The 60,948-nt window shown below is 37.5% G+C and overlaps 5 protein-coding genes across 6 annotated transcripts; 3 read left to right on the top strand and 2 right to left on the bottom strand.

Annotated features, from left to right (window-relative positions):
- The first annotated feature begins 2,414 nt into the window (after nt 1–2,414).
- On the top strand, nt 2,415–4,872 carry LOC135773387 (mRNA decay activator protein ZFP36L1). The gene is made up of 2 exons (XM_065282936.2): nt 2,415–2,537; nt 2,736–4,872. Exons 1-2 carry the CDS (start codon nt 2,484–2,486, stop codon nt 3,777–3,779), a joined length of 1,098 nt encoding a protein of 365 aa, XP_065139008.1. The 5' UTR covers nt 2,415–2,483; the 3' UTR covers nt 3,780–4,872.
- Nucleotides 4,873–10,557: 5,685 nt separating this feature from the next.
- LOC135773386 (uncharacterized) lies at nt 10,558–15,651 on the top strand. The gene is made up of 2 exons (XM_065282935.2): nt 10,558–10,919; nt 13,834–15,651. Exons 1-2 carry the CDS (start codon nt 10,907–10,909, stop codon nt 15,252–15,254), a joined length of 1,434 nt encoding a protein of 477 aa, XP_065139007.1. The 5' UTR covers nt 10,558–10,906; the 3' UTR covers nt 15,255–15,651.
- Nucleotides 15,652–17,034: 1,383 nt separating this feature from the next.
- On the bottom strand, nt 17,035–21,677 carry yif1b (Yip1 interacting factor homolog B (S. cerevisiae)). 2 transcript variants are annotated; one of them, XM_065279305.2, is made up of 8 exons: nt 21,481–21,677; nt 20,465–20,676; nt 20,096–20,200; nt 19,899–19,977; nt 19,715–19,772; nt 18,334–18,489; nt 18,042–18,135; nt 17,035–17,815 (listed from the first exon to the last, which is right to left on the bottom strand). In XM_065279305.2, the coding sequence occupies exons 1-8, from the start codon at nt 21,521–21,523 to the stop codon at nt 17,660–17,662; spliced, it is 903 nt and encodes a 300-aa protein (XP_065135377.1). In that variant the 5' UTR covers nt 21,524–21,677; the 3' UTR covers nt 17,035–17,659. The 2 variants fall into 2 exon arrangements, with proteins under 2 accessions (XP_065135377.1, XP_065135378.1); XM_065279306.2 differs by having other exon boundaries at nt 21,490–21,675.
- A 2,469-nt stretch (nt 21,678–24,146) lies between these two features.
- Nucleotides 24,147–34,203, top strand: LOC135773125 (uncharacterized). Its single transcript, XM_065282622.1, has 6 exons — nt 24,147–24,215; nt 24,671–24,789; nt 27,106–27,318; nt 27,410–28,465; nt 30,362–30,530; nt 33,167–34,203. The coding sequence occupies exons 3-6, from the start codon at nt 27,108–27,110 to the stop codon at nt 33,297–33,299; spliced, it is 1,569 nt and encodes a 522-aa protein (XP_065138694.1). The 5' UTR covers nt 24,147–24,215; nt 24,671–24,789; nt 27,106–27,107; the 3' UTR covers nt 33,300–34,203.
- Nucleotides 34,204–35,348: 1,145 nt separating this feature from the next.
- Nucleotides 35,349–56,854, bottom strand: LOC135769790 (HHIP-like protein 1). The gene is made up of 9 exons (XM_065279308.2): nt 56,199–56,854; nt 49,940–50,586; nt 49,517–49,660; nt 46,699–47,027; nt 46,451–46,577; nt 46,169–46,314; nt 45,938–46,019; nt 36,783–36,865; nt 35,349–36,704 (listed from the first exon to the last, which is right to left on the bottom strand). The coding sequence occupies exons 1-9, from the start codon at nt 56,484–56,486 to the stop codon at nt 36,040–36,042; spliced, it is 2,511 nt and encodes an 836-aa protein (XP_065135380.2). The 5' UTR covers nt 56,487–56,854; the 3' UTR covers nt 35,349–36,039.
- Between the last annotated feature and the right edge of the window lie 4,094 nt (nt 56,855–60,948).

Below are 60,948 nucleotides of genomic sequence, written 5' to 3'. Positions count from 1 at the left end.
AAGTCCTGAAGCATTCAGATGGGCGTTAATCTTGCTTACTTGCACAAATAAACCCACGGTTTCAGTTGTGCATCTCCCTGCCCAAATTTAACTTCCCTAGGCTTTATCAGCCACAAAGACCGAGTGCTTTCAGGGATAGCGCTTTGTTTACGCAGCCCTATCATAGCAGAATTGTATGAGGTGTTGACGCTTCAGTCTGTGATAAGACTTCATTGTGTGTTAAAGGGACAGTAGTGTCTTTTCACCATAGCTAATATTTAAAGTGTCTCTTTCACAGTGGCTGATGTGGTGAAAACTGGTCGTGCTTGTTTCTAATCCAGTAAACAAAGCAAAGAGGAAGAAATTACTTTCAGTGACTCTTAAGGCAGAAGTATAATCCATTTTTGATGTTTACGCGAATGTCCGCATACAGTGCTTGTGAAGCCAGTTTCGTTATCAGATGAGCACGATTTTTGATATCCGCGTACATTTTATGTGTATGGTCGCGCATGCGTCAACAGAAGAATGTAGTATGAAGCTAAGGAGATGCATTGCATTTTGTCCGAATAAGAATGCGTTGGACGTCTTTGTACACGAGTCAAATAAGCTTTGCAAAACTTTGAGGTTTAGAAATTAAGAATAACAGACATGTAGAAAGTAGTATTTAAAATCAAACAACATATTGTTTTGTTTAATTGTTTTAGCAGCTCTTGAATCGTGGTTTTGATGCATCTTGGTGGCCTACATTAATTAAGATCTTCTGACGCCAAGGTAAAAATGATTTTACAGTCAAACAGCCCACACAAGGTAAACAAGACAATCTTACATGTGCAATACAGCTATCATCTAACTATTCTGTAATACTAATAATAAACCTTCCCACCGGAAAATCATTGACTCAGAATAGATGATAATAGACTATTATGTACAGACGATCAATCGGTTTAATGCAGCCAAACAGCCTTGAATCCCTTTAATGAATTATGACACTGCTTCATTTTTATTATTCTAACCTTGTCTGGGAATTCCCATCTATTGAGAGTAATATAAGGACAAAATTGTCCACCTGATTTACTGCACGTATGATGGTTGTTTCAAAATGCCATGCAATGATTAAACAGGAAATACAACCAATGAGTCATTCACTCTCTAACTTGGTTTTGCAAGTCATTTCAATCTACTATTTTAAGTTTTGACTTGTGATAAGTTGAAATTGTTTAACTTCATTTGTTAATGTTAAGTAACACAAAAATATATGTTGATTTGACAAAAATGATGCATACTTTTACAGTGCACAGATGAAATACGCAGATTTTAATACAAATTAATTTAGGTGTACCACACAGTAAGATTCATATTTTTATGTGTTTGAAAATTAAAGCCTAAGATGATACAAAATTATATCATGCATATTGGTCAGGTCCCTGTGAGATTTACACTTCAAGCGGTAAACATTGTTGCTTACTATTTTAATTTTAATTTGGGCTTTGCTTGCCATTGTAACATCTGAGACTAATAACTTTAACACCAACTTTTTACCTTGCTCAGACATTTAGTCATATTGTGTTTGTGGCCGATATATTTTGCAGATGCAAAACGAGCAAGCCAGTTGACACCTTTTGAGTAATTAACTTACACCCCATCTAAGATGACAGTTTTAGAGTTTATGGTACTTTCTTTTATGGTACTTTCTTTTCTGTATATGTCTTTTATTTCTGTTAAACACAAAAGAAGATATTTTTTTATAAAAAATGGACACAGTAGACTGTAGCCATTGACTTCTATAGTGTTGTTATTCCTACTATGAAAGTCAATGGGTACAGTCTACTTTGTGCTTACCATTATTTGTCAAAATATCTTCTTTTGTGTTTAACAAAATAAACAAACTCATACAGATTTAGAACAACATGAGGCTGAGTAAATAATAAGAGAATTTCATTTTTGGGTAAACTATTCCTTTACGTACATTTTTCAAGTGTACTATCAATGTTTTACTTTGGACAAGAAAACTTCACTACATTCCAAAGCATGATGTAATCCTTTAACTCCACTATTACATAGTTTACTCAAGAACATTAAAAGTTTAGTACTTTCTTACTTTTACTTAGCCCTAAATAAAACTTCTATTTATGTTTACTTCAGTAAAAGTAAAAAGGACTGGATTTTTAATGTAATTAGGTATTAAATAAAATTGAATTAAATGTAGTGGAATAAAAAAAGTATGATACTATGCTTAAGAATGTAGTGAAGTAAACATTTCTTAAAGAAACTTGTTCAAAAATGTAGATACTTCCATTTCACTTGTTGATATGTAGCCTATATATTGAATCTGCATGAGGCGAGCAAACTAAAACACGCCTCTTGAAGCAGTGGGCGTGGTTATAAGTTCAGGGTATAAATGAGAATCCAACAGCTCGGTTGTATTAGCAGTAAAATCAACACTTGCGAGCAGTTCAACACATTTCTTAACTGCACATAGAAAATCACAACAAGGCATCGTGACAATGCCATCAAATTTTCTCACGCCCTTCCTTGAGTTGGACGACGAGTTTTGCAAGGTAAGTCAAAAACTTTTAAATTGCAGTTAACTTTTAAAAGTAAACTTTTCAATTTTATTTTGCTAATGCGTTTTCACAAAGTATGTTAGGGGTGGTCTTCTTAACTTTAAGTGGTCTGTGCAACAGCATTACCCCTGTAAAAACTGGATAAAACACTACAAAGTTTACTAAGATTTCCCTCTCTCTCCCTCTTCCCAGAGTTTTCGCAGTATTGATCTGACAGATGGCGCACAGCAGCAGCGCACGGTGGGATTCCAGCGCAGACATTCCTTATGTCCGGTCACTCTTCCCAACTCCAAATTCAACGACAACAGCCCGTGGCCTCTCCAGGGCATCAACTGGAACCTCGAGCAGAAACAACAGCTGCCCCGTTCCTCCCTCAATCACATCCCGTTCAGAGTCGACAGGTCTGTTAGTATGATCGAAGGACACGTGAGCGGTCTGGGGGCATGCGAGCCCACCGCGCCCCTAGCTCCACCGCCCGGCCTCAGCATCAGCAACAGTTCCCTGTCCTCTCCAAAGGGTCTCAGCGCCACCACGACGCCAATGTCCACTCGCTACAAGACGGAGCTGTGCCGCACTTATGAGGAGAGCGGCACGTGCAAATACGGTGCCAAGTGTCAGTTTGCGCACGGGATGGAGGAGTTGCGAGGCCTCAACAGGCACCCGAAGTACAAGACCGAGCCCTGTCGCACTTTTCACACCATTGGCTTTTGCCCTTACGGCGCACGGTGTCATTTCATACACAACGCGGACGAGATGCAAGGAAACGCGCACGGACAGAAGAGCGCCAGGGAGCGACCTCAGTTGCTTCGGCAGAGCGTCAGTTTCAGCGGCTTCTCATCGCAAGCCCTGACCGGTTTCCATGCCGTGCCGGACGCGCTGGCCTTTTCCAGGTCATCTTCTGTGTCTCCTCCACCATCCACAGGTAGTCCCGACCTGCTCTCCCCTCTCTTTCCCGAGCCCGGTTCTTTGAAGCATAGCTACCCCTTCGCGGATGTGGGCAGCAATGACGCTCCGCGTTTCTGCGCCATCACTGACTCCAAGTTTACCAGCAGCTGTGCGCAAAACCTGGCGTACGCGCTGAAGGGCCTGACGGCTCTCCAGCGCAGCTCATCCGCGGACTCTCTCTCAGACCAGGAGGGCTACAGCAGCTCCAGCAGCCTCAGTGGATGCGACTCCCCAGACATTGAGGGCAGGCGTTTGCCCATCTTCAGCCGCCTGTCTGTCTCAGACGATTAGTCTAACATTAACTGTGCATATTGCATTCTTACTAAAGCAGTTTATCTGCTTTGATTTTGTAAAGTTTTAGACCTATTCTTTTTTTATATGAATTTGTTGTCAATGTATACTGTTGTATACTGGTTCCATGCTGCAGTGGGTACTTCACCTTAGATTTATTACATGTTTGGGACAGTTCTCAAAAGTTCACCTTGTTTTCTGCCCATTCTACTTAAGGTGACAGGGCTGTAAGAAGAAGCGCAGATGTTCTGGGCAATTCCCAATGCACCCACATTATATAGTCTAACCAAAGCTGAGCAACTTAGAGTATATACATATAGTGTAAAGTCTAACCCGCTCTCTGAACATACTGTAAGCAAAATGTAGCCTTTAGTTAAGGCATTTTTTTAATCGACAGTATTATCAAGTAGTTTAACCTAGTTTAAAACCTATTTATTGCTTTTTTATAATATGCAGTGATTGCCTTCTTTGTTTGGGTTTATATGCATTTTGAAGAAGAAACAATGTAGATAAAGCTTTTTTGTCTGAGCCCGTTCGTCTGCTTTGCACGAGCTAACCCCTAGCTTTAATTCAGACCAGATGCACAGAGTCTAAAAGTTGGAGTCTCAGGAGGTATTGATACACTCCACTATTCTGTATCGGCCTGACAGTCTTTATCAGTAATAATATTCAGAGATATCCACATGACATTTTTATGCAAACAAATGTGAATAGTGACAATGTACCAGAAAAGAGTGAAGTTATAATAGCATGGTCTTCGTCTCGTGCACTCTTAGTTTTTATTTAAGAGGCGAAACAGGATATTTTCAATGTGTACATTTCTGCATTTGTGTACAACCGAGAACTTAAACATAGTTCATCACTTGGAAAAATTGAACTGGGTGTTCTTATGTTTGTATTATTTCTCTGCCTGTTTTGCCTTGTGACATAAGACACTCTTTTGTTAACTTAAAACTTATTTATTTTGTTTTTTCAAAGTGGGAAAACAGTATATTGTGTTGTGCTTTCGTTTCATGTTTGTTTATATATAATTTAAATGAACTGTTTACATTCCTTGGTATGGCAATGCCCATTTTCATTATAATATATTGTTTTAAAATAAACTTTTGAAGATGATACAATGAATTGTTTGCTTCCTTTCATGTAAAGTTTTCTGAACTTCATTGCAAAGTGTTGTGTTTGTAGTCAACAGTCGGATGTGAGGCCCTCATATAATTTTAAACACACAAACACGGTTGAATGCCTCTCCTTCCATCTGCCTATTAGAAAGAAAGAAGAATGCATACTTGACAGCTATTTTAATTATTCAAGCTGAAAACGCACACACACAAAAGACAAGTGAACAGATGAAGGCCTTTGTGTGCTACTTTGCTCATTGTTCAAGCATTTGTGCATGGAAGACCAAGAAACATCCCACTGTCCCATACGGTCATGGACAATAGCCAAAGGTCTCGATGCCTTTTATTGAGACAGGCCCGGGCAGTAAATGAAATGCGGGGGCATTTCTCACATCAGGGCTCCTTTGTAAGGCCACTCTCCTTTTCTTAACAACATCTGTATGCTAATAGAACGGCAGAAGGGAGGAGTAATTTGCAAATGTATTGCAGAGCAGTAGGTCTTTGGAGCAACTTAACCAGACACTGCTGGGTACACACTTGTGGACGGGAAAGCGGGGGATTTTCTGAATAGCCCAATCACTTAGATTGGAGCTGGTGAGATGCTGTGTTTCTATACAAGAGGCAGGGATGCAACCGTGAACTTATAAAGGATTTATGATTTAAATAAATAAAAGTTACATTTCCTGGAAATTTCGTTTATTCTTGTGAGGTTTTTGGATATTTTCTTGAATTCAGTGATAGTCAAGAAGTGCTAAGATGCTGATAATAGCAATTTAGTTATTCAACACAATTCACAGAGTTAGTTTGTAGCTACTTAAAACTTGTGGCCATTACACAATTATCCACACAGGATCTGTGACATACTGGGAAATTATATTTATGTTAACGTTAATACTGTAAATTAGTCATACAAATATGAACAATGGGATAAAGAATAATGATGTAGCGATTAACAGAAAAATATGTTTTACATATTTATTAAAAAGGGATTTCTCAGTACTCGTATCCAGTCAAAAAAATCATGCAGTTCACCTTTTCAACCACACGATGTCGGTAGAAGTTTGAAATAGAGCCAAAATATTTCTCCATGGCAGCAAAAGTTTGTGGCTTGTAATTCTTTCCTACAGTACAAATGTTGCTTTCATTCAGACAGCCAAGTATCCCATTCTCAGTGCTTTTTATGTCTGATTGGAGACATATGTACCTTAAATGTTGATTTAAATGTATTATGTTAATACTTGTATGTGACATTCAAACCTGCTATGGCAATCTTGTTATATTTATGTCAGGGTCAATTAACTATTTGTATTTACACATTTATAGACACTTCATTTACAGCAACTTTAAATGAGAAAAATACAATAGCAGGTAATCCAAGCGAGTGCTTTCATAAACATGCTGTATATAAGGCAAACTTATTCTGTTATATATAAATAAATATATTCACTATTCAGTGGTGTTATGTTTTTATTTATGCTAATTTGTTTGTCATATAAAGACCAAAGGTCAAGTTAGCCATGTCGTCACCCCTAAACTAATTGCCTAAGTCATTTTTTCAGGTTTCTCAGAAAACACAAATAAATGGAACTAACTTTAGAGGTTGAGTAGATTTGTGTTCTTCTTGATGCAGCTGCCATTTAGAAAAGCTTGTAAAATTGCCTAAGTCTCAATGTTTTTTGACAAAACAAAACAGCCACATTTTTGGCAATTAGTTTAGGAAGGTGACGATGTGTTCCTTAAAGGTGTCTATTTTCAGTGAAGACTGCAAGAAATGTGTCCTGTCTTTGAAAACAACCACATCTGTATCCTTACATACAAAGGCCTTATTTTTGCTTAAAAGTATGTCTTAAATCCGAAATGATAGGCTTCCAAAGCACAAGGTAAGTGATCTTGAACTGGGCCGTAACCACAAAAGACATTTAGGGGGACTTGACATTGCAAGTGGCAATTTAAACATTATGATTTTAATGTTTGCATGCAATAACGCGTGCAGCAGCAGCCTATCACATCATGTGTTTTGTTGGCATAATAAAATAAGATGCATTATTTATGTGTAGGTGTGACAGAGTTAGAGTGCCAAAAAAGTGAGATTTAACCAGACAAATGTTTAGTGACTGTAATGCGTAAGACCGACCATTTAAGTGAACGGGAAAACAAATAGAAATTAACAGTAGGGGGGTAGTGATCCAGATGACTTTTCTAATTGGCCAGGCATGATGACATTACTTTCCTGACTTCAACAGTCACATGCCAGTAAAACATAGTTACATAGCAGAATACCAAGCTACACCCAAGACTTTAATGAGGCAAACGCATAAGCTATTTTTTAAAGCACAATAGCGCCCCCTCGAGGAACACGTCTTTGTTTTCGTTATGACCCAGCAGAATGTTTGTGTTTTTTTTTCCATCTGTGCATATGTCTAGTTTCAAAAAGGGGAAATGTCGACTTATCACAGGTCTATTGAACATTCAAATGACCAATACAAAGTTATACAAATGTGGAAATCATTCAGTGAAACTAAAAATATTAAAATTTGGAACTTCAATAGACACACAGTCATGCTGTTAAAATGTAACATCAACGACTAAAAGTGTGTTAATGATTAAAATGGAGCTGGACGTTAATGCATTCATATAAAGTTAATAAATCACCCACTACTATTGGCCTATATAACAGAAACATAATACATTTATAAATCAGGTCCAAATATATGGTATGGTACTGATTAATCGTTGGCCCATCTAACCCATTTCATTCCCGCTGGTTGTTTTCTTTCCATTGTGCATCATTTTAAAATTGAAAACATACCAATAAACACACTGACTGAAAGCTCTGTTTTTCACACATACAACCAACTGCAGAAAAATATATGAGATAAAACAGACTGTGGGTTAAAAACACAGATAATGTGTGACAAGATATTTCTGTAGTACCCAACAATGCAAGAACAATTTAATGTAAAATGGGAAGGAAGTGCTAATGTTAATAATACTAACAACAAGTCTGTGAGAAAGTACATCTGGTGACTGCCTAGAGTAGACGGTGGGAAAGTATTAGATCGATATATCTTCACATGTGCTGTAGAAAAATAATGCATGGGTTACAACGACCAAAGCATTTGTCAGATTGTGATTGTACTCATTTTAGATCAGTGGTGTCTTTAAAGAGGAAGGGGTTTGTAGATGTGAGTCTAATGAGGTTAGATACCCACAAGGATTAGGTTTAAATGATTTCTGCGCAACACAAAATAAAAATATTAAAACTGTAGCTGTATGTATAAGGTTTCAAATAATAAACCCGATTTTATCATACCAAACATATGCAAACAAAGGCAAAAATTCAGTTTGTAACAGGAAAACATAACCCCTCCCCTCTGTTACACTCATCAAAGTGAACAAAGAGAAGGAAGGAAGGGTGTGTTTTTGTATAAAATTTTCTTTTTTGGCGCATGCGTTTGTGTGCAGTCTAGATAACCAAAGGGTGTAACTGCGAATTGCAAAATAATTCTCCCTGAACACTTTTTGGTTGACGTTTCTTGAGAGCGACCGTAGTGTAACAGCGCACTTAATATTTTGGATTCACTTATATAAAATAAATGATTGGTATGAGAGCTTTTCCATTATGTCACAGCATGACATTAAATGATGGCAAACTGTAACATGTGAAAGGGCTTTTAAGTCTAAAGACCTTGATAGCCATCCCATACAGGAAGTGAAATAACATCTCTGAGCAAAACAGCGATTACTGACTCTAAAATTAAACTGACAGATACCAGTTTTGTGTGGTGGATCGCTGAAACGAAGAAGCAAAGTCCTCCCACTGGTTTTGTTGTTTTTTTAGGACCATGTTCAAGGTCAAATAGATGTTTACATAGTTTCTGGGTTACAGGCAAATGGGACGGTATTTACTTTACAACAGGAAACCAAAATTATAACATTTTTTAATGTTTATATCATGGTAATCTTTTAAAGTAACTTTGCAGACTTTGTATTTCTAACTGTTTGTATGTTTCTTAAAAGGGACATATCATGAAAATCTAACTTTTTCCATGTTTAAGTGCTATAATTGGGTCCCAGTGCTAGAAAATGTGAAAAAGATCAACCCAGTAACTTAGTTTTGGTAAACCATTCTCTGCAATCATGTGAAAAATAGGTCATTGAAATATGGCTCCCCTTGTGATGTCAGATGGGGATAATACCGCCCCCTAATCCGCACCATCCAACCACAGCACTGCCATTTAGTGCAGAGATCAGCTCATATGCATTTTTAAAAAGGACACTTAAAAACACACCCACGTTTTTGCTCACAACTACAAAGTGGCAATTTTGACGTGCAATAATAAATTATCTATATGATATCTATATGTATTCTGGGGACACCCATGATTCTTAAAAAGTATTGTGAAATGTATATGAAAGCGGCACCCTTTAATGTTTAGGTGTCGCTTTCACTGTCCTGTCAGATAACTTATGTACATTTATATTTTTGGCAAAATTAAAAATGAGATTCTTGCATACTGTACATACTTTTTATAACACATGGAATCAAGTAAGTATTTTCTATCCAAATTATTGTATGTTAATTTAATTTGGGCTATAAGTAGCCTATGCCTTCAGAAAGGTCACAGGTTCACAGTTGTACAGTTTTTAAATGACATTTCAAGACTTGCTCTACATAACGAAACTTCAGTCTCACAAGACCCTTAAAACAGGAAACACCTGAACTTGCCTCTCCTCTACAAGCACTCAACCATAACCATAAAAGCACTTTATTGACTTATGGAGAAAGAAAACAAATAAATTAATGATCTTACTACTGTACTACTAGCTTCCACACTTCTTGAACCTTGTTTGTGTGATATTGCAAACATACCAAGACAAATTGCGAATTATGTGGCCAAAATATTTCCTTATCTGCAAGTCGCATACATGGGTAAAAGCATCTGCAAAAAGATGTGTGAAAGCAAACCACAAGCTGCTTTTTAGAAAAATAAATAATTTAATATGTTAAAGTTTCAATGTTTGCACGATACAGTACAAAATAATGGTATGGATTTTATATTACAAGACAAGGGAAGACTATTATTAGATTAACAGATGTAACAGAGCTTAACTGGGTGGGTGGAAGGGAGGGAGAGAGAGAGAGAGAGAGAGAGAGAGAGAGAGCATTTAACCCAAGATGGTATCTTCATATAGCACCTGTGACATTGTGCAAGCATAGCTGTGCATTACTGTACATTATAGTCAAATGCTCCAACTTTAAACTTTGTACCCCTATTATGGATTTGTATCGCATGCTACCCAGCTTAGCATTTTGATTTTTATTTATCCTCTTATTTTGCAAATAAATGTTTTTGTTTGGGTCAAATTAGAACAAACAACCTCAGATAATTCACTTTTGGATGTGTTAATGCATTTACATGGGTTATTGATTTATTATAGGCCTACATGCCTAAGGATTTAACAATTTGTCAAGGTAAAAACTAAATGTTCATATATTATTATACACATAATGATACTAGCATTAGTATGTTCTATACAAATGATTAATAAATGAAGAATGGACAGATATTCTATAAAGTTGTTTTTGTCAAACGTCCAAAATTCCAAGTCCCGTATGTGCTTTAAGATTCCCCTTTTGCACTGAAGTTAACGCTTGATAAAGTTTTGGAGGGTTGAGTAACCCCGAGTTACTCAACAGCATCACACATCTGAAACATTACTGTATCATTTCTCTATTTCGACAAGACAGTTTTGAAGGAGTGTCAGCTAAAGTCCACGCGCAGTATCCGCACGTCCACCTGCGTGACCATAGGAAAATACAAAAAAGGCTGTCATCAAAAAAGAAGAAGAAAGTGGAAACTTAAGATGGCAGTGCAGAAACACTTTGCAAACTCGAGTCGGATTTGTGGACAATGTATTTCAGCAAGTCATTATAACTCTACATGAAACGCCTCACGGGATATGAGCTGACAGTGTTTTTCATGTACGCACATCACTTTGATCGGGATGTTTTCAAAAGGTAAACGCTTCACAATGTCATTATTATCTCTCATGTTTTATGCATTTTAACAGTACCGCTATATCCCAGAATTAGCCACTTTCGCTTTCGTTTGATGTGGTCGATTGCTTTAAAAACACGCGTAGGAATAAAATACCAATGTTAATCGCTTGTGGCGTTTAAAAACACGTTATGCTGACAGTAAAGGTCTCAAATAACCTAATAATCGATTAAACGTTTCGTATTAAAACTGCGCTGCTTTACAGGAAGTGATGGGACCGTTACAAAGGCGCGTGTGCGCGTAAAATCCCTAGGAAAATTAAACTCAACTAGAAGTAAAACCGTAAAAAACGTGGTTACCAGTGGAAAACCATGCATTTGGTACAGTAACCATAGTTTTAGCATGGTTGAGAAGCGTTTATTCATTTTGTTTGCTAACATTATTGCGGGTGTTTTGCCATATAAACCTTCTTTAGGTTTTTTTTTTGGCTGATTTAAGATGGACTGGGTGAATTAGGTGTCTCTGGATATTAAAATGACTTTTTAAAATGCAAAATTATTGGATAGTAAAACAGGTATGCAGAATCTTTGGTAGCCTGTGTAATTTGTCATGTTAAAAGGGAATAACTTTATATAATAACTGGAATTAAATATGGCAATGATAGTAATAAAATACACATATGGCAAAGTATGCAATAAACCTAAATTCATATTTTAAACAGGATAAATGCTTAAAAGCTATTAGAAACTGAGCAGCCTTTCATTTCAAGCCTATTCCAGCAGTCAAAGACTACTGTCAATGTTTAGTTACAGCGTGTTACGGCTTGATACGGCCTAACAATGGAGACTGAGATAAAGACACACAGCCCAACACAGTATTACAACTTAAACGCTTTACCACCACAACTAGAATCTAAAAACGGTTAAATGTCCTTGATGTGTCTTTGTACAGTTTGGTGCACTTTATTTCTCTACACAGTGTTGATATGGCAGCAAGTTAATTAATGGAGTTTCGACATGCGGTATCTGTAACTTATTAAACAATGTGCATTATACCTCTACATTAGTTAATGGGCAGTTTAAAAAAAGAAATAGCTGCTGAACCTGTGCTGGACTGGATAAGTTTATCTTATAGCATTATTTCTAATAGCACGATTAAAAATAGTGTACAGTTGAAGTGGTACTTTAACCCTGTTTTAAACAAACCTTAAGATAATGCAAAAATTCATGTAAGCATTACACTGTAAAAACAATTCTGTAGAAATTACAGTATTACTGGGTATTACTGGCAACTAGCTGCCAGTAACTTACTGTAGATTTTACATTTATGTTATCTACTGGCAACAGTTTGTTCAAAGTTAAATGAACATGAAACATTTTCAGTCTTTATCTTCTACAGTAATTTTTTACAGTGTACACTTTCATGCCATGAATGTCTAGATAAGTGACACAGCGGTTTTATCGGCAGTTTCGACCGAAATGCTTTATTACACCATAAAGACAAGCTCTGCCACTTTATCAAAATAAACCCAAAAACATTCAATGTGTGATGTGTCAGCAGATTATATTTATCTTCCCGTTTTTTTTTCCATTAGAAACTATCAGCATACTATCAGCTATAGCATGAAAAGCTTGGTATATATAGATTACTATTTAACTTTGTGAAAGCCATTGATCTATATTAATGACTGGATTGCGCATAGACAGTTAACATAATAGTGGGAGGTGATGCCACCAGCAGCCATATTGGTATTTCAACCTACAGAAGGCGTTACTGGAAAAGCTACGTCCCAATTCGCCTATTTATACTAGTATATACTTATGTCCTAATAGTTTGTAATGTTTTTTTTAGGGGGAAAGTAGATGAGCGCAAAGGCGAAAGTACCTTTTTTTTTCCAGAAAAAAATAATTTAAAAAGATAATGTTTTACACAGAGTGGTCAATAACTCACAAGTGTGGTCTATCAATAGGTGTAATTTTAAACAAATGTAAAACGACTTCAGTATAAATTAACTTTGAACTTAAGTAGCCCATGTGTTACTTTTGACCCTGTTAGCTGGGATGAAAGTAACACACAGGTGGGTCAAAAGTAACACAACAGAAAAAGACAGATTTTTGTGTAACACTTGTTTTTATTAAATATACATGACTATGACCTTGTTTATATGTAATTTCAAACATAATTTGTAGTTTATCTTTGCATACAATAATGAAATTCCATTTTTATTTTAAATTTCAATTTCATCAAATGTTTCAAAAGCAACCTGACAGTATAAACTTGAATTGTTGAGAATTACACAGTTTGAACACTATGAAAATAAATCAAATTAGCATAATATAAATTCTGAACATAATGCAGCAGTGTTAGCAGTGGGACAAACATAACAAGCTTAATTTTCGTCCTGACGGGAACTTCTGACATTTAAACCTGATTTACTTTTATTATGAAAAAGAAGGCAAACTTTAAGGATGTGTCAGAGCACTAAATAACCTGTAGATTGGTCAGTACTGTAACACATGAAACAAGAATCACAACTTGTTTTTATTAGAAAAAAAATACAGCTTTAGGCATTTACTTACGATGGTCGAAAACAGCTTTCCGGACCTATACGCGGGAAACGATGACGATTAAACACGATATTTGTCAGCTGCGTGCCAAAGATGCTGTCTTGGTTTGGAATGCAAATGCAGTCAGGGCTCTGAGAAAATCACTTTTTTACTTTCATCCCACGTTTCGTCTCATGTAATGTTTACTCTTTAATTTTATTAAGTGCACACTGCCTATTTAAAACATGATCAAAACAGTGATTAATTTGTATGCCAAAAAAAAAACTTTTGGTGCATTACTATATTTAAACATGCAATGTTTTGGTACAAATGCCCATAATTCTATTGCATTATCATTCTAATTCTTTATTTATCTTGGTTGCTGTAGGAAAATGTGAGGTGAAATATGAATTATTGGACAATGCATCAGAATCAAATCCTTCTTCTATCAAGAGGAGTTGTTTACCCAAGATCTGTACTATCATTTTGGTTTTGGTTTTTATTTTGATGTATATCTTAGTTATTCTTCCCAAAATACGAGAAGAAATCTCTAAACAGTACAGATATCCCAAACCAGTTGGACCAAAGCCAAAGAATCATGAAGCAGCTACAAAAAGTCCTCTCCCCTCCAAAGTGTGCAATGCCGAAGTTAAAAATGGTCCATTGATCAAAGTCGGCAGTTTTAGAACATATGTGATCGGCTCTTACATGGATCATCGTTACGAACCAAGGCAAATAACGTCTGTTGCCATCGCCTATCGTTTTGAGGATGTGCCTTACCATTGTATGATGTGTTGTGACGGGGGGAACATTTCTTCAACCAGGGCCATGCATTCAATTCATAGCGACCACTATAACTTCGACTACGGCACTGCTGATATCACATGCGAATTCAGTCCTGACTGTTATTCACCGACACACGTGGCAATCACATCCAGTGACCAAGCTGGGAGTATAACGTCCTTCCAACCAATCGGAAATCTAGTCATTCCAAAATCTTTCCCTTTCACCTTTACAGTCTGCATCTCTGTTATGTACAACTACAGCAAAGTGTTGAATTTAATCCAGGCTATGGAGATGTTCAAACTGCTTGGAGTCCAAAGGGTGGCGATTTACAAATCCAGCTGCGATTCAGACACGCAGAAGGTTCTCGACTACTACGTGAAAATGGGTTTTGTTGAGCTCATCCCATGGACCGTTGAAGATTACATCAAAGTGTCTATGGGATGGCAGAAAGATAAATCTCCAGGGGAATTGCATTACCACGGACAAGTGCCTGCACTCAATGACTGTGTCCATCGATATATGTATCAAAGCCACTATGTGGCCTTACAGGACCTAGATGAACTCATTTTGCCTTTGAATGTAAGAACTTGGACTGAACTGTTGCTAGAGCTGGAGAAGATGCACGGCACAGAGGTGGGCTTTGAGTTCGAGAACAATGTGTTTCCGTTCACGGCTAAAGCTCAAATGAACTATGAGCAAAAAAGCTGGAATAGCATAGAGGGAACAAATGTTTTAAAATATGTTGACAGAATACCCGTTAACCCATATGTGTTTAACAATATCAAAGTTATAGTGAATCCTCGCCTGGTGCTCGAGGCTACTGTACATGGCCTGCTAAAGACTGTAAACGGACACTCTACAGTCAGAGTAAACCATGACATTGCACGCTTGTACCACTCGAAAGACATTGAATACCCATCAGACACACATCTTATAAGAGATGAACGTCTCTGGGAATACGCAGAAGATCTAATACCAGCTGTTTCTAAAGTTTTACAGGACTGTGGATTCATTAAAACTTAGATGCCAAAATATTGCCTTTTAATTTTAATGCTCAATGAGCATTACTTTTGTCAAGTAAATTAAAAAATGATAAGTAATGTAATATTAAGCGACACTGCACTATAATAACTGCTAAACGTTAAACAGCTCTTGTGCTTGTGCTGTAGCAAAAAAATAGTACAGATCAGTAATGTGGCCATTAAGTAAATTACAATATAATGAAAGTATAAAGAAGCACTTAGTTTGTATGATTGATCTTCACAGGTTAATTCTTTAACATGTACTGCCATACCTTCAAGCCCTATTTGAATATGCTGCAAATCTTCAACCAGTTGTGACTTATGCAAAGTTGTGATTGTTTATTTGGGATCAAGGACATATATTAAAATGAGATTTTATTTAAAGATAACACGACGTTTTGAGATGATACTTATTTTTACAACTATTGCTTATGAAAAAAAAAATGTAGGCCCTGTTTCACAGACAATGCTTAGATTAAGACAGGATTAGGACTTAGTTAAATTAGGATTTATAAGTAGGTTTAAAGGAAAACACCACAGTTTTCAATATGACGAGAAGTTGTGGTTTAAAAGTGTATATTTGTTATTTTTTTATCGTATTGCTAGATAAGACCCTTATGCCTCGTTTGGGATTGTTTATAGTCCGTTGAAACTCCGTTGAAAAAAAAACGTTAAGTGTTGAGTTAAGTATTAAATGTTGGGCTCTATTAAATTCCATTAAAATGAGAAAAATCCTGCAATGTTTTCCTCAAAAAACATAATTTCTTCTCGACTGAACAAAGAAAGACATCAACATTTTGGATGACATGGCGGTGAGTAAATTATCTGGATTGTTCTTTTAAGAAAATTGAATATTCCTTTAAGCCTTGTCTGTGAAACCTGGCCTTTATGTTTGCAATGTTTAGTGAGCCGAACACATAAAGGGGAAGTTTACCGGACATGTTTTAGATTAATCAAGCCTTAGTTAAAATAGGGCATTTAAGTACTTTTTACATTAGTGGTGTGCATCTTGAGACAAAACAGTGGCACTTTATATATTATAAGATCAGTGCTAGATGTTCTATAAATTTTGTTACAAAATCCTGTCATTTACTCACTCTCATGTTGTTAGAAACCTGTACACATTTATTTGTTCTGATGAACACAAAGGAAGATATTTTGAGAAATGTTTGTAACCAAAACGATCAGAAGCCTCGTTGACTTTCATTGTAGGATAAAGAATACCAAGTCAATGGGGCGTCTGATCAGTTTGGATGCAAACATTTCTCGAAATATCTTCCTTTGTGTTTATCCGAACAAATAAATGTATACAGGTTTCTAACAACGTGAGAGTTAGTAAATGATGAAATAATTTTTATTTTTAGGTGAACTATCCCTTTAAGGCAGCTCAAACATGCAGTTTAGTGTGGGACTACGATAAGCCCTGTCCAGGAAACCGCCCCAACGTTTAATATCACCGTCTACTGTTTTACTGTGCATGCAAACAACAAACTGAAGGCACGTTTAAAGTTATGCGAGCATTCATAACCCACAGTCATTTCCAAATTAAGAAATATTAGACCATGAACCTTTATATTGGCAGATTTTGCCATAAGCCAAATAAAGCAGGTTCAATATGTTACCTCAAAAACATAGATAAATATGATCAGAACCATCCTGAAAGTCTAAATTCCTGGTTTCCAACAGTTGCTTCCTAACTACAACAAAATGAAAACCAGGGAAATCTTTGTGCATCCATAATAGGGTCTACATAATACCAATATAAAATAATACAAACCAGCTTTCCATTCAAAACATCTTTTATTTCCAAATTCTGGAAACGACTGAATTGCAACAGAACATTAAAAAAGTATGATAATTTATTCAAGACATATTTCAAGGGAGGTAAATCCCACTTGTGCAGTATGTTCCTATAAAATCTGAGTTAGGCATGTATTTGTCCAACCTTAACCATCCACTGCTGTGGCATTCAGAACAGAGTACTTTACTACCTTAAAATAATCACTACATGTAGTACACAAAGCACATCACACAGAGCGAGTTTCATTTGGTTAACATTACCAAACAGTCACATGTGTGGCAGATAATCTGCCAGCGTGTCAAATCTAACAGTGGCAGCCTGGCAAAGTCATATAACAGAGCATATGGACAACATCCCTTGTTTGCAAACACATAAAAAAATACAACCATACAATACATCATTCAAACATAAAGCAATAAATCCTAGAAAGGTACATAATGAAAACATACAAAAGACAGCTGAGCGATTAATATTGTGTTGTGAGGCTCCACAAAGAGTGTCCAATTTTTTTTTAATTAAATGTGTGCAAATAGGTTCGTCTCCACAGAAGAGGATCTTTTTCTTTGTGTCTGCTATGGTAGAAACATTGGTTGTTCCTCCAGTTACTATCTGACTAGGTGAAAGGTAAGCCAGTACATGAACACAGGTTGTGCAGCAGCAATAGACATTGTTAGATACATTCGCAGCTGATTTTTTGCACCTCGCACTATCCGCCCCTCTGCAGCTGCCTCAGACAGGATCTTCAACCGCAATGTGCGAATCTGTCACATAAACACAACTATGTGGTTATGTCAAATTCTACAATTGACCTTTTTCTAAAGCTTTATTCCCATAAATTGAGATTTTAAATATATTGGATAAGAAATGTAACAAATGAAATCTAATTCTAGGGAATAAAGTGAGAGTCAAGATCCAAAGACAGTTCAAACTTACATAAAATGCTGATTAAATATATATTGAAAGTTAAGAAAATTTCTTAGTACGCACCATAAAGACAGAAATAGAGATACAGCACCAGAGCAACGTGAGGTAATAGCTTGTCCGCCCAAACAGAAGCCCTGAAACCACACCCACTATCATCCTGAGGAAACAAAGAGTGCATTGGATTTACAGCTTTACCATTTCCCATTAACACGATATGCAACTCAGATTTCCATGCATTGTTTGCTAGCTTTATTATCAGGAACAGCTAGATGGGTCTGGCTACGTGTGATAAGTCAGTCACAAACAAAGGTCGCAAAATGACTTCATGTACGCAGAGAGCGGCCAGTGACCTTACCCAACGTATTTGTATCCAGAAAAGGCCACCAGATCAATAGTGGTGAGGTCGGTGTTTACTGCCACTAGATAAAGACTGAGAAGCACAGCCAGCACCTCAATAATAAGCCACACCAGAGCTGAGCTCGCTTGCATGCCCAAAATCTCTGGAGAAAACCTGGACAGAGAGGAAGAGAAAATCGTGAAGACGCTGAAGAGGAAGGACGAGGCCAAGACAATTGTAGGAAATTCCTTTTCGTTTTTTTCTCACTTCCCATTCCTTCTGAAACCAATGCATCATCAAAACCGTTTATAAGGCATTTTTTAGATAAACAGAAAAACTCTGAGATCACAATAGGAGCAATTCACAGAAATGCAAAGGTTATTTAAAAGCTAAACATAACATCAGTGTTGTTGAAAATCTTCTTAAAGGGATAGTTCGGCCAAAAATGATATTAAACCCATGATTTACTCACCCCCAAGCTGTCCGAGTTGCATATGTCCATCGTTTTTCAGACAAACACATTTTCTGATATTTTAGAAAATGTTTTAGATCTTTCAGTTGATTAAATGTAATGTTACGGTGTCCACGACCTTCAAGTCCAAAAAAAGTGCGTCCATCCTTCACAAATGAAATCTAAACGGCTCCAGGATGATAAACAAAGGTCTTCTGAGGGTAATCCGTGCGGTGTTGTTGTAGAAATATCCATATTTAAAACTTTATTAACGAAAATAAATACCTTCCGGTAGCGCTGCCATCTTAGACTCCTCTGTATTCAGGAGAGAGTATTAGCATAGTGTACGCACTTTTCTTAGTGACGTATGACAAATTCGGAGGGCGGGGGCACAGAGCAGCAGCAGAGTAGCCTCCGTAGGCTGCGTAAGCTCTCGTCCTAAATGCGGACGCGACTAAGATGGCGGCGCTACCGGAAGGTATTTATTTACGTTAATAAAGTTTTAAATGTAGATATTTCTACAACAACACAGCGCGGATTACCCTCAGAAGACCTTTGTTTATCATCCTGGAGCCGTTTGGATTTATTTTGTGAAGGATGGACGCACTTTTTTTGGACTTGAAGGTCGTGGACCCCGTAACGTTACATTTAATCAACTGAAAGATCTAAAACATTTTCTAAAATATCCGAAAATGTGTTTGTCTGAAAAACGATGGACATATGCAACTCGGACAAGTTGGGGGTGGGTAAATCATAGGTTTAATATCATTTTTGGCTGAACTATCCCTTTAACAGCTTCATGGTAGATCTTATAATATTATTGATCTCAGTATGTGAACCAATGCACTACAGCTGAGTAATAGCAGTGAAATCCTTGTCCATAGTCATTCATTGACAAACTCTCACAATGTTAAAGGCTAACTCTATCTGGTGCAGATAAACTCTTACCGGTTTTGCGTGCCCAGGGCCAGCCCTGCAACCAGGATATATGTAATGAAAGCCATTACTGTGGAGTGGAAAAAAACACATATTTGATGTCCACAAATGAAAGGTAATGTGCTTAGTTAGTAATTAATGTACCATAATCCAGAATGAACTAAACCACTCATTATTAGAATTGTCTGTGACATACCAGGAATGTAGAGATCAGGGGCATTGATATCAAACCGTGGGGCAACTGGTGTGTCCTGTTGATAGCTCACCTCCCAGTTCTATAAAAAATAGAAAATTTAAACCTGCTGTTTTTCCTTTTTAAACAATCATGTCATTTTTCAGGAATGCAATGGCTTATGTATTTAAATAAGAAAACTTATTATGATAAAGTCTTACTTCATGCATGTAGGGAAATACGAGCAATCCAAGCTTCTTTCCGACATATACTGTGTCTACTGCAAAATAGTACTTTAGCTTTGAGATAGGGATGAATCGATCCAGCTATGGAAAACGAGAAATACAGCACTTAAGACTTCCAAAACAAAAACATCCCATACACGGACAACTCAAAAGCAGCAATAAAACATAAAAGCAAAAACAAATTGCATTACGAATCATCCTATCAGTCCTAATTCCATTTGCACAATAATAAAACAAAACAGACATTGTTTCAGTACAATGTCACATGTTTAACAAACACACAGATGTCTATTCATTAATCCCTTAATTATCTCAGCTCAGACTGCTGTAAATATCTTCACATACGTTCTTATCCATCATCTCTTTGCCATGGGAGGCGAGGCTGGTGCCGTAAGCCATAGCCAGGTTAGACATGGGGTCTGAGAGGAAGGCCTGTCCAGTATAAGCATCCTGGCCCTTTCCCATGTGTTCATGCTTGTGTACCCCAGCGCTAGTGTCATCAAATAATGGACTGGGACCACTGGGGTCCATAGGAGAGCCTCGCATCCTGACATTTGCTTTAAGAATAAACAGAATGACATATAAGTCAGGTATCATTAAAATCTAACAAGAACAATATAGTATACTTTTATGTAGTATATTTTAGTATTTACTACAGCAAAAAGTAAAGGAGTAAAATTTAAAAACACTATGATGTTCTTAAAGTTTAAAGTATACCACATTATTTACTTCAGTTTATTGATTCACTGTGGTTAATACTAATATTGATTCACTGTGGTTAATACACTGGCAAAGAGTCCTGATATATATACTGCAGTGCAGTTTACTATAGTAAACACTCATGATGGATTACTTGTATAAACAGCTGTAAATAAGCTGTTTAGTAAGAGTCAATAGCAATGCTTACATCAGCTGACTCCAAAGTTGCTTCAGCATTATTTTTACTTAGTTATTAGCAGCATTGTATACAATAACGACACTCAACAAGATGCTCGTGATAACATTTATTTTATATACAATAACGTTTTACTGTGATCTATTTCAAACCGACATCTAGTGTATCTAATAATAACTTTAAAAAGGCGGAAATTAAACAAGAAACAGATCAAGAAAAGCGATCATACAAAAATGCTGAATTTAATTCAATTTCAAACAGAATAGTGGGTATAAAATACTATCATACAGTAATATAGAAATCAAACGTAAGACCTACACGTCTGCCTATAAACTCTACACTTTACAATGAAATATGTATTTAAGCGAATAAATAACATGTAAGAAAAACGATTCGAGCACATAAACCGGATAATTAGGACGTTAATAAAGTATAACTCAAATCACGAATCCCACTAATCACGTACGTAACTTACGCTGTCTGAACGCACTCTGGTTTGGATAATCCATCTCTCCAAAATATGTGTCTTCTGTAAATAATGATATTACGGAAATATATAAATATTTATTAATACATTTTAGACTTCTAACGGAGAAGCTACCGGTAACGAAACTAAAATTAGCACACAGGAGGAAAGGATAGCATGTAACATAAACCACTTCCGGGTTATTTAAAGGGACCGCAACATTTTTTACATATTAAAAGCTTTGTGAACAAATCGCAAAGGCAAGGCAGAATTAAAATGAGTAAAATGCAAATATTACATAACATTACCACAGAAATAACAAATAAAAGATTATTAATACAGCGTATTATTATTTTATTTTTATAAAAAATGCTGCATTCAGTTTCAGGCTTTTGTATTTTTAGACATAGTACAACACATTATGTAGAGTTTGTCTGCCTGACAGTTTTGTTTTATTTTATTTATTGATTGATTGCTATGTTTAAGTCATTCCCACTCCCACAGAGGTATAAGGTGTTAACAATTTCAAGAATTTATTGCACTGCATTCACACCGAGGGGCAACCTTCCGATCTTCAATTCGAAAGTAACTTAAACTGGCTCCAGCTTACAGCAAATAATAATGTTTACAGTTTTTTATCTATATAGCTAATTTTGCCCTTCATGACAAATGTTAGGGGGTTGTTTTTTGTAACTCATCCGTTTAAATTATATTAAGCCTTGAAGTTCTGCATAATTAAGGGCGTGGCCACTTGAGTGACAGGTGAACTGCCACTGCTGTCACTAGAGTTGAGCTAGGCGGGCTTGGTTCTGCAACCAGGTACCTCAGCTTCACCCACATCCCCCAAACAAAGGGCACTGATGTATTTTAGGATGTGAATGCAAGTTGTTTTCAGTTCTAGGCCTACACTGTAAAAAAAGTCCGTGGATTTAACGGTGAAAGAATGTAAAATAGTGAAGGAAAAAAAACGTAATTCAAAAAACATGAAATTACCGATAAATTGACGGTGTAATGCTGTTAATGTAAAAACAAGGACATTTAACAGGTTTCACATGATTGCTTTGTAAAATGTCTTTTATTTTACCACCAAACAACAGTAAAGCACACAAACAAAATAAACAGAAAATCACTGTATTGTGAAAATTTCTGATGTATGCTGTTAGCAGTATGTTATGCACTTGTGTTTTTTAACAATAAATCAAGCAGCTTAAAAAACTAGTCTCTCCCATAATAAAATATGAAATATTACATGAAGTATTTTAATTGCAATGACTCCTGATTTAGACTCCTCAATAATGTCACTGAATTCTGAAATTAATATGAAATGCAATATGTAAAAGGTTTTAAAATCCAAACTTTATGTTATTGTTTTTGGTTCATATGCAATATATTGCATTTATATTACGTTGCATCATATTAATTAAAAACATTTTTAAAATATGGTAATTTTTATGTTATGTTAAATTAAGGCTTTACTTTATGCTACAGTCTTAATTTTATTAGTTGTCCACTCAGTACCACGACTTTGTATAAAGTGAAGGATTTTTTTATAAAATGTATTGATTTTTGAATTGTCCAATCAGCGCTCACGTTGCACCGTTGCCGAAGCCGTTGCCTAGGCTTGCTCGTTAGGTTGGCGCCGGTCTTTCTGGAACACAGCCAAGCAAAGCATCGTGCTGCTGTTTACTCCTCTGATTTTAAGTGTTATTCGTCTCGTTGGTGAGCACATATAAGCACAGTTTGTACATTTAAGATATAATAATTGCCTTTGTTATCAGTTTTAGTTATGGTTATATTCTGAGTTAAGTTGCTTGCAAAAATATTTGTGAGGTAAACCATATGCGCGAGCCCGTTGGTTTGGCGGTCTTTCTGGAACACAGCCAAGCAAAGCGTCGTGCTGCTCTTTACTCCTCTGGATTTTAAGTGTTATTCGTCTCTTTGGTGAGCACATATAAGCACAGTTTGTACATTTAAGATATAATAATTTCCTTCGTTATCAGTTTTAGGTTATATTATATGGTTATATTCTGAGTTAAGTTACTTGCAAAAATATTTGTGAGGTAAACCATATGCGCGAGCCCGTTGGTTTTGCGGTTTTTTTTAGCTGACCCAGGAAAGGAAGGCTACGTGCTGCTGTTAACTCATGAAATGTAAATTAAATGAACCACAAAATCTCTTTGGTGAGCACATATAAGCCCAGTTTGTGGTATTAATTGTCTTGTTGTATAAGGTTATGCGGTTGTGTTTTAAACCGTTTGGTATTTTTTTATGTAATTTTTCAAATCTCAAGATTAAACGTGTAACGTTAACCAGCTGGATGTCTACTAGTTGCTAATATTTTAAACGTTTAATATATAACCTTAACGTTACACCCTAGTAGTTTACTAATTCGCTCGGGAATTTGCTTGGTTTCTTTGTCATTAAAACATTTTGCGACCCATTTATCAATCTGTTTGTGGGGCTAAATGAATAATAGTGGAGATTGTAATTAGAGCATCATATTAAACCATTTGTAAAAGCCCTGGTTTCAAGTTTAAAAGCTTTTCTTGTTTTATTGTCATTTTAGTTGTCCAGTCAGTGACACTGCGTTGCATAGTATGTTTTATTTTAAATGAAAGTTATTTCTTTTATTAAAAGTCTTGTCTTTCTATTGACGACCAGTCCCGTCAGCACTCAACACGTTGCACTGCCTGCTCTGTCTCGTTTGTTTGGTGGTCTTTCTGCAACACACACAGGTAAGCAAATGTTTCACTGTTAACTGAATGGACAGTGTGAGCTCAGAGTTCAGTTCAATGTAAATCACTTTGGAATATGCTTTAAAAATGTACACTTGCAACTTTTGTAGTTTAACAGTGCACAGTCTGAGGGACTATGTCTTGCACTGTAGACTGCATCGCAACGAACCACATGCAATTTTCAAATGCGCAGCTGTTGATTGCAAACAGTCATTTTCCAAATATGAAGCATTCAAGAGTCATTTTTATCGGGGACATAACACCTATGCACATAGAGTAACTGATACAGCCTTAATATGCAATGTTGCACTTTGTGGTCATCAGTGTAGCGATGTGCCTGGTCTTGTTGCTCATTTAAAGAACCATTTAAAGGAAGGTCGTGCAGTTAACTGTCCAGTAAGAGGGTGCAAATATACTTTTCAAATTAAGTCTTCTTTTACTTCCCATATGTCTAGGAAGCACAGGAATTGCTCCTTTAACAGCATTGATCATTCACATCAACAATCTGCACCAGAGATTGCATCTGTTTCAACTGAGCAATATCCTGCAGCTTCTGACCTGGATGTAAATACAGGTGAGTCAGAAGTTGAAATTGGTTCATTTGAAAATTTTGATGATTTATTTTTAAAAAATGTTAGCTTATTTTATCTGAAATTACAAGGACAGTTTCTTCTCGCAGCTTCTACAATACAAAATATTGTAGATGAGATGCAAAATATTCATGAATTGGGACAAACATATACTGTTAGTAAGCTTCATTCACTTTTGCAGAATGATCTGTCACTTCCAGAGGAAACAATTTCTAAAATCCTTGCTACAGTGAAAGAATCAGACTTGTTTTCTATGTGTCACAAGGGACCTTTGCGAACAGTGTACTCAAGGAGCCAGGCATTTAAAAAAGTATTCAGCTATGTTGAACCAAAAAGAATACTTTTAGGTAGAGATGAGAACCGGAAAGAGCAGTTTGCATATTATGTTCCTGTAAAAGAGACATTGAGGAGTTTGTTAAATTCAGATATTGGGAGGAATTACATTTCAATGCACCTGACTGAAAACAACTCTGACATTCTTTGTGATTGCTCTGATGGCCAAATACTTAAGTCCAGAGATTTCTCTGAAGACAATCCAAGCCTTCAGCTACTGCTCTATCAGGATGCTTTTGAGGTGGTTAACCCTTTAGGGTCTGCACGCAAAAAACACAAAATTTTGGCTGTTTATCTCTCTCTTGTTAATTTGCCAGCTCATCTTAGGTCAAACACAGAACATATGCAGCTGGTTATGTTGTGCAGGGAGAAGGACTTTAAAGACTTTGGCCATGAAAGTGTTTTCTCACAGCTAGTAGCAGACCTGAAAGATCTTGAGGAAAATGGGATTTCTCTGTCAGACCAGTCTGTTATTAAAGGCAGTCTTTACTGCATCGCTGGAGATAACTTGGGATCACACTGTATTGGTGGGTTCACTGAAAACTTTAGCCAGTCCAAGTACTTTTGCAGGTACTGTCTAATTACTAAAGATGAATTTCAGAGTGTTGACCCAAATTCATGTGGTCCACTACGTACTGTTGAGGGATATGAATCTGCTGTTAAACAGTTACAGACAGAAGGCGTTACAGAGGTTCAAGGCATAAAGTTCAGTTCAGTTTTCAGTTCTTTGAAAAACTTTAATGTGTGCCAACCTGGCTTGCCACCTTGCCTTGGTCACGATGTTTTTGAAGGCGTGTTGTCTTATGATGTTGTCCTGTACCTGAAGTATTTTGTTAAGAAAAAGTGGTTCACTTACCCAGTTCTTAACCGTCGAATCTGTCAGTTCAAATATAGTGGTTCTGACGCTCTCTCAAAACCTTGTGAGGTCAGTCCGCATGGACTTAAGCTGGCAGGTCAGGCCATTCAAAATTGGAATTTTTTAAGGCTTCTACCTGTTATACTTAGTGACAGAGTGCTAGATCCTGCAGATGAAGTTTGGCAGTTAACACTTCAGCTAAAGGAGATTGTTGAACTGATCTGTGCTCAGAAAATTTCAGTGTCACAGGTTGCTTACTTGGATGTTCTCATACAGGAATACTTGGAGTCCAGAAAAGCAGCATTTCCTGAAGTAAATCTGAGACCAAAACATCACTACTTGCGGCACTATCCAGGTCTGATACTCAAATTTGGTCCATTGATAAGGTTATGGACTATGAGATTTGAAAGTAAGCATAGTTACTTCAAAAGATGTACCAGACATATAAAGAATTTTAAGAATTTGTGTCACACCCTTTCAGAGAGGCATCAGTTGTTTCAGGCCTACTTGGCATCTGGTTCTTGTCCCCCAGTATTGCAAGTGAAAGGGAGTTCTCCATTTTGTTCTGAGCTTTACAGTGAAACTGTCAAAGCTGCTGTCAGTCAGTTCAGCTTTAGTGAAACACAAACACAGGTTTCTGTAGAAATACAGTATAAAGGAACTGTATTCAAGAAGGGCCAACTGGTTGTCATTAGAAATGATGAAACCATGGAATTTGGTGAACTTTTGCTCATGTTCATCACAGACGAGCGAGTTGATTTACTGACCAAAGTGTTCATAGCAGACCTTCTTCCTGAGTATCATTTGTACTCGCTAAGAAACACCAGTGAGAGGGTGCAGTGTTTGAATATTGAGGACTTGCTTGACTTTTATCCTTTGACGTCTTACATGATGCAAGGATGTAGGGTTGTCACCCTGAAACACAGTGTAGTGTCACATTAGTGCATAACAGGTCTAGCATTGTTATAGCACTTGATTGTATTTATAACCAATGCTAAAACCCAAGTAATACAAATGAAATAATCTTTCTCAGTTTGTTGTTTGTGTAAGTAACTAAACACTACACATTTATTCTTTTTCAATACACTAAATTGATGTATTTCTGTTTTAGTTATGGATGAATCACAGCAAAGGAATGTAACCAGTGCAATTGTTCGGGTACTCCCAGATCTTTCATCTTCGGTGCTGGCATCAGTTGTGGAGACACTGAACTCACTTGGGGTAACGACACCTGAAGATTTTCAGTATGTTCAGGAAGCAGATCTCCTTCCAGTATTACGACACATTCAGGCTAGGAAACTGGTATCTGTCTTGGGCCAGAATCGTAAGTACATTTCAACATTTGATTTTATAATGTATGTGTTCTTAATCTAGTTTCAGAAGAGTTCAATTAAGGTTTCCTCTTTGATTTGTAGAACAAAGCACTGGTTGCGCATCAAATTTGGCAGAAAACAGTGACAATAATTTAGCTTCGTGTTCGTCATCTTCATCACATCTTGTCAAGGTTTCCAAAGTGCCTTTAGACTGGGCAGACAACTATAAAATTCCATGGCAGAAGCTTCCAGAAGAAATTATTCATTGTTTAGAAAAAAAGAAGAGACTAAGTCCTCGATTACGTCGAGAAATGATCAGAATAGTGGTTTCTGACATGTTGAAGGTATGTGATGGTCCCAGTAAACAAAGTTCAACAACCATTGCTAAAAAGATGGTGGCCAAATACCCTGCATCCCTGCAGGATGTTATTGAGGGTGATATAGTTGGTTCAGGGTATCATTCGCTGGTGAAACAGCTTCAGAATCGTGTAGAAAACATAAAGAGATCATATGTGCCAAAAATCAGAAAACGCAACAGAACAGAAGACTCTGACACAGACGAGATTCCTGGTGAAAAAAAGGCAGCAGTTCAAGACACTTATGGTTGTGTGAATTGGGAATTAAAACTTATGCCACTCAGTGAGACTAAAGAGAGCCAGTTGGATAAACAAGAACAGATGAAGATGATGTCTACAACAGCTAATGCTGACCCAGAAGTAGTAAGGAGTCTTTTGAAAGCAACATACTATACACAACGCAGAGACATAAACAACGGAACAAGCATGCAACAGCTTTGTGAGACCTGGCCTTTTTTGTTTCGAGAGGTTGGCATGTGTGTACACTTCAAGTTGCTAACAGGAATCGATCTAAAGGAGACGCTCTTCAACAGCTTGGATAAAAAGGGACAGCGGCTCCTTAACTTTCTAAAAACTGTTGGTGCAGAACGGAAGAAACAAGTACTTCAAGCTGCTGCAAAACTTGAAGTTATGAGGGGACAAATTGAGGGATGTTCTGAAGATATTAAAGACTTGGTACTGCTCCTGCTTGCCTACTTCGATGAAAAGGAAGAGATGATGTTTCACTATGTTGAAGAGTCTTGCCTTGTTGAAGATGTACAGCTAGATAAGTTACCAGCAACACCCTGCATCGTTGTCTGTGGTAAGTTTTAATGAATATCTATAGAATTTCTGCTGTGTTTTTCATGTACTCTGTTGTTCGGTGTCTCTGAATTTTAAATGATTAATTAAAGGAAAACACCACAGTTTTTTTTACATTTTACTATGTTCTTACCTCAATTTAGACTAATTAATACATACCTGTCTTTTTCAATGCATGCACTTCATCTTTGCATAGTGCGTCGTTAATGTGTTGGCATTTAGCCTAGCTCCATTCATTCCTTAGGATCCAAACAGGACTGAATTTGGAAATCACCAAACACTTCCATGTGTTGCCTATTTAAAGATTGTTACATGAGTAAATATGGTGGCACAAAATAAAACGTGGCGTTTTTTTAAGCGGATAAAAATTAGAAATATATTATATGGTGGAAGAGCACTTAGTTTACAGCACTTTGACCTCTGCATTTAACATCATCACTCCTGTGAACTCCACCCCCCCCCCCTGTCTGCCCAGTCTAAAGGCACTTTGGAAACCTTGACAAGATGTGATGAAGATGACGAACACGAAGCTAAATTATTGTCACTGTTTTCTGCCAAATTTGATGCGCAACCAGTGCTTTGTTCTACAAATCAAAGAGGAAACCTTAATTGAACTCTTCTGAAACTAGATTAAGAACACATACATTATAAAATCAAATGTTGAAATGTACTTACGATTCTGGCCCAAGACAGATACCAGTTTCCTAGCCTGAATGTGTCGTAATACTGGAAGGAGATCTTTGTTTTATTTTGTGTCGCCATGCTTGTGTAACTACTCATGTAACAGTCTTTAAAAGGGAAAACATGGAAGTGTTTGGTGGCTTCTTAAGGAATGAATGGGGCTAGGCAAAATGCTAACACATTGACGATGCGCTGTTCAAAGATGAAGTTAACGCATTGAAAAATGGGTATGTATTAATTTGTCTAAGTTGAGGTAATAACATGATGGTGTTTTCCTTTAAACTTGTAGTGCTATACATTTTTGTGGCTTTCTTTGACGCTTTAAAATGCTTCCACACTGCTGACATATTTGCTTCATTTATAAAGCGTATGGCTCCTTTTTACTCATTTAGCCAAACACCGAATATGCAGAATAGTCGGTGTATCCCTAGTTAAAGGAACACGCCCACATTTTGGGAATTTAGCGTATACACCGTAACCCCCAGAGTAAGATAAGTCCATGCATACTTTTCTAATCTCTGTGCGTGCTGTAACTCTGTCTGACGCAGTCCCCGCTAGCTTAGCTTAGCACAAAGTCGGGTAAGTGAATGGCTCCAGCTAGCACACTGCTCCCAATAAGTGACAAAATAACGTGAACATTTTCCTATTTATGTGTTGTGTTTTGTATAGTCACAACCGTGTACAAAAAACAACGTCACATGAGACACAGCCATCTTTTAACAGTATACATACTGGGAACTATATTCTCAGAAGGCCAACCACTGCTACTTGGGGCTTTTTGGGTGCTGTGAGCAAATCACTCCGCCCACGTAGCAGTGCTTCGTCTTCTGAGAATATAGTTCCCAGTATGTATACTGTTAAAAGATGGCTGTGTCTCATATCACCTTGTTATCACAACACATAAATAGGAAAATGTTTGCATTATTTTGTCACTTATTGGGAGCAGTGTGCTAGCTGGAGCCATTCACTTCCAGACTTTGTGCTAAGCTAAGCTAGCGGGGGCTGGGTCAGACAGAGTTACAGCACGCACAGAGATGAGAAAGGTATGTATGGACTTATCTAACTCTGGAGTTACAGCGAATAAGCTAAATTCCCAAAATGTGGGCGTGTTCCTTTAAAGATTAGTTCTGTAAAGAACAATGTCAGCACAATGAGATAAGAATTTAAAAATGTATTATTATGTCACAACTAAAAACCTTTACATTTTTTCCTTTAGGCTCTTCCTGCTACACATCAAAGCTGTTCATGGTGAGCATTGACCAAAGGATAACAACTCCACACATTTCTACATTCATCTCAGCAATATGCATAATGTTTGGCAGCTTCTACTGTTTCAACATTCATTATCCTTTGGAGCTGGGTTCTACTCTGGAATTCCTGCAAAGGTAAGCTCAAAAATATTTTTTACATTAATTTATTTGAAAGTTCATTTAAAAATGAAACTTTGGTGTTTTTTGCTTATTCTAAGCACATTCGGAATTCTGCATTTCAAAAAAGATTTTTTTTAAAGAATGTTGGATAACACTTTCCATGAATCCTGCATTTATTATTTACAAGGTATTGAAGTTATGGATTACAAGGTTTACATTTTTTTATCAGTGTTTTCTTTTGATAATTCGCGCTTCTATAATTAAAAACAGTATGTGAGCTCTTAAAGGAACACGCCCACATTTTGGGAATTTAGCTTATTCATCGTAACCCCCAGAGTTAGATAAGTTCATACATACCTTTCTCATCTCCGTGCGTGCTGTAACTCTGTCTGACCCAGCCCCTGCTAGCTTAGCTTAGCACAAAGTCTGGAAGTGAATGGCTCCAGCTAGCATACTGCTCCCAATAAGTGATAAAATAATGCAAACTTTTTTCTATTTATGTGTTGTGATTTGTATAGTCACACCGTGTACAAATTACAAGGTGATATGAGACACAGCCATCTTTTAACAGTATACATACTGGAAACTAAATTCGTAGAAGACGAAGCACTGCTACTTGGGCGGAGTGATTTGCACAACTCTGACCGAACTCTCTGCTCCTCCCCAGGGGGCTTCTCGGGTGCTGTGAGCAAATCACTCTGGCCAAGTAGCAGTGCTTCACCTGAGAATATAGTTCGCAGTATGTATACTGTTAAAAGATGGCTGTGTCTCATATGACCTTGCTATTTGTACATGGTGTGACTACACAAATCACAACACATAAATAGGAAAATGTTCGCATTATTTTGTCACTTATTGGGAGTAGTGTGCTAGCTGGAGCCATTCACTTCAAGACTTTGTGCTAAGCTAGCAGTACACACAGAGATGAGAAAGGTATGTATGGACTTATCTGACTCTGGGGGTTACGGTGAATAAGCTAAATTCCCAGAATGTGGGCGTGTTCCTTTAAAAATTGAAGCCTTTAAATTTAGGTCTAAATGCCATTTTCCAAGATATTACATTTTATAGCATCTAATGTTTATTCTTCCAAAGAGATTGTATGCTTAAATTGAATTTAATCATTGCCCACACTAATGTGGGATTAGCAAGTTGCAAAATGCTGTGATTCGAGAGGTATGCAGCGAGTCTGTCCCAGAGCAATAGCATATATGTCCTCTTTGTGACTTAAAAACCTATTAAGTTCTAATTTTGTCACTGGAGAAATTAAATTATATATTATGAACGTTATCTTGCATATTTCATCTCACCAGCAGTTTCTAATTCATCTATGATGCATGTTTGCTATTCCCATCTTCTTAAGGGACAATACTTTAGAAATTTGTATATTTTAGACTAGTCAATATGCTCCTGTATAGCAGTATAGATTTACTGTCCTCTCAAAATAACTTGATTATTATTGTCCAAATAGCCTGCAACAAAAGTGAGTACACCATATGTGATAATCATTGTATATCGTTTAAAAATTATATTCAGGGTACCCGCAGAGTCTTAAAAGTCTTGAAAAAGTATTGAATTTCACTTTCCCATATTAAGGCCTAAAAAGGTATTGAATTTCACCTCAAAGTCTTGAATTTTTCACGGAGGTCTTAGTTTTTCAAATGATCAATAGATTTATATGCTGTTAATTCAGACACAAAACTCGCATGCACGAAAACCACGCGCAAGCGACAGATACGAGCGCAGAACACTATCCGCACGCAGAAAAACGTCCTCCCGAGAGCGCATGCGCACCTCTGCTCAGAGCGCCCAAACACAGTCACGCGAGCAAAGCAAAGGCTGGGATGAGCGCTCGCTCGACTCTCTCTATGCGCTCGCAGCTGCACAACACGCACTTGCTCGATCAAGTTGACTTTGGGACTGTGGGGGCGGGACAATGACGGGTGTCCTCGCACCTGTGATCGATTGTTTGATTTCATCAGTGACGCACGCACACAATCTTCTGTTCCACAATCCGTCTCTAATAAATCAAGGTAGAATAGACACGTTTTAATATGATCATTATGTTGGAGAAGGTCATTTATGTGTTAAACAATAGTCATGTGTGATCCATGCAATAATAAGCTGCAAACAATAACGCAAATTTAAGCTATTATATATTTTGTTTACTGTTTAATTAGTTAATATCATCTATTAAATCTATTTGATTGTTGGTTTTGATTGTTGGTTAAAGATAAGGGTTAGGGCCTTGGACTCAGCCTTTCAGAGGCATGTTGTCATGAACACTTGTAAATAGTAATTATTTAAGGTATATTACGTTATTTAAAATGATTTATTCTACCCGAATGGGTGCGATGTAGGTATTAAATTTAATTTGAAGTGGTATTAAAAAGGTCTTAAAAATCCTTGAATTTAGGTTTGACAATCCTGGGGGTACCCTGTATATTAAACCCATGATTTACTCACCCCAAGTCACGGCGTTGTTGTGGAAAATCCATATTTAAAATTTTATAAATGAAAATAACTAGCTTCCGGTAACACCACCATCTTAGCCTCTGCTAAATTTGCTGTGTACTTGTTGAATGTTAAAATGATGCAATGCAAGATTCCATTAAGTAGCTAATTCAAGTCATTCAATTTCCCTTCTTCTCCAGGTGCTTCTTTAGCATAAACCCAGAGAAGGGCACCAAAGTTGAATGGAAAAAAAACAAAAAACAGCTCCCAGTGAATCCCAGAGTCCTTACACTCATAGCAGACCTTGCGGACCATGAATGGAGAGCAGATTAAGGTTGGACACTGCTATTAGTATTTTTTTTTTCTTTTGAGAAATTTTACCAGTGTTCAGTTCACTTTAAAGATACAAGTTTGCAAATTTGTATTTGTTTACTTAATTGCAATGTTAAGTCACTTGCTGATGCTCAGACTTTGTGTTGGAAATTTCTGTGTTGTGTGTTGAATGTTCCATCCTACAAACCTATTTAATGGTATTATGCGCCTGTAGTCATTTGAAAAAAGAAAATATATTTGTAGCTGAAATTAAATCTGTTTTTAAAGCCAATGAAATTCAGAGATTTTAAGGTTTATGCGGTTATGCTGTTTTGTGTACTGTCAATTTATGAATTTGTATTTCCCTACGAAAAGATACTTTTTGATATAAAAAAGTTAAAATCTGTATGCTCTCTATACATGAGTTGTGTATACTTTTGGTGTTCATGTTTTTTCATTAACATGGCTAAACCATTCTGATGATAGAACGTTCTGCTTATGTTTTTTTTTTAATGTTTCTTTCTGGTAAATTTCTGGTATTTCAAAATGTTTGTTCTGTACTCTTGAACTGTTTAATGAAAAGAAATATGGATGCCTAAATGCTGTAACTCAGTTTCAGGATGTAAACGATCTTCTTGGCCATTTTTGTGGGACAGTAAATCTAAACTGTTATACAAGAAGTACATTGACTGCTCTACTATAGAAATTAGTTTTGAATATTTTATTGTCCCTTGAGAAGAATGAAATTAAATCTGCTTTTAAAGCCAATGAAATTCAGAGATTTTAAGGTTTATGCGGTTATGCTGTTTTGTGTACTGTCAATTTATGAATTTGTATTTCCCTACGGAAAGATACTTTTTGATATAAAAAAGTTAAAATCTGTATGCTCTCTATATATGGGTTGTGTATACTTTTGCTGTTCATGTTTTTTCATTAACATGGTTAAACCATTCTCATGATAGAACGTTCTGCTTATGTTTTTTTTATGTTGCTTTCTGGTAAATTTCTGGTATTTCAAAATGTTTGTTCTGCACTCTTGAACTGATTAATGAAAAGAAATATGGATGCCTAAATGTGTGTTTACTAAATTAGTGGTATTTAAATAAAAATGTATCTAGTATAAGGTGATCTAATTGTTTTGCTTTATTCTGGAATTTATGAATCACAAGACTTTGCTTTTTTACAAGTCTATATGCAACCACAGCTGAAAGTTTTTAACTGTAAATTTTGCAGTTCACTCTTTATTATACCGTAAACCAAAGAACATTTCTACCGTTTTTTTTACGGTGGATTTCTGGCAACCACAGCTGCCAGTTTTTCACCGTAAATTTTACGGTATATTTTTTTCCAGGCCGTAACTTGATTAACATTTCTGCCGTTTTTTTTACAGTAGATTTCTGTAGCCATAGCTACCAGTTTTTACCGTTAATTTCACAGTTTACTCCTTATTATACCGTAAACCAAAGAACATGACTACCGTATTTTTTACGGTGGATTTCTGGCAACCACAGCTGCCGGTTTTTCACCGTAAATTTTACGGTTTTTTTTTTACAGTGTAGTCTAATATCTCTGTCTGCAAAACCGCCCCATAAGGTTTTATATTTTTGCAATGCAGTAGGCTACATACCTACACAGGATTCTATATATAATGTAAAATGGGCGTCTATGAAGGCTTATGTAATATCTTCAATAAAGAACTGCATGTGAATGCAACCTATTAAGGACTCAAATATGGGTTTGACAACTGTATTCCAGTGCTGTGTGAACATACCAGTGCATGTAGTTCACTTCCGGTTCTCCTGCTTGTGCTAAAAGTGTTTCCTGCTAAGAGGAATGTAAAAAAGTTTTTAAAGTTTTTACATATTTGTCAATTAGTAATGCATTGGAAAACCACTATCAATTGATTGTTAGAACACTGTAAAAAATTCTGTAGATTTTTTTTTTACTATTTTTTACAGTGTATTTTGGAAACTTTGAAATTCAATATGGTCAGACTTGAAGAGTAGTGTTGCAAAAAAACTTTAGGCTTTAGGCAAAAAAAAAAAAAAAAACATGCTTTTATTTGTGTGTGTGTGTGAATATTTAAATAGAATATTCACTTCTGGAATGATTTAGCAAACTCTTTTATTTACATTGTTTAATTTTTTACAGTGTAAAATAGAATGTCCAGCATTTGCTTTTTCATAAAATCATCACTTAGATAAAAAATGATATGTGCAACAATAGCATACAGCATGAAATGCAATATTTACAGAAAATAATACCTGAATTGTGCTTGCAAACAATCTGTAACATGGTTGAGTGGTAGATATTTTACTACATTTTATATGGTTTATTAATTTAATTATTTTTACCACTGTTTTACAAAAATAGTAGTTAATACAATGTTTTCTTCCAAACTTTTATTTGTTGCATGAGATGGTCAACATCTCACACTGCAGCATACTTATTGAAAACTGAAATAATTATTAGAAGTTTTAATTGTTTGATTGATTAACACTAGATTAGTTTAACTCTTTATACTGTATTGTTACCACATCTACCTTACTATTACATCTGAAAATTAAGAAAAGTGTATAATATACTGTACAAATGTTACTGCTTGATGCATTTTTCAATGTGTTATTTAGCATTAGACATGCTTCATTTTCAATGAATTTATAGTATTTTCTGTAAACAACAGTTGTGAGATGAAATAGTCTGTGTTCAACTACAGACGTGGATGACTTCATAGCCTACAATGACATTAGATTACTCTCTTTCACTCCACCTGTTCTTCATAGCCACAAATAACCCCTACATCCTCATCATGAGAACAGTTATTTTTGCCAATTTTGGCATGTTTGCAGTGCAGCAGAGTCTTTTCCGTCCCTTCGCACTCCACATCATCCAGCAGGATTGTAACCTGAATGCCTGCAGCGCCCAGCTCTGCTCTTTTAGCCACTCGTACGGCCAAAGGAAATCCCAGCTGCCTGCAGACTACAACCGCAGCATTCATGTTAAACATATCATCACAAACTGTGCACCATTCACCCCGGAAGAAGATCTCCACTCTGCCACGGTCTTTTCGGCCATCTGCACTGACCAGCCTTACTGTCCCGGCCCGAGACCTGCCCCTCCGGTCTCCCTTTTTCCTGGGCTTGCCTCGATCTTTTTTACCATGCCTGTCTCTTTGGGTCTTTGTTGTGGGCTTGGGTGCAGGGGTCAGGAAGGTGGGCCTGGGGGTGGTCAAAAACGGAGGCCTGGGCCGTGATGTACTGTGGGGATAACGTGACTGAGGTGTCGATGGTCGGATCGTGGTGGTTGGAGCCGTCCGCCGAGTTGTCATTTGTGGCACTCGTGGTTGTGGTGTTGGGGTTGTACTCGGTTTGGTTGGTTTTGGCTTGGGAATAGCAGTCGTTGATGGTTTTTTGTTAATCACAAATTCTGTAAAAATAATTTTAACAGATAAAACGCAATGACTTATGCCTTTAGGGTACGTAAGGTATGTTTCCGGCCTCTTACCTTCCTTAGGGCTAAAATGAATCAGTTTGCCCTTAATGTTGACTGGAGTCGGCTTGTAAGTACACTTGCCTGGAGGGGCCCTCCTGAGTAGTAAAAAAAGTTAATTTCATAACAAACATGCTATACATCCTAGCATAACAGGAAACTGCTTTAACCGTAATTGAGTCAGAGGCTGTTCTCAAAACATATTTATTTACATTACTGCGGCTTAACATATGGTCAGGATTTGTTTAATCCCTCAAGTTACGTTGTTGGTTAGGTATAATAAGGACAAGCTCACTGGGTTGTTTTACCCAAAATGCTGGGTCAATGGTTTGGTCAAATATTGACATTTTATAGGTTAATTTAAATTAAGGGTTGGGTTTGTCCATTGCATGCATGTTTTAAATGTGTCCACATTTTAGCATGTTTAATGTGTATTATACTTCATTTTTGAATTTATCCTGCCCCATATGTGCTACAGACATGATAGAGGGGAGTGTTATTCCTTTAATTAGGGCCCGAGCACACCGGGGTGTGAGGACCCTATTGTTCTTCAAGGAGTTATTAGGGCTCGAGCACCGAGGAGCAGGCCAGAATGGCCTGCACCGTAGGTGCGAAGCCCTATTGTTTTTGCTCGGATTATTATTTTTAGGGCCCGAGCACCGAGGAGCAGGCCAGAATGGCCTGCACCGAATGGTGCGAAGCCCTATTGTTTTTGCTCGGATTATTATTTTTTTTTATTTTTTTTTTATTTTATTTTTTTTTTTTTTTTAACACTTTTGGCCATTTTGGGTGCCTAAACATACTTGAAAACTCTTGCAATTTGGCACACACGTCAAAGTCGTCCGTCATTGCGACCGGGCAAAGGCTGGAACACGGGCGTGGCACGGGGGCTCTGTAGCGCCCCCTGTAATGCAAAAACAAACATTGTTGCGCAGATCGGGCAAAAATGTGCGCACATGTACGAGAGTTGGTACGCATATAGATCTCATCGACCCGAACAACTTTCGCCCTCTAACATTTAAGCTCCGCCCAACAGGAAGTCGGCTATTTTGGATTGTTTAAAAAATGCATGCGTTGAACTTTTAAATACTCCTCCTAGAGGATGCATGCGATTGACAACAAACGTGGTGAACATGATGTCGAGACATTGGACTTGCTAAATTGTGAAGGGATTTTTGATATCTCGAACGGTGTTGCCATGGCGAGGCGACAAATTTATGGCGACATCAGAGAAACAGGAAGTGTCTAATATCAAAGGCAAAAAATGTCTTATTGTGATGACACGCGGTGTGTTTGTTCGTCCGAAGATTCCGATCGCATCGATGTGCCTATTGTGACTCCCGGGTATAGCGCCACCACCAGGCGCCAGGAAGTGTGTCAGTCACAAAGGTGGATTTTTTTTGACAGTTCCATGCGATGATCTTTTAAATACTCCTCCTACAATGTTTATGCGATTGACACCAAAAGTGGTCAACATAATGCCAAGACATTGTAGATGATAAATTGCGAAGGGATTTTTGATATCTCGAACGCTGTTCCCATGGCAACCTGTCAAACTTTACTTTCATTTTTAAGGCATATTTAAACCTTCCAGCTGCATGCGGTAAACTTTTAAATACTCCTCCTGGGGAAATAATGTGATTGACTCCAGAAGTGGTCAACATAATGCTGAGACATTGTAGATGATAAATTGCGAAGGGATTTTTGATATCTCAAACGCTGTTCCCATGGCAACGCGTCAGATTTTACTTTCATTTTAAAGGCATATTTAAGCCTTTACAGTTGATGCCGATGTTCTTTTAAATACTCCTTCTAGAATATTCATGCGATTGACGCCAGAAGTGGTCAACATGATGCTGAGACATTGTAGATGATAAATTGCGAAGGGATTTTTGATATCTCAAACACTGTTCCCATGGCAACGCGTCAAACTTTACTTTCATTTTAAAGGCTTATTTAAGCCTTTAAGTTGACGCCGATGTTCTTTTAAATACTCCTTCTAGAATATTCATGCGATTGACTCCAGAAGTGGTGTACATGATGTCGAGACATTGTAAATGATAAATTGCGAAGGGATTTTTGATATCTCAAACGCTGTTCCCATGACAACGCGTCAAATTTTACTTTCATTTTAAAGGCATATTTAAGCCTTTCAGTTGACGCCGATGTTCTTTTAAATACTCCTTCTAGAATAATCATGCAATTGACACCAAAAGTGGTCAACATAAAGCTGAGACATTGTAGATGATAAATTGCGAAGGGATTTTTGATATCTCGAACGCTGTTCCCATGGCAACGCGTCAAACTTTTTACTTTCATTTAAAAGGCATATTTAAGCCTTTCAGTTAACGCCGATGTTCTTTTAAATACTCCTTCTAGAATAATCATGCAATTGACACCAAAAGTGGTCAACATGATGCCGAGACATTGTAGATGATAAATTGTGAAGGGATTTTTGATATCTTGAACGCTGGTCCCATGGCAACGCCACAAACTTTACTTTTATTTCAGGCATATTTAGGACTCTTGGCGTGCTTAGATTAACCTAAACGTTGGCACACACATCAGAGTTGTCGGCTGTTCAGAGTGGACAAATAGGTCAGGCAAAGGCGTGTCTCTTTAGTGGCTCACTAGCGCCCCCATTTGTCTAAAATGTGGGGTTTTTCTTTTACCTACAGTCCCCAAATGGCTCAGTAACAACATTAAATAGCCCACTTATGTTTACCCACTTGATGCCCTTGCCCACCGGGCATCGTTTTCTCGGACGCCTCGTGTAGCGGTAAAAAAACGTGCGAGGGCCCGCCATTGCTGCTTGCAGCTATATTTATTATTATTTTTTTTTTTATTTTTTTTAACACTTTTGGACTTTTTGAGTGCCTTAACATACTCGAAAACTCTTGAAAATTGGCACAGACGTCAGAGTCGTCCGTCATCGCAGAAATCCAAAGGCTGGAACACGGGCGTGGCACGGGGGCTCTGTAGCGCCCCCTGTAATGCAAAAACAAACATTGGGGCACAGATTCGACAAAAATTTACGCACGTGTACGGGAGTTGGTACGCATATAGATCTCATCGACCCAAACAACTTTCGCCCTCTAACATTTAAGCTCCGCCCAACAGGAAGTCGGCTATTTTGGATTGTTTAAAAAATGCATGCGTTGAACTTTTAAATACTCCTCCTAGAGGATGCATGCGATTGACATCAAACGTTGTGAACATGATGTCGAGACATTGGACTTGCTAAATTGCGAAGGGATTTTTGATATCTCGAACGGTTCTGCCATGGCGAGCCGACAAATTTATGGCGAAATCAGAGAAACAGGAAGTGTCTAATATCTAGGGCAAAAAATGTCTTATTGTGATGACACGCGGGGTGTTTGTTCGTCTGAAGATTCCGATCGCATCGATGTGCCTATTGTGACTCCCGGGTATAGCGCCACCACCAGGCGCCCGGAAGTGTGGCAGTCACAAAGGTGGATTTTTTTGACAGTTCCATCCGATGTTCTTTTAAATACTCCTTCTAGAATATTCATGCGATTGACACCAAAAGCGGTCAACATGATGCCGAGACATTGTAGATGATAAATTGCGAAGGGATTTTTGATATCTCGAACGCTGTTCCCATGGCAACCTGTCAAACTTTACTTTCATTTTTAAGGCATATTTAAACCTTACAGCTGCATGCGGTAAACTTTTAAATACTCCTCCTGGGGAAATAATGTGATTGACTCCAGAAGTGGTCCACATAATGCTGAGACATTGTAGATGATAAATTGCGAAGGGATTTTTGATATCTCAAACGCTGTTCCCATGGCAACGCGTCAGATTTTACTTTCATTTTAAAGGCTTATTTAAGCCTTTAAGTTGACGCCGATGTTCTTTTAAATACTCCTTCTAGAATATTCATGAGATTGACACCAGAAGTGGTCACCATGATGCTGAGGCATAGTAGATGATAAATTGCAAAGGGATTTTTAATATCTCGAACGCTGTTCCCATGGCAACGCCCCAAACTTTACATTTATTTCAGGCATATTTAGGGCTCTTGGCCTGCTTAGATTAACCTAAAAGTCGGCACACACATCAGAGTTGTCGGCTGTTTAGTGTGCACAAACAGGTCACACATAGGCGTATCTCTTAAGTGGCTCACTAGCGCCCCCGTTTGTCTAAAATGTGGGGTTTCTTCTACCTACAGTCCCCAAATGGCTCAGTATCAACATTAAATAGCCCACTGATATTTACCCACTTGATGCCCTTGCCCACCGTGCATCGATTTCTCGGACGCACCGTGTAGCGGTAAAAAAACGTGCGAGGGCCCGCCATTGCTGCTTGCAGCTATATTTATTATTATTTTTTTTCTTTTTCTCCAACTTCAGCGGGACTTTAGAGGGCCTAAACATACTCGAAAACTCATGAAATTTTGCACAGATGTCAAGAGTGATGAAAATTTACATGTGGTGTATGCTTTAGAATTAGGCGTGAGAAAATGGCTCTATAGCGCCACCTACAAATTTTCAACGAAGCAGCCCTCGGACTGTGTTTGACGTACAATTACGAAATTCGGTACACGTCTGTAGCATGACAAGACCTACAAAAAAGTCTCTTGGAGCGAAGCCGTAAACCAAACAGGAAGTCAGCTATTCTGAGTTATTTTTGTGATTTGGGCGCAGTTTTTGTCATTTCCAGGCGTCATACTTTAACTAACTCCTCCTACAGTTTTCGTCGGATCATCTTCATATTTGGTGAGTGTCATCTTAAGGCCTTTGTGATGCTAAATTGCGAAGGATTTGACTCTACGTAAAAATTTGTGTCGGTTCTGGCCCGACAAAGTTTGATGTTTTCCAATGAAACAGGAAGTTGCTGGAACTCATGCATACAGTGTCCGATCTGTCCAAAATTTCACATGATTGCTAAGAGTCCTGACCTGAACACATCTACATAACAATTTTCATTTATAGCCATAGCGCCACCAGCTGGCAACCTGAAGGAACATGTTTTAGCGCCACTTTCAAATATTGAATGAAGCAGCCCTTGGACTGTGTTTAACTTACATGTACGAATTTCGGTATGCTCATGTATTATTACAAGCCCTACAAAAAAGTCTCTTGGAGCAACGCCCTAAACCAAACAGGAAGTCAGCTATTTTGAATTATTTCTCAGATTTTGGCTCAGTTTTTCTCATTTCCAGCAGTCATACTTTAACTAACTCCTCCTACAGTTTTAGTCGGATCATCTTCATATTTGGCGAGTGTCATCTTAAGGCCTTTGTGATGCTAAATTGCGAAGGATTTGATTCTATATTAAAATTTGTGTCTGTTTCGGCCAGCCAAAGTTTGATGTTTCGCTATGAAACAGGTTGCTGGAACTCAGGCATACAGTGTCCGATCTGTCCCAAACTTCACATGATTGCTAAGAGTCATGACCTGAACACATCTACATGTCAATAGTCACTTATGGTTATAGCGCCACCAGCTGGCAACAGGAAGTGACATGTTTACAATGATTATCCAATGTCTGATCTGTCCCAAACTTCACATGATTAATAAGAGTCCTGGACTGAACACATCTACATGTCAATAGTCACTTATGGTTATAGCGCCACCAGCTGGCAACAGGAAGTGACATGTTTACAATGATTATCCAATGTCTGATCTGTCCCAAACTTCACATGATTAATAAGAGTCCTGGAGTGAACACATCTACATGTCATTAGTCACTTATGGTTATAGCGCCACCAGCTGGCAACAGGAAGTGACATGTTTACACTGATTATGCAATGTCCGATCTTTCCCTAACTTCACATGATTAATAAGAGTCCTGGACTGAACACATCTACATGTCAATAGTCACTTATGGTTATAGCGCCACCAGCTGACAACAGGAAGTGACATGTTTACACTGATTATGCAATGTCTGATCTGTCCCAAACTTCACATGATTAATAAGAGTCCTGGACTGAACACATCTACATGTCAATAGTCACTTATGGTTATAGCGCCACCAGCTGACAACAGGAAGTGACATGTTTACACTGATTATGCAATGTCCGATCTTTCCCTAACTTCACATGATTAATAAGAGTCCTGGACTGAACACATCTACATGTCAATAGTCACCAGTGTTGGGCAAGTTACTAAAAAATTAGTAATTAGTTACAGTTACTAATTACTTCTTTTAAAAGTAACTGAATTACTCTACCGGTTACTGTATATCAAAAGTAATTAGTTACTTAGAAAAGTAACTTTTAAGTTACTTTTATGTCTGCTTTTTAAATGTAAATATGAACAGTACTGAACAGTCAAACAGTAAAATGATATGGATGGGCTATTTTACACATAAGACTCTAATATATCACATACTGTAGGAGCCTATTTTGCTTTAGATTCAACCTTTGAATATTTTTGTTAGAAATTATCTTAATATTTAAACTTAGTTTATTTATGTATATCATTAAGACCATTTAGACAAATATTCTGCATGTTTACAAAAATATAAAATGTGTTAAAATTGTGTAGTGTCTCTTTAAAAATTTGGAGACAATTGTGTCAACATGTCAAATTTTCTAAAATAAATTATAATTTTTCTGATTTCATATTTATTTTAATAAGTTAGAAACGTCTCCGCTGTGTCCTGCTGACAGGCACGATGCGTGTGCAGCAGATGAGGCAAATTATGGGTCCTCCGAAGGTTAGACCGTCTCATTTCAGTTCTCTTCGCGAACTTCTGAGCGCCTTGAATGGGCAAGTGCTCACCTTTTATTGCATGCTTAGTAGGGTGCAGCACTTGAATTGGAACACAGCTTGTGAAGCTTGCCACAGGGACTGCGCTCTTTGGTCATATATTGTTTGTTTTCTGTTGGATTTAAATGATACACAGGATTAAAGGAAGATATTTATTCAGAAAACGGAGTAGGCTACGTGGATTGTTTTGTCGGACGGACACAGAGCGAGTGGATTGTTTTGTCAGATGGACACAGAGCGAGTGGATTTTTTGTTCGGATACGGAGAGACTGAAACTAAAACTAAAAGCGAGCTCACACATACTATGGAGTTTTAACACGGGTGTACACAGCAGTGTGAATATTTTAGTGGAAACAACAATCGCGGATCGTTCTCTTCCATGAAGCCGATGTAAACATCTAAGAATATATGATCATTTCTTAGATTTATTACCTTTGTGGACTACAAATGCAAGTTGATGTCATACTGCGATTGCTTGGTGAAGATAATTTACAAACATGAGACCGGATGGATTATGACTTGCGCACAATTTTTAAACAAATGTATGTTGTCCCGTTTAGATTTTTCATGTTCATTCTATATGCACTGTCAGCTATGATGAAGTGTAATGAATCATTGCGCCACCAACTACAGTCCTGCGACGTCAGATATGTCTTGTCTATTTTTTACAAAATAGAGTAACGCGCGTAACGAACTCATTTAAATTTCAGTAATTGTAATTGCGTTACTTGATTTAAAAAAATAGTGGAGTTACAGTAACGCGTTACTCCCATCACTGATAGTCACTTATGATGCCAATAGTCAGTTACGGTCATAGCGCCACCAGCTGGTAACAGGAAGTAACATGTTTACAATGATAATGCAATGTCAGATTTGTCCCAAACTTCACATGATTGATAAGAGTCCTGGACAGAACACATCTACGTGCCAATATTTACATGTAGTCACTCATACACACACACACTCGCTCACTCACTCTCTCTCTCTCTCTCATGCTATCTTACACGATGCTACCTCGCTGTCATTTGTAATTAGCAACAGGAAATGTGGCACATTATACTACACTTTTAAATGGTTCACCTATGTTTACATGCTTAAATGCCTATTTACTACTGTTCCCTTTAATTCTTCTCATGCCACGGCGTGGCGGTGTCAGGTGTGCGAGGGCCCTTCCATCACTGCTTGCAGTTTTAATTCAGTTATAAATCTGACTTGGCCTGGGGGACGGTTTTCAAATTACAAAATCAAATTTCCTAGACATTGATACCAACCATCAGTGATGGGAATAACAGAGCTATAAATAAACGCCATTACTTAAGCCTTGCTTTTTTCAGTAACAAATAAACAAACAGGCTGTTTCCCCGTGACCTCGTCGTTGCCATTACTGACAATAAAATGCTGCGTGTTACTATAATTGATCTTAATTAAAAGATTTTCATCTGAGAGACGGCTTTCTTTCAGCCAACGACCTGCATTTTTTTCTCTTGTGTGTGTTGGCGGCTGGGAAACTACATAACTGGGGCACGTTCAAGTTCAAACGTTTTGCTTTGGTTTCCGGGTTGAACGCATAGGTTGAACGACATGTTTCCTGGAAACGGTTGCGCACCAGTGTGCAAAGGGGTTTTTATGTTTTCTTTTGTTCGGTGGGTGTGTCAAAACTGCAGTGACTGTAACATAAAGCGTATTTTACAGTATTAAACACGTATGTATAGTGATTTCATCAGGCTACGGAAACATTTAAATAGGAACTCAAAGAATAGCCTTCTTCTCAGTTATAGTAGATGCAACTCTTGCGTCAACAGAACAGGGTGTTCAACTCATCATCATTTCTGTTTAAAAAACGTGCAACGTATCTACAAACATATCCACAAACCAGAATATCAAAAGGACTTGGGTTTTTTTTGATCTGCACCTGTAAGTAACCACAAGCTAGCGACCATATAGTGACCACACAGTGGTCCACTAAGAAACCACTCGGAAAACCTTACCGCGTAGCGACAACTCAGAACAACCTTGTTGCATGGCTGGAAAGTTTGTACAAATCTATGTGAACCTTTTGTGAAATCCTTTTTGTGTTTTATGTTTTTTAACCTTGACGTTTTTAATATAGTCTAAGTAAGGCCGTGTATAAAGTTGAAATCAATGCAAAATTAAACTTTATTGCTCCTAATCTCACAATTAGATAATGAAACTTTAGCATAGATTTCACACTCAAATAGGGGAACCAATTTAAGTGCCATATAGCACCTATCTGTGTGAAGAACCTTATTGTGCTATGCAGAACCATAAGTGGTGCTATATCGCCACTAATGGTTCTTCGTAGGTGCTATATGTGTGTGCTAAAAATGGTTCCCCTGCGAGTCTGAGCTTTTAGTGCTATTATGTGTATGAACATGTATGACATTGTATTTGAATGTACAGTATGTGTACCTAGATGGATCCACTATCTTGTAGACCACTCCTGCTCTGGAAGTGGCACTGGCCGCTCCTGTTGCAAGGAAGTAGAGCTCTCCTAAACACAGAGGACAATGATTCATCTAAATGTGTGTCACTATGTAGAGATTTACGTTGATGAAGCGAAACATTACAGTATATATCTAATAAGAGCACCTGCGATTCTTCAAAAACACATTTTAAACACATAGCCGCTCCTCAAGTTACCTGCCTCATCTTCACCGAAAGATATGATATATTTATAGTAGCTGTTGATGAGTTTAGGGAAATTGCAAGTTTTGTCATTGCCCATGCAAATCTCCTTATAGCTCCATTTGCCAGTGTCAGGATTCTCCCTCAGGGACATCAGCCGACTAGAAATAATTGGACAGGATGGTTATGAGATGTGCTTTAATAGGTTTAAAGTGATGCTACTGAAATTAATAATTTTTCAAGGGGAATATTTGCCTAAAACAACGTTTATTTCTTTGCAAAAAAAGAAAAACATACCCACTCATGAAATCTCCAAAGATGTACAGACCATTAAGATTTGGCATTTGGCAGCCTCTGTAGATGTAGCCGCCAGTTACGGATTTGCCAATTTTATGTGGATACGCAAATATTGGAAGGATGTCATCTAAGAAAAAGGGTTTTTACATTTTAGTAAAAACTGAATAAATCGACTTTTAGATACAACAACAGCAATCAAAACTGGCCCATAAATGTACATAAATACATAAAAACATGTTGTTTCTTACTTAGTGAAGAGTTAAAGCACAGTTTCCTGTCATAACAGGAAAAGCCCTCTTTTGCCCTCCATCCATAGTTCCCTCCTTTTTCGATGAGGTCAACTTCTTCATATTTATTTTGCCCAACATCTCCACAGAACATTCTGCCCCGCCCCTGACCAGTTATTGGGTCGCCCCTGTCAATGGAACACCTCCACATGTTTCTCACACCATATGCATAGACTTCTGCCTTTGAGTCCACTTCTCCCACAAAAGGATTGTCCGCTGGAATACTGTAGGGGGCGCCAAAGTCATTGTTATCCACATCAATCCTCAAAGCCTTGCCAAGAAGAGTGGACCTGTAAAACATATTTTTGTACTTTTATGAAATTAATGAGCATTTTCATGACATAAATAACTTATTTAAGCAGCAAACAAGGTAATTTACTATTTACTGTGTTACTCTCATTACATTTTATTATGATGGATTGCTAGTAGTTCAGATATGTCTCTCTCTCTCTCTCTCTCTCTCTCTCTCTCTCTCTCTCTCTCTCTCTCTCTCTCTCTCTCTCTCTCTCTCTCTCTCTCTCTCTCTCTCTCTCTAACTTCTCATGGCCCACAATACCCTCTGTCAATATTTACATTGGCATTGGCTTGAACTGTCTGTGAAGAGGTGCATGATAATTTTTCCTCCTATGAAAACAACTGAAGCTTAGATCTGTCTTTTATTCTACTTTTATCTCTTTTATTACTTTTCGTCTGACAAGCATGCTACAGACCTTCAATGCAAATGCATATTATGATATGTATTTTGCAATCCTGAATATATTCATATTTTGGTTATTGTGTCATTTTTTTAATGCTACGAAACAAACTTGTAGATAAAAGGAGAGCATTGCTGAGAAAACTGAGAAAATTACAAATCCAATCTCTACGTGCATGAGCACCACCAACTGGTTCTATCAGTAATTGACCAAAGTAAGAGATGGAAGCTGTTACCACACTTGTGACCGACCAAAGCGGAAGTGATGTGAATGAAATTGGCAAACTGAAAATAACACCTCAAATAAGGGGAAGTTAGGGTGACCATACGTGCCATTCTTCCCAGACGCATCCCGTCCAGGATTTTGTGTTCGTCTTCGGAAGTCGTATTTGTCGACCGCATACGTCATAGAGGATTATTATTACAGAAAAGCAACCGTTACATTTTGAGGTAAGAATGAAACTACGATTGTATATCTTATGTTTTTAACTGAATGGCGTATGCGTCAACAAATACGACTTCCGGAAGATGCACCGAAATCCTGGACGGGATGCCTCCAGGAAGAATGGCACGTATGGTCACCCTAGGGAAGTAAAGTGTAAGTGTGTAATTTTTTAGGTTTAACCAATGGGACAGTTCAAATGAGGCTGATGCTAACATCTAACTTATTGACATAAAGCATTAAAGCAGAGACTTGGACCTTTATCTCATTATAGCCCAGGGTATATTTGGTGACTGACTAAGACTATGTTTTACATGCACAAAAATGCATTACTTCCCTACTGAAAATTCCACCTAAGACCAGCATAAGCTGGTGAGCTGGTTTAAGTTGGTCTCCCAGCTTGGTTTTAGCTGGTATTGATGGTGTACCAAGCGGGTCTAGCTGTGTTTTGGTCACCTTTTAAGTTTGTCTATCAGGACGTAGCTGGTCAGGCTGGAAGATAGCTCTCTTAGGGTGGGGGATTTTAAACAAGTGGTTTTGCACCTATTTGGCTCCCCCTACTGGCTTAACTTGCAATCTCATTACTGATTGGCTGACTTTGCTGCCGCTCAAAAAATTTAGCCAATAATTTTAAAATGGATGGGCAGTTAGATGCCTGTGATTTCATAAGCATCAGTTTCTCGGATTGTGCCGTTTTCTGGCTGACATTTCTAAAAGAGGAATTTCTATGAGATTGAGATGTTAAGCATGTCTAGCACTTTTTGTATGTTCGTGAATGCGGGTAGACTACCATTATTCAACAAAGACAAGGTAAAAATGGTTTTTCATTCTCTGTCCCCTTTAAATCAGCTACTGCCTTAAACCAGCTAAAACCAGCTATCAGCTTATGCTGGATTTTTCAGTAGGGTTTTGCTTTGTTTACCCCTGGCATCCACACTACTCCAGCGTTTCGACTCTTATAAACGGGGACTTGTAAAAATAAACCATCGTTTTATTGTGGTAAAAGTGTAGTAACCATTTTTTTTTTTTTTTTTGTATATTGATTAATATCAGCAAAAACATTGTTTCACTACATTAACCATGCTTGGTTTTAGAAAACCATGGTTATTTTGTGGTTACCATGCTTTTGCTACAGTAACCATGGTTATTTGGTTTTAACTGTAGTAGAACCATGGTTAATTTTCATAAGGAAAAGAAATCTTACCATTTCTTACTCAAATTTGAATCAGTACATTGTAAATATTATTGAAAATTATCATCAGCACCACAGCTTGTACATGTGTACATGCCACACCTCAGGCATTTGCGTGCATCTAACCTAAACCAGAAAAACCTTAGTAATAAAAACAGTAAAACAACATTGCTCTAGCTCCACATTTATTATTGAGATTATCATTACTGTCATTTTCTGCCACACTGAATATAGCTGTTTCACAGGATTTTACTAATGAGCTTATAAAACTCATAAGATAAGTCAGCCTGAAGTCTGCTAACATTTTATGTTCATCAGCAGATCATGTTGTTTTTATCTCAGGCCATAATGCTTCAACTGATGATGTCATGTCATTATTGAGCAAATATGCGAGTATAGTCACAACAACACAAAGTGCAAAACAAAGACAAAGAATTAAAGAATTATTTACTTGTTTTGGGAATTTCCAAACTTTCCAAAAGGGTCTCCCGCCCTGCCACCATCTCCAATGAAGATGTACAGGTACCCATCCAACCCAAATAGTAGTTGACCTCCATTGTGATTTGATGCAGGCTCGTCGACCTCTAAAAGTATCCTGTGAACCAAACAGGCTTCAATAATATCTCTAATAGTATAATAGTTAAATATTTATATTACAACATGATCTCATGGAAAATTTGAACTATATGAGTCAATTTTGTATGCATTTGTATGTGTATTATATTTAAAAGCAAGAATGTAGCCCCAAACCCACTGGGGTAAAAGCAGATCAAACTAAAACATGCAAATGAGGTCGTACAAATAAATGCGAAAATGCCATCTCGTAAAATAGTTATGAATTGCTACGAGATTGTTTTGAGTTTCCTCCCCTCACCTTTCAGAGGAATGATCCAGCATGTTGACATCTGATTCAGACAGTATGAACTCACTAATCCTAATCCTCTCCTGCTTCTTCACAGACACAGAGTAGTAGACATAAGCCTTTTTCACTTTTGCGAATCGAGGATGTAAGGCAATGCAAAGGAACCCTCGCTCATCCCCCGCCCAAGGTGATGTTAGTACAGCCTTGGTCAAGTTCAAAAAGGGCCTGTCGATTCTAGAGCCATTCGGCAGGTAGGTCCACACATAACCCAGTTGCTCCGCCACGAAGAACCGATGGGTGCCATCATCTGCATGTACCATGGCGACGGGATTTCGAAGACCGTTCGCGACTTCTTCGAGGCACAACTGTATGCAGCCCTCTGGATCTGCTTGAACATTACCCAGGTTTGCGTTGAGCTCATCGCTCAGGAGGACGTTCGGGTAACAGTACTCGGGATCCTTTAACTCCAGGTATTTGCAGAACTTCGTTCGGTCTTCCTCGATAGCATAAGATTCGTTATGATTGATCAGAAGGCTGAGTGTGTAACGACAATGGAGCCAGTAATCACTACAGTAGTTGCCACAAAGACCGGGAAGCTCTCGCATTGGGGTGTTGGCATCCTCTGCATCGTAAAGGTGAGCTGCATATGGTGAGCATTCCTGAAATAGTGAGATCACAGAAGGGAGATTTAGGGAGCAGTTTGTGAAGGGTTGCAGGTCGAAACCCAGAAAACACAGGTTGCTCATGAACCCAACCAGGACAAAGGTCATGGGTTTGATTCCTACTGAACACACATTTTAGTAAGTCAATTTAGATAAAAGTGTCTGCTCAAATACATACATGTACTGTAACTGATTAAAGGGGTGAAGTAATATAGAGTTGTGGTTTCAGACAAAGTATGACCATAATTGATAACTTTCAGTTACTCGGTCACGGAGCACTTACATTAATCCTTTATCTGCTTCAGCCAAGCATATTTTAGTTTGCTGTGTAAGTCTTTCTGTCAGTCTCCTCCTCCGTATAGTCTGGCAAACGTGGCAGTCTGCACGTATTCTCTACAGATGGGAACTCAGGATTCAATTTAGCTCATGATGATCGTTTAAGCTATAAATACAGTAACCCATGGACGTTTTGGACCAACCAAACCCTCATTAAGTTGTGGCTACAACACCACACCCATCAGAGGAGTGAGCCAGCCCTGGCAACAATATTGCCAGCTCTGGACTGGAAATCATTGGAGATTACTCAAATGAAATTGGACAAATTATGGACCTAAAAGTGGTTTGGATCTCAGGAGTTCATAACACACATTGTAATGGCAGCGTATTTAATGTACAACACGTATGGTTGCGTAATATCCTGTTAGGTTTGGACAGTTTTGGTGTCTACAGGAAAAACCCTGCAAAGACGTAAGTTGGACTGAGCTATTATGTCAAGGAAACTCTCCAAAAGTTCATTGCAGTTTTCAAGCTCAATAAAAAAATTGTAGGTCATCCAGTTAAAGGAATATTCTACCCTTTTGCCATATTAAACTATGTTATTACCTCAACCTAGACGAATTAATACATACCTATCTTTTTTCAATGCGTGCACTATACAGCGCGGTGTAAATGTGTTAGCATTTAGCCTAGCCCCATTCATTCCTATGGTACCAAAAAAAAGTTTTATTTTGTGGCACCATACTTACTGGTATAACTCCTCATGTAACAGTCTTTAAATAGGGAAAACACGGAAGTGTTTGGTGGCTTCCCTGTTTGATACCATAGGAATGAATGGGTCTAGGCTAAATGCTAACACATTCACGACACGCTGTACAGTGCACGCATTGAAAAAGGTAGATATGTATTAATTCGTCTAAGTTGAGGTAATAAAATAGTTTAATATGGCAAAAGGGTAGACTATTCCTTTAACATTTCAGGATAACACACAGTGTCAGTGATATATGCTCTCGATATAACTAGTTGAAGCAGTCAATGCAGGTAATACAAAATAAAAAAGTTATATTGATAATTAAAGGGCCAATATTATGCAAAATTCACTTTTACAAGGTGTTTGGACATAAATGTGTGTTGGCAATGAAACAAATCCACTCCTTTTTTAATCCCCATTAAACCAGAGCAGTCTCATTAGACATCCTGTTTTGATTCTCTTGATTCACGCTAACAAAGCCCCGCCCACTGCTTCTAAATGTGTTTGTTAGCATGTTGTAGCGCTAAAGCTTATTTGCATAAATGGCGCTTGAAAAAAAACTGTTTGGTTTGGGTCATCTTACTTTTGTAAGGTTTTCCACTGGGTGGAGTATGTAGTACTTGATACTTTTTTTAGTACCATCTTGGTCGGGGTTCCAAGAGACCCGAGCTGATACCAAAATGTGACACGAAAACATGAGAGAATCGTCACTACCAGCGTCATCCATATAATGTAAAAGATTAGCTTTACCTTCGTGCTAGCTTGCACTTGTGCTCTGCTTTAAGTTCCCAAACTCCCTTTTAGCGATTAAAAAAACATCAACAGATTGAGAATCAGGAACACCATAACAGTTTTTTCCAGACTTGCAGTTTGTGGCGCTCCTGTTAGCATATATGCTTAGATGCAACTTAAATGAGTGCGACGACTGACGCCACGGGTGTTTGAACAGAAACTGTCATGTGAGACAGAGGTAGTGATAAATGCAATGTGCAAACATCTATTTGTGATGGTGAATTTTAATTTTGTGGTGGACTGAGAAATAAATGATTGTATGGTAATGTACAACAACGCTCTCACTTATGATGTCACAGCAGTAGGCAGCGCAAATATAATGACACGCCTATAATCCCTCCCACTCCGAAGTGTTACTAAACTCGATGGAAAAGCTAACCACGCCAAAGTGAGGTGAGCTGACCCAACCTGACCCAAACCAAACTGTGGAGTATTATGCAATGGAAAAGGCCATTAAAGGTACACACATGAAAGATACCAAATTGGGGCATTTTGGAAATGCTATTATAAATGATCTGTGGCGTATTTTGAGCTGAAACTTTACATACACTTTCTAGGAACACCTGCAGTAGGCACAAATAACTGTATATTTCTCCCAGCTATAGCTTCTCAATCTTTTACTTTTTACTGTTGTTTTTGAGTTGTTGTCCAATCATCGCTGCTTGCTTTCTTGTCTCCCTCTTATCATTTTGTTTATATGGTTCGGTGATTATGAGGCTCCGCAGGAGATCAGAATCTGTGATCTTATCAAACTCAACATGAGTTTTGTTCTGCAACAGATGGGCTCAGGGTTTGATCTCTCATCAACACCATTTGCTTCACTTCAACAGGCCTTAAAATCCATTAGTTTGTTCATTAGCTTTTCATTAGTTCAGATCTTAGGCAATTATGAGTTTGTGGCTTAGCCTTAAAGCTCTGCTGCAATGATTTAAAAAAAGGAGATGTAGGAATTGTTATTTTTTTAATAATAATAAATGAAACACAAGCCTTATATTCTGACTTTACTCTGATTTTGGATGTTTTGTGGTAACACTATAATCTGTAGAAACCACATGTAAGTTTTCTTAATAACAGAAATCACAAGGTGTCCAAAAGTGACCAAAATTACATATTTGTGATTACATGATTTTGTTTGACCTCATCCTATCGCTTTCTCTGTATTTACAGAGGAAGTGTATATTTTGCTTCTCTCTAGGGTGAAGGTGGAAACACAAGCAGGTCCCTGTATAAATATCATAACAAAGACAATCATTGTGCTCAACTTCCCTACTAAGTAGCCAAATAAATCAGATGTTATCTATGCCAACCACAAGCCCAGGGCAATCTCAACACTGTAGGGTAAAATATAATAATTTAAGTGAATCTAGATCCAACGGCCCTGCAATGATGGTGATTATAGGGCTTTATCTGAAACCAAAGAAGACACATTAAAATTTAAACATTTGGCAAATTATAAGTGTGATCCTTGGGATCAAATACATGCCCGTTGTGTCATTTTCCTCTATTATGCAATAGAGGAAAATAAATCCATTTAGGCATTACTTGTGGTCATGGTCCCAAAATAAAACAACTCGGTTTTGCCAGTCAATTAAACCTACTACTGTATTTTAAGTTTTGACCTGTAATAAGTTGACTGTAATAAGTTGAAATGGAAACCTTAAGTTGAAATTTACCTTAATTTGTTAAGCTAAAGTAAATTGAAAATATATGTTGATTTGATTTTTTTTACAGTTTGCATTGCTCAAAGTTAACTTAAAGGGCACATGTTATGCAAAATCCACTTTTACAAGTTGTTTGGACATAAATATGTGTTGGCAGTGTTTGAACCCTACAAAAAAAATCCACCCTTTCCTTTTATAATCCCCATTAAACCAAAGCAGTCTCATTAGACATGCTGTTTTGATTCTCTCGTAAATGTGATGTCACACAAACGAAGCCCCGCCCACCGCCACGGACTGACTGGTCTATTTTACCTAAAGCTTTTGTAAATGTGTTTGTTAGCACATTGTAGCTATGGTGGCCATTCGTGCCAGTTCCGCCGGACACGTCCCGAACATGTTTTTGGGTTCGTTCTCCAGAGGTTGCGTTGGTCGACCGCATATGTCATCAAGGTTTAATATTTCGGGTTTCATTTCAGAAAATCAACCGTTACATTTCAAGGTAAGAATGAAACTACAATGATTGTTTGTCTTAAAAGAAATAAATCTTAATTTTCTAATGCATTTTATCTGAAATGTGAGAACCTCGATGACGTATGCGGTCGAGCAACGTGACTTCCGGAGAACGAACCCGAAAACATGTTCGGGACGTGTCCGGCGGAACTGGCACGAATGGCCACCCTAATTGTAGCGCTAATGTGGCTAAAGATACAAATGTCTCGGACTGTATTGACAGGAATCTGATTTATTTTTAAGCAAACATGCGTACCGTCTGTTGGTAAGGGAATAAGGAGCAGTAGCTCATTTGAATTTAAAGGTACACACATGAAATAGGGGGCACCCAAATAGGGCATTTTGGAAATGCTATAACAATTGATCTGTGAGGTATTTTGGAAACTCTAAAGACATGTTTTAGGCACACCTGAGACTTATATTACATCTTGTAAAAATGTAAGATTTCTTTAGGCATCTTACAGTCTATATAAGATCCACAGTGCTCGCAGCACACAGATTAATTAATGAAATGTGAGTTTTCTGTAAATGTTTAAAATTAATGTCATTCTTTAACGTAAATACAAATGGATTATTTACATGAATTAAAACAGTATATTTAGGCTTGTCAAACCATATAAAAAACATGTCAAATTCAGTGGCGGCCGGAGACTTCTTGTTTCGTGGGCGCACAATGCGAAGTTTGTCACAACATAGCCCGTCATGTGTGTGGCTTGTAATTTCAAAATATGTGTTCTGCGCGTCGAGTAAACCTGTGTGCATCACGTGTCTTGTCAAAATAAGTGCCTGCTGCAGATGCATCTAAAGGGTTTATGATAAAAGAGACTCTCGCGTTTGCCAGATACTCGCATAATCTTATGCGTAATGAGAGTTTACTGTTAATGGAGTGTCTTGCGTGTATTTTGTGAACGTGAGCGTCTCTTTTATATTATAAACTGTTTTGACACGTGTGCAGCAGGCACTTGTTTTAACAAAACACATGATGCACATGGTTTACATGATGTAGCAAACACATATTTTGAATTTGCGCCCCTCAGAAGAGCAGTCACAAGCCGCCACTAGTCAAATTAAAAATATAAACAACATTATTGCTTGAATTTTGCAATAAAATTGGTAAAAATGTACTTACATTTATCTACAGAGTAAACCTCACATGAAATGAATATATTATTTCATACTGCTAAGAAATAACACTCTGCTAATGTAGACATCATCTAGACTTCCAGAACCAAACCCCCAAAAAAACTGATGCAACAGGCGCAATGATGTAACTTCCTTCATAATGTAAACACGGATGAATGAGTCTTTAAAAGCACAGTCTGTATTACATAAAGCACTCATAACTTATTCAGTTCAAAAGACTTATTCAACTAAACAACCAATACAGTTTATGTTAGTTGCCATTATAGAAATGTGACCCTGTCTGTGAAATCTATAGGCTAGAGTCTCATATCTAAATATTATATTAGGAACATCAAAGTTTGATTTTAATCATTGATTTCACATTGATTTACATTTACATTATGTATGATGATTTTAAAAAAATGTTTTACTTTAGCTGGGATCTCACATGCAGGATCACAAATACAACAACATTATAAACCTGTTCTGAATCTCACCTGGCACAAAATGCTACGGATGTATTTCCCACAGGCCATGAATCCAGTGTGATCAAAGTAGTCCATGATTTGATAGAAGCGCCGGGATATTTGGTTATCCTTGACTAAGTCACAGCATCCAAATTTGGCATACTCCTTGCAGAAGACCAGGGGCTCCTGAGGCTGGAAAGGAGGCTTGTAGTCCAGACATTGCGGGTGGGCATTTCCCTGCGGAGGTATCAGGAGGACCACCAGAAGAAAGCTTTGAGAAAAAAGGCAAAAAACTCTCCACAGTGACATATCATTCATTGCACAGGAGAAAACTCAGACGTTTGTCTGACAAAGGTGGCTTGTGCTAAGACCGTGAAATACCAAAGGTGTGTAGTAGTCTGTGAGCTGTGGTGGCTGGAGGTCAGCTATCTCCTTCAGACGTGTGCAGATACACACACAAACACACACTACTGACATGTGGCTCTTGGAAAGAGAACGCAACCTGAAAACTGCTACACAAGGCCCACTCTCATTCAACAGTCTGAGCCACAGCCATGCCACAGTCACACACACATATACACAAGCAAATGCACACATACACATCTTTACACATAGGCTTCTATTCCCTCCCCCTTTCCAGCGTCTCCTCCTTTCCCACTTTTTCCTCGCTTTCTCTCTTTCTTTTGGCAGATGCATTCCTTCTTTTGCGGCTGGCCTGCATCACACGCTCGTCGCTTCCCTCCCCCGAATTAACCCGTGCCTCTTTCTCACAGAGCTCTTTAACTGCATGATCATTTTCCTGAATAGTCATTCCACTATTGTTTTTTTATTTGGAGTCATAAAAATTCATCATGAGATCATTTTTGTTTACATTGGAATTGTGTCAATCTTAAAGCGCTTACACTTTTAACACTTACAAGTATGTGAGGACCAGCTAAGATTTGTTATCTATTAAAAAAATGTTTTAATAAGTATTTTCTTAAACATCTGAGGGCTGAAACACCACCAGTGGCTGTATGATGCAACTTCCTTCATTTCATTTATTTGTTTTGTATTCTAAGGGTTAGTTGGTTATTTGTGAGCTCTTGATGATGTAAACTTTTATTAATGTGACTTATGCAGTATTCTGGTCAGTCTATTCCTGGTTATTTACAATATATTATTGCATGAGCTATACATTACATGATAACATTTAAAAGCGTCTCACATCTGTTTTTAATTCACATGTCAGACAGCCCTGGAGGAGCATCTCGTTCCACACGTAAGCACTGACCAAACCATTACTAAGGTCTCTAATCAGTTTGGGAACTGAACAGAATTATAAAAATGGTTGTTTTTAAGAGTTTTAAATTTTCTACTGTTCTCCATTGTTTGGACAAACAGATAGTCCCAACCCAAACTCACTTTGGTTGAGCCAGTGTTGTAATGTCTAGCAAAGTTATTATGTTTAAACAAACAGATTTCAGTTTGGAATTGGCCAAATTGGTGCAGAATATATGTAAGGAATAATTGACAATGGGTCGTTGAATAATTCGAATATAATGCACACCCGAGGTGGTAATGCACCAAGATGGTTACACGTTGGCTGGAGTCAATTATTCCTCTTGTACCACGATTACCACAAACATTGCTCTGGTGCCTATTTAAAGACATTTAACAGGTTAGGTGTGGGGTTTACAAAAGATAATCAACCCTCATGAAACATTTCTAAGCCAACTAGAATAAAGCATTCAACAGACCTGTGGTAGATGAAGAGTTTGGTTCCAAAACGCATAGACTAATTTCAGTAAAAAAGTTGTACCAAGAAAGTGACAAGATAAAAACCACTATTTTCTGTTACAAACTTTCACATAGCATCCTTAGGTTATAATAACAATTCAAATACATAATTTGCTTTTCAAAGATTTATTATAAAAACTGATTATTTTTCCAGCAAAATGCAATAAAGAACAAAAAAGTTTTTTTATTTTTCAAAATCCTATAAATCTATTGAATCAATATATACCAACACAGTCTCACGGCAAGTCGTGTTATAGTAACGAAAATTTTTGATTAATTTATTTTTGTTTGATGACACGAATTTCCGCTGTTTTTTGTGTCTCTGGAGACGAATGTCTTTTTCGTCCTTCCCAGCACGAATTTCTATCAATGGCTGTTCGTGTCTGTTACACGACTTTCTTTATCGTGTCATTTTATATTTTGTTTTCTCATCGTTCTTTCCTATTTTTAAATCATTGTCGCTTGGGTTAGATACGGGGTTTGCATTAGGATGTAATTTTTTGCATTGATTTCTACATGTTTTTCGTCCCCTTTTAAAACTATTCTCGCCTGGAGTTGGGGTTAGAGTTGGGATTTGGGTTAGGAAGTCGCAAAAAGTGATTCTAACCCTAACCCCAAGCGACAATGGTCAAAAAATAGAAAAGAACGATGAGAAAACAAAATATAAAATGACACGATAAAGAAAGTCGTGTCACAGACACGAACAGCCATTGATAGAAGTTAGTGCTGGGAAGGACGAAAAATACATTAGTCTCCAGAGACACGAAAAACAGCGGAAATTCGTGTCATCAAACACGAATAAATTAATCAAAATTTTCGTTACTATAACACGACTTGCCGTGAGACTGGGTTACATATACAGCGGGGAAAATAAGTATTTAAAACATCAGCATTTTTCTCAGTAAGGGGATTTCTAAGTGGGCTATTGAGACAAAATTTACACTATCAAGCCAAATATTGAATTCATACAAAGAAATCAGAACATTTAAGTATACAAGTTGAGTCATAATAAATAAAGTGAAATTACACAGGGAATAAGTATTGAACACATGATGAGAACAAGGTGCAAAATGGCATAGAAAGCCAGGTGATCACCTGAAATCTGTCAGTATTGAGAGAGAAACCTTGGACCCTATCAGTACTAATTGATATCAGCTGCTTTAGTCCTAATTGATGGCCTATAAAGGCTTCTCATTACCCAGGAGAAAAATCATGCCAAAAATCTTAAGGTTATTATGTAAAGACCCATTAAGATATTTAGTAAATTTCCTACCATAAATATATATTAAAACTTTATTTAGACAACTTTAAAGGCAATTTTCTTAATATTTTTTTTCAAATAGTTGTATCTCAGCCAAATGTACTATCCTAACAAACCATACATCAATGGAAAGCTTATTTATTATCTTTTGTTGATGTATAAATTGCAATTTTAAAAAATTGAAAATAGGTTTTGTGGTCCAGGGTCACATTTATGTCGATATCCTTGATTTTTTTAGCTAGTGAGCCTTGCATTAAAGAGCACTTATTTCATTGCTAAAAAACAGAGTTATTTTATATATTGTTTGTGTTTGTTTTAGTCCAAGAAAAGAGATTTACATTGAAAACAATAACTCACGTCATCGTTTACTTTGGGGTTTACCTTTTGCATATCGTTAACATGTACTAATACACACTTACACACCAAAGGAAATGTAAAATCGTGAATCGGACCATAGGTGCTCTTTAATAAACTCCACACCAGAGACAAATATTAAAAAATACATAAATGAAAAGAAAACTACGGTATAATGTTAACCATATACTGCAAATTTGTCGTTTTTATGCTCATATTTATACATCTTACTATTGCACATCCTAGTCTAAAGCTATTATTACTAAAGTTGAAAGAAAAGATAAATCCTTGCCTGCATATTTAACCAAAAATAAAGCAACTGCAATATTTTAAAAACCTGACAGGGGCTTAATACACTTGAACTCCTGCTTAAAAAGCATATCTGAGGTTGATACGTATCCCCTTGTGTCTGAGAGACGAAAATAGAGGCGGTTTTTGTATATGGTGAATTTAATTTGTGGAAGGAAGTCCAGTAAACTGAACCCAGTGATTCAGCATCACACCATGTGGAGACCTTCTGGGAAATTGCATCATATGGGGATCTTAATGACTTCTGCCAGTGTGACCAAGACTCTTAAACACTGCGATAGAGGAGATGAATGTGTCAGTGGTATGTTTTGGCCAACACATACTGAGTAACATTTCTAAGAAGACCATCCTGAATAATAAGAAGACTTCTGGAACAGAGCTGCCTCTTAATGGCCTCATATCTGCAGGATACTGTATGGGATCAGAGATGAAGAAATCCTCTTTGGCATCAATTTCAATTTTTTTAAACCTCTCTTCTCTTCCAGTGGAATATATTTTATCATGTGAGCCAGTCTGTTTGCTTTAGACAAAAGAACAGTGTGAACTAGTAATCAGTAAGATTAAGAGTCCAGATTGAATTTTGGGAAAACAACCGTATTTAGGCAAATGCTTAGGTCACTGTTTATGTTATGACCAGACGTTTAGAAAATCCTTGAGAATAAGCATAATAAGTTAAAGACTACAGATTAAATAGATGTTTTGACAGGCCATGATGACACAAAAATTATAAATGTACAATGTGATTGGAAAACAATTATCACAATTGATATACTTGTAGACATGGTGATTGCATCCCACTGTTGATTCATCACCAGATGTCATCACTTTGAATACCCTTTTCCTGCATTTAAACCCATGGGTAAATTATAAGACAAATTTGGATATGTCTTCTAATGCAGGGCCAAGGAGTAAAGGTCTGCCTGGCTGTTATGATCCATTTAGCCCATGCTATAAGATGTCCAGCCTGATCTCATGGGAATTTGTATTTCATGAGGTGGCTAATTCCTATCAATTCATACAATGTACATTATACAAAAACATGAAGCACCACCCCCAAACTGAACGTCACTGGGATGT

The sequence above is a fragment of the Paramisgurnus dabryanus genome, chromosome 9 (assembly GCF_030506205.2).
Source record: "Paramisgurnus dabryanus chromosome 9, PD_genome_1.1, whole genome shotgun sequence".
Classification (NCBI taxonomy): domain Eukaryota; kingdom Metazoa; phylum Chordata; class Actinopteri; order Cypriniformes; family Cobitidae; genus Paramisgurnus; species Paramisgurnus dabryanus.
Note: the sequence above shows the minus strand (reverse complement) of the source record. Positions and strands in the feature narration are given on the sequence as shown.

Bases quoted from the DNA above. Each gene is read 5' to 3' on its own strand.
- LOC135773387 (XM_065282936.2), top strand. From the start codon at position 2,484: ATGCCATCAAATTTTCTCACGCCCTTCCTTGAGTTGGACGACGAGTTT. The intron at 2,538-2,735 runs GTAAGTCAAAAA...CCCTCTTCCCAG, and splicing joins TGGACGACGAGTTTTGCAAG to AGTTTTCGCAGTATTGATCT.
- yif1b (XM_065279305.2), bottom strand. From the start codon at position 21,523: ATGGATTATCCAAACCAGAGTGCGTTCAGACAGCGTAAGTTAC. The intron at 20,201-20,464 runs GTATGTGAAGAT...CGTTTTCCATAG, and splicing joins AAGAGATGATGGATAAGAAC to CTGGATCGATTCATCCCTAT. The intron at 19,773-19,898 runs GTATGTCACAGA...TCCACTCCACAG, and splicing joins CCCTGATCTCTACATTCCTG to TAATGGCTTTCATTACATAT.
- LOC135773125 (XM_065282622.1), top strand. From the start codon at position 27,108: ATGGATGAATCACAGCAAAGGAATGTAACCAGTGCAATTGTTCGGGTA. The intron at 27,319-27,409 runs GTAAGTACATTT...TTTGATTTGTAG, and splicing joins ATCTGTCTTGGGCCAGAATC to AACAAAGCACTGGTTGCGCA. The intron at 30,531-33,166 runs GTAAGCTCAAAA...CTTCTTCTCCAG, and splicing joins ACTCTGGAATTCCTGCAAAG to GTGCTTCTTTAGCATAAACC.
- LOC135769790 (XM_065279308.2), bottom strand. From the start codon at position 56,486: ATGAATGATATGTCACTGTGGAGAGTTTTTTGCCTTTTTTCTCAAAGC. The intron at 49,661-49,939 runs GTGAGGGGAGGA...TTTGGTTCACAG, and splicing joins CTGGATCATTCCTCTGAAAG to GATACTTTTAGAGGTCGACG. The intron at 36,705-36,782 runs GTAAGAGGCCGG...TTATTTTTACAG, and splicing joins TCATTTTAGCCCTAAGGAAG to AATTTGTGATTAACAAAAAA.